Raw genomic sequence first — 71,778 nt, 5'->3', positions numbered from 1 at the left:
TCACTGGGCTTCGGATTGTGCAGCATTATTTCATTTAATCCTCACAGCAACCATGTGATGAAGGTACTTTTATCCCCATAAAAGAAAAAGAGGCTCAAAGAGGATGTGACCTGCTCAACGGTGCACAGTTAGTACATGAGGGCCAGGATTTGAATGCCCAACACATGTAACAGTAAACGTTTGGTGAATGAACCCTGTTCTGTCTGTGCTCTTGGCCACCAAGTCCTATCAAGTTCACCCCATAACCATTCCCATTCCATTCTTGCTTCCCCCAAAAGCAAGTTCTGAGACTGGTTGGCATAAAGTTAAGCCAACCCTAGCCGCCCACCACCAGGTGCAGGACTCTGTCCTGAGGACCCTAGACCTTAGCAGAGGATTCCCATCAGTCACCGGGAGACGGGTTCCTACACACATGATGAGGCCCGGACTCCATCGGGTCTCTCCTTCAGAGGCTACCCCAGGACTGTCAAGCAGGCCGTGGCAGGCTCTCATTGCCAGACACACAGTAGGCATCCCACTGAGCCCCAAGGAGTCCAGGGATCAGCTGTGGGCTGCCCAGGTACTGCCTTCAAAGGGAGCTCAGGAGGCCCAGGTCCCCTCCATGCACCTCGCCTGGCTCCCCGCCACCCGCGCCTCAAGCGCACCAGCTCCCAAGCAAACGGGCGTGGGAACCCGCTGCCAGTGCCAGCCCCGAGCAAAGGGCTTCAGCTGACACGCCAGGGCCCGCGGCACCTGGACCCCGAGGGTCCACCTCCCCTCACCCTAGCCTACCTCCCGCACCTCCGTCAGCCCCACCCCACGTCACTCCTCCCATCTGCAAACTCGCCTCGGCTCCGCTCCACCCCAGCGGCGACCCCTCCCGAGGGAGGTCAGGGGGCCCCTCCCTCAATTCCAAACCCAGCCGGCTCGCGGAACCCTCGCCCACCGCGAGCGCCCTCCTCTCACCTGCACCCCGCAGCCCGGGCTCCGCCGGGCTGAAACTTCCAGGCCGGCTCTCCGAGGAGCGGGCTTTGGCCGAACCCGCCCCCGCCGCCCGCTCTGAGCCGTGGAGGCCCAGGCAGGGGACGCAGTCTCCGCCGCGCCGTCTGGTCAGCCGCCGCGGGGCTCGCAGGTGGCCTCCATGCGCCTGCCCAGCTGGCGAGCCCCGCGCGTCAGCCGTGCACGTGCGCAGGCTCGCGGGTCCGGCCGCCTCCGCCCGCGGCCAGACCCGCCTCCTTGGCCCGCGGAATTCTGGGAATTGTAGTTCGCGTCCGGCGACAGCCGGCTCCTTCAGCCCGCGGAATCTGGGAGTTGTAGTTCACCCCTAGAGAGGCGGCTTTGCTTGGTGTGAAGCTTATATAATTATGGGAGGCCTGATAATAAACGTAAATGCAAGTTGTCAATAAGCAGATGTCATTTATCAAGTCAAAGTAATTAATACGTTCACATGCTTTTAAAAAATAGATAATAACTACGGGGGACATCTATACAAAAGCACCATTCCTCTGCTCCAATCCCCACCCTCACTCTATCCCATCCAGACCAACCTGCTCCTTAAGGGCAACATTCCCAAATCTTATGGCTGCTGCATCTGGCATTTACTGCCGACTGTCGATATATATATGTATATCCCTACTTCTTCAATTATGAATTTTAGACCTCGACTTTTTGCTAGTATAGATGAGAATTTTACTCATTTAGATGTGCACCAACTGTGACTACCTGCACCTCCATTGATCTATGAGACAACATTTCTGTCTGTCGAATTGGGAAAACCCTATATTTCATTTGTAATTATTTTAAGTGAAAATGCCCAAGTGTTGAGGCAGTAAAAGTTAGTAAATTTATGCAGGGCGATTTGACAATACAGTCAAAAGCCATTAAAAACATATAGACCTCTAACCAAGAAATTCTAATAATTGTGGATGAGTACAAAGGCGGAAGAGTGTTGTTTATAATGATAATAAGTTAAAAGGCTGGAGTGGCTATATTAATTTTAAAGTAGAATCAAAAGCAAGGAAAATCACCAGGGATAAGAAGGGATATTACATAATGACAAAAGGGTCAATTCACCAACAAGACATAATAATCGTAAATGTGAATGTGTCTGACAATAGAGCCTTAAAATAAATGAATCGAATACTGATAGAACTAAAAGTAGAAATAGACAAACCTGCAATTATAGTGGGAAACTTCAACATCCTTCTCTCAACAACTGATAGAACAACAAGGCAAATAGTCAGCAAGGATATAGAAAAGCTGAAAAACACCAAAAAGCAATAGGATCTAGTTGACATTACATTAAACAACAATGGAGTCTAGTTGACTCCATTAAACAACAACAGAATACACGTTTTTTTTCAAACACCCACAGTATATATATTAAAATAAACTGCATGCTGGACCATAAATATAAAAATTAGCAGAAGACATGAATAGACATTCTACTAAAGAGTATATATAAATACACATGAAGAGATGTTCAACATCACTAGCCCCTAGGGAAATGCAAATTAATACCATGATGAGATATCACCACACACCTATGAGAAGAGCTAAATTAAAAAATAATGTCCAAATCAAATGCTGGTGAGTATGCAGAGAACTAGATCTCTCATTCATCGCTGGTGGAGATAGTTTGGTAGTTTCTTTAAAAAATAAAAAAAAACACACACTTACCATATAACTCATCAATCACACTCTCGGGCGTTTATCCTGGAGAAATGAAAACTCATATCCACACAAACACTTGTACCGATTATTCACAGCTGCTTTATTTGTAATACCCCCAAACTGGAAACAAACAACAGGTTTGTCACACCGTAGTGGACCCACACCATAGAACACTATTCAGTACTGCAAAGGAATGGGCAATTGATACTGGCAACAACTTGGATGGATAGCAAAGGCATTATGTTGGGTGAAAGGATGTCAATCACAAAAGGGTACATTTATATGATTCCATTTATATGACATTCTTGAAACAATAAAGCTATAGAGATGGAGAATAGATTAGTGGTTGTCAGGAGTTAGGGATGGGGTAAAGGGAGAAGAGGTGAATGTGACTATATAAGGGTAGCAGGAGGGAGATCTTTGAGGTGCTTGATTGTGGTGGTGGTTACACAAATCTACACATGTGATAAAAGGACCCAGAACCATGCACAGCTTTATACCAACGTCAAAACGCCTAGTTTGGATATTGTACTATAATTATGTAACATGTAACCATGAGGGGAAACTGGATGAAACATTCCATGGAACCTCTCTCCACTATCTTTGCAACTTCATATGAATCTATAATTATTTCAAAATTAAAAGTTTTAAAAAAGAAACAAACAAACCATGGACATTACTTAGGTCTTTAGCCATACAGGATTGATTACATAACATCATGGACCATCTAAGAAATCATTAAAAGAATGTTGCAAAATAATATTCCCTTAATGCTTGAAAGATATTTCATATTATATCATATTTAATTTTAAAAAGCACCAAAACTTTCAAAGTGATCCCTTTTTAAAAAGAGTATATTTGTGCAAAAGAGTCCAGAAGGCTATCAGTACATACCCTGTGTGGTGAGATTACAGGTGATTTTTTATTTTCATCTTGTTCATTACCTATATATATATTTATTCCTGCAATGAACATGTATTTTAAATTTAAGGTTTAAATTTAAGTTATTTTTAGTTTTAAAAAAAGTTGCTAGGTTGAGTTCATGGTTCTCTACAAGAAAGCCAGTCATGGTCAGCTGATGAAGAGACACCAAGCAGCCCAAGAGAGCAACCCATTACTGAAGGTGGGGAGGGATTGGGTTCTGGCCAAAGCAGAGTCTTCTGGTTAAGATCCCAAAGGACATGGGCTGTGGGTCCCCTAGGACCCAGTTTGCAGACAAGGATGATGTTTCATTTTATGAGCCAAGAATATCTTAAAAACTATTCTGGTTGTGGAGCATTAGGTAGTGCTTTATTTGCTGGTAGGAAGCTTTAATAGACTGAGAAAAAAACAAGTACTTTCCTTTATAGCAAATACCCAAGGTGGGCTGAGTAGCTGGCTTTTTGAAGTCTTGCCCAATACTTTCAGTAAATCAAGTATTTATGCAGCACCAAGCTGGTCTGGCATTCCTCATGGCTGCATCCTCTCCCTTCCTCTGGGGTCACATGCCCCTTCTATTTCTCTATGTGCATGACTTCCAAATCCGTATCTCTAGTCCTGATTTCCAGATCCATACTTCTGATCAGGTTGCTTGGGGCATATCTCTACCTGGCGTATCTGAAAGCACCTTAAAATCTATATGATGAACATGACAATGGTGGTAATGATTTTAAATAGACCTGCAAATTATTTTGCTCTCCTTCCTTCAAAAGGTGAAGTTGAATTATTTTTCCCTTGAATAACTTAGTGACTCACTTAGTGGCATAATTTAATGACTCACTGCTAATAAATAAAATATGTCAGAAGCGATGCTATGTGATTTCTGAAACTAGGTCTTAAAGAAGATATAGCATTGGGACTTCCCTGGTGGCACAGTGGTTAGGAATCCGCCTGCCAATGCAGGAGACGCAGGTTCCAGCCCTGTTCCGAGAAGATCCCACATGCCGCAGAGTAACTAAACGTGTGTGCCACACTGAGCCTGCGGTCTAGAGCCCACGTGCCACAACTACTAAAGCCCACGTGCCTAGAGCCCGTGCTCCACAACAAGAGGAGCCACCACGATGAGAAGCTCACATACCGCAATGAAGAGTAGCCCCCGCTTGCCACAACTAGAGAAAGCCTGCACAGCAATGAAGATCCAACGCAGCCAATAAATTAATTAATTTTAAAAAAAGAATTAAAAAAAAAGAGATAGCATCTACACCTCTGTCTCTGTCTCTCTGGTTGCCTTTGGAACATAGCCGCCATGCTGTGAGGAAGCTCAGGCCCCGTGGAAAGGACGTGCATGGGCACATTAGTTTGCTAGGGTTGCCACAGACTGGGTGGCTTAAACAAAAGAAATTTATTTTCTCACATTCCTGGAGGCTGGAAGTCCAAGACCAAGGTGACGACAGGTTCGATTTCTCTCCTGAGGCCTCTCTCCTTGCCGACGGCCGCCTTCTCTCTGTGTTCTCCCATGGCCTTTTCTCTGTGCACAGGGGTCCTTGGTGTCTCTTCCTTTTCTTACAAGGACACAAATCCACCAGAGTGTATTAGGGTCCACCCTAATGGCCTCATTTGAGCTGAATTACCTCTTAAAGCCGCTATCTCTAAATATAGTCACATTCTGAGGTACTGGAGGTTAGGAATACAACATATGAATTTGGGGGGTGGGAATGGGGGAACACAGTTCATACCATAACAATGTGTGTACCAGCCAACAGCCCCAGCTAGGCCTTCAGCTGACAACCAATAGCAGTTGTCAGACATGTGAGTGAATGAGCCCTAAGGTGATTCCAACCTCCAGTCTTCAAGCTACCTCAGCTGGTACCCCAGACATCACAGAACAGAGATAAGCTGTTCCTGCTGCACCTTGTTTAAATTTTTGACCCACAGAAACCACAATAAGTAATACATGATTTTTGTGATTTTCGAGCCACTCTGTTTGGGAATATGGTTATATGACATTGGAGAAATAATACCCTCCTATTGCAGTTGTCTAATACTGCATAACAGATCTCCCCAAAACGTACTGGCTTAAAGCAACAATAACCATTTTTTATATCTCACAGTTTCTTTGGTCCAGAATCTGGAAGTGATTTGGCGGATTGGTTCTACCTCAGGGTCTCTCATAAGGTTGCAATTGGATGTTGGCTGAGACTGCAATCAACTGAAAGCTGACAGAGACGGGACGATCTGCTTCCGAAGGGCCAGTTCACGTGGCTGGAAAGTGTGTTCTCCTCCATGTGGGCCCCTCTATACGGCCTCTTGAGTGTCCTCATGGCCAGGCAGTTTGCTTCCCCAGAGCAAGTGATTTAAGAGACCAAGGCAGAAGAATACCCTCTGTGACCTAGCCTCAGCGTCCTCACACGCTGTCCCATCTGCGTATTCTATTGGTCACATAGGTTGACACTGGTTCAGTGTGGGAAGGGACCATGCAGGGGTGAGAATACCAAAGGATCTTTAAGACCCCCTGGGAGGCTGGCTACCATGATGATAATAAGAGATACCATCTGTTCAGTACCTATTATGTGCTTGACTTTAGATGGAAATGATCTCATTTAATCCTCACCACAACCTTATGCAGTAGATTATATCTGTCTCCAGTTTATAGATAAGAAAGGCTAAGAATCAGTAAACATTCTGCCCAGGGGTGTGTAGCTACTAAATGGAGGGGGGAGATGGAACCCACCTTGCCGTGACTCCAACCCAGCCTCTCCATGCTCTCCTGGGCCCTGAAATCTCCAAGCCACTTTCACCCTCTCCCTCCTCCCTGCCAAGCTGTGTAAATTCCTGCCCCTCATCCTCCCCTTCCTCCTTTCCCAGTGTTTATCCTCCCCCTCATCCTCTCCCAATCTTACCTCCATTGACCTGATTCAGGATGGTCCCCAAAAATATAAGATAAAAAAAAATAATACGTGTTTGTTAAATTAAGGGAGAAACTCTAACAACCTGTTACAGCTCTACTGTGTTTGAATCCTATGCATCTACTGTATTAGGATCTTTAAAAGGAATCTGCAGACTCAAAGCAAATGGTGAAACAGGAAGCCGAATAAGCTCAATGGAATCTGTGCCCAGATCAGAAATGAGGCCAGGGCAAGGCCCAGGAGAGCTGGATTAAGAGAAGAGGCAGAGAACGAGAACCCTTCTACTCAGTCGTTAATCCTGGGCTGGTTTCTCTGTCTATGGCAACAGAATGAGGTCTCGAAGGGCTTTAAAAGTATGCTTTTAAAAATTTAATAATTACTTTTGAGAAAATATAATTTTTGTAAACCTTCCCTAGTGTATGTTTTTAATTCAGGGTTATATTTGCTCAGCTCGCTGATGGCATGTTAAGACGTTTTGCTTCTATTTGGGCTCAGCAAGCCAGTTTGCCATGGGGACATTCCACTTCTCCTCCCAGAGGCAGTGCCCCCTGCAGATAAGCAGGAGTTATAATCAGGGCTTTGGTGAGTCCCCCTTCTCTCCCACTATACATTGACTTGTATAGATAATTAAATGCTAGCTAGGGAGAGGAATAATTATGAAAGACACATTAATTCCCTGAAACTGAAGCTCAGATGATTGCTTTTGAGAAACTTTAAGTTTTGGAGGAAGATGTAAAATTTGCATAATTCAGAATCATCTCATTCTTTCATCTCTTCTCGCCCAACACTGCCCTTTTCCTTTCGCTCCTGCCAGTGACTTATTTGAATTGTCCTGCCCATGCTGGCTTTCAGAAGATTTTACTCTGAACATGAGAGGGGAGTAAGACACGTCCTTTAGTGGCAAATGCTCAGAGTTACAAAGAAAAAACAGTGCCTTTGGTACACATACCTGGGAAATACATAACTGAGAATCTGGCAAACTGGCCACCCCACAACCTACAGGACCGTCCTGGGTCACTTGCTTGTCTTTCTTTGTTGGCTCATTTATGCAAATAGCTGCAGTTACCCCCTGAATACAACTGCTTCTGAAATCTCCAACCCAGTGACTTACTTCACTTTGTCCCGCCTACTGTCCTGAATTTCTTAAATTTCTTAATTTTGCTTGGAACTTAAGGGTTAAAAGTGGGGAACGTTGGCTAAGTGAAATAAGTGAGACAGAGAAAGACAAATGCTGTATGGCCTTACTTATGTATGGAATCTAGGACAGCCCCGCCCCCCCCCCCCCCCCAAAGAAAAACAACCAAGTTCATAGACACAGAAGAGATTGGTGATTGCCAGAGCCTGGGGCATGGGAGGTGGGTGAAAGGGGTGAATAGAGTCAAAATGTACAAAATTCCAGTTATAAAATAAGTCATGAGGCTGTAATGTACAGCATGGTGACTATAGGTAATAATACTATATTGCATATTTGAAAGCAGCTGACAGTAGATTTTAAAAGTTCTCATCATAAGAAAGAAATTCTGTAACTATGTATAGTGATGCATATTAACTAGACTTATTGTGGTGATCATTTCACAATATATACAAATATTGAATCATGTTGTACACATGAAACTAATACAATGTTGTATGTCAATTATACCTCAATAAAAAATTAATTAAATGCTAAAAAAAATAGGGTATGTTGTAATACCTAGTAGATGGTGAGAGTATGAGGGAAAAGGTGATGTCACACACTACAGATGAGAATATAAATCAGTATGAATAAGGGACTGCTTTGGGCTGTTAGCAACAGAGGGCTGCCTGGGGTAGCTTAGAACAATTAAGACTTTGTTTGCTCAGGTCTGAGAAACAACCCAGAGCTGTTTGAAAACTCTAACAGGGCTTTCAAGGACCCAGACTCATTTGGCCTTCCTGCTTCCCCATCCTTAGTGCATGGTGTCCATCCTCAAGCTTACAAGAAGGCTGCTGCTGCTCCTGCCATCACAACAGAGACTCATTTGGAAGAGAAAAAAGGATTGGAAGCAAAAAGGGCTTTCCTGGAAGTCTCACTCAAAACTTCTGCTTACATCTCACTGGCCACACCATCTACAAGGGAGGCCCCCAAATGTAGTTTTTGATTATTAAGGGAGTAAGGGAGAATGGATATTGGGTAGGCTGCCATAGAGGTTCACACTTTTTGGAGGACAATTCAGAAATAGCTATCAAAATTAAAAAATTTAAATACACTTACCTCTTGACTCAGAAATCCACCTGCTAGGAATTTATACTGGAGATATGTTCTCATATATGTGCACATGCTTACATACCGCAAGATGTTTCTTACCGCAGGAAAGGATCCATAGACATGTATTTTCACTAAGTGAAATGTCTCAGTGAATGACCGGCTCTAACCCATCCAATTAGCAACTTCTCTTCCCAAGGAGGAGGTGGGTAGAGACAGGGAGCCGGAGTCTTAGCTAAAGCAGTAAAGTAGGGAGGGGAGCATAAATATTTTTCTGCAGCCCTCAAGAGGGTGCAGAATGGGATTTATTAATGAATATTAGATGACTCAGAGACTCATTGGGGTGGATGGAAGAAGAAACTCTAAACCGATTTTCTAGGAACAATTCCTACAATGTCCAAGAACAGAACTGCTGAGGCAGCTGCTGCCTCCCCACCTCCGGGATCACGCTGCCCTGCTGTGAGATGGAAGCTACCACTGCCTCTGCTAGCCACAGTCCTCTGCCACCATTTTGCCCTACAAGGGTACCACCTCATAGAGTTCCCTTCCTTCTTCCACGTTTTATAGGGTGCATCTGCTTGGCGGAGCCTGGGTCTCAGGGATCGCTTGTTGCAAATAGTCTGGGAGATGGAGTTTGTATTTCCACAACTCCAGTGTGGACAGCCTGGTGGAAGGGGGCTGGAGTGAGGGCTGAGTGAGATCCTGGTCAGTGCAGACTTCTGTATCTGCTACCTTCACCAAACATCTCATGTAGTTGCTTTCTGAAAGACAGTCGCTCTCAGAAGAGGAATACTCTTACCAGATTTTAAGACATTTTTCTTTATCTTCTTTACATGGCAGTGTGAAAATCAGACAGCATAAGGCTGTGAAGGTGTTGGCCAGTGTCTATCATATGGTAAGTGTTCAGTACATGCTAACTACTAACCAGTAAAGAGGTACCTTCCCAGCTGGCCCTTCAAGGTTTGGGTGTGGGAGTTCCAACCCAAGGTGCTTAAGGAGAACAGGCAAAGGAGGGGGTGGGGGGAGGATGCATTAATGAAAGTGTTCATCTTTAATTTTTTTCTTCCTGTGGTCCATCTCACTTCCCCCTGAGTGTCTTTTCATTCTGCAGGAATGACCAACTTCACTTACCATTGACTCTGCCTATGGAAACCTCTGAACAAGCCAGCCCTTCACGAGACTCCAGCGTTGTCCTGGTTTCTGCTATGGATCTCCATCAGCCTTCACCAATTTTTGGCCAACTGTCCAGAGGCAGCGTGACTGGAGAATGCACTATATGCAGGTGAAGCTTCAGAGAGACAGCACGATGGATGACGTCTCTGCCTTGGATGATGCCCCAGATGAGCCCAGTTGCTTAGTTGCCCAAGGAGACTCTATTTTTTTTTTCAGACTACCTAAACAATCCACTGAGCACCACATACAAATTCTAGCAAGACAACACCTGCTGATTAGGGCGGTAGATGGTTTGTGGAGGCCCAGCTATCGGCAAGTTGACTTTCACCCGGACACTATGTGGAACAGCACTGCTCACTGCTGGGAGTCTCCCACTGAAGTTAAGAGGAGCTGTGGGTCTCGAATTCTACATGGGCAACACCATCCTTCAACAATTTCCTTCATTCAGCAAACACGCTGTGCAATATATCATGTGGGGTATTTATCAGCATTTGGGGGGGGAATAATCTTCAATGCATATTTTCAGACTATGTAACCTCAGAGAAGGCATTCGGGCCACGTTACACTCATCAAAGACAAGGTTGAAGGCTTGCTGGCTTTGCTTCCTTTAATTCTGGAAAAACTCTTCTAGTCTGATTGAATCTACCTGATTCATAGCCAAGCTAGAAGGGAGCAATCATCTGAAAGACATTCTAAATCATTCTGTAGGAAAAAGAACTCCTCTGTTTATCCTGCTCTTATCAGATTGCCACACCCACTCTCTGGTTCACAGGAGATATAGCCAGCCCTTGGCCTGAGTTTGAGGGGATGGAGACCAGGCTCTTGAATTTGTGCTGTCCCATATTTTGTTCCTCTGTCAAGAACTTGATCCTGGCCTGTGAAAGAGACGTTTTGCAAAAGCAGAAATAGTAATAAGGCTGACTTCGGCAACATGACCAAAAGAGCAAATGATCTCACTGGCACATGAAGATTTATCCGTTCAAAAGAGGAAGATTATTCCTGAAGATGAGGGAGGAGAATTCTTAAAACAAACCAAAGATAGATTGTTGGAGCAGAAAAATCATTCCGTTCCTGGGACAGGGAAGGAAATTCAATACAGGCTGCTTATTTTCCACACCTGCCCGTGGGGTTGCACATAGAGCTCCCTCCTTGTTCCTCCCCCAATGCCAGACTTGCAAAGCCTGGTGAACACACTAGATGCTGTGTAAACCATGTGGATCATCCCCACTACAGGAATCTCTCACTCCTCTATGACTTTCATTTGTTGTATCATTCTCTTAAGTTGGGTTCCCCCAAAACAAGAATTTGAGGGAAAGTAGTTTACTTGAGAGGCAGTACCAGGAAGCTCCAGCCAAGGACTAGAGAAGTGATAAGGGAGGGAAGGGAGCTCATATAGGGGGAAGTAATACCACCACTGTGGGAATCAGTGGCTCCGTCCCACTGGGCAGCTCTGGAGACTGCATAGACCCCGCCTCAGAGTCATCTTGCCTGAGTGGGGTAGGGATGGAGGCTTTTACCCTTCACCTCCTATCCATTTTGCAGGAGCTGTTTCTCGGAGTCTCAGATCCTCCTTCTGCCCCGCACTCACGGAAAAAGCCCTCAGATGGAGGATCCCAGGGGCTTTCCTTAAGGAGCCATCATTGTACAAGGGAGTGGGGACGGCTGGGTAGGCACTGACAGCATCTGCTGTAGTTTCCCTCCTTTATGCACTAACTCATCACTCTGTGTGAAGCCCGGTGCAGATCCTGGAGCTGCAGTGGAGAACAACACAGACACTATCTGCGCTCACCTGCAGCTTAAAATCCAGCAGAGAAGTCCAATGTTGATTAAATAAGCATGCAAGGATATAATAAAATCAGTGAAAAGAGTGAGGTAGAATAAAAGAACTGAGAGCTCTGGGAAGGGATGGCAGGAAAACATACTCTGGTTTGAGAAATCATGAAAAGCTTCTTTGAGGAAGATGTGAGAGTTATCTAACTAGAGGTGGGAGAGAGATGGGAAGAGTGTTTCAGGCAGAAGAAATCGCATGTGCAAAAGCCCTGAGGCACCAGGAACCACAGTAGTGAAGCTAGAGGTCAAAGAGCAAGAGGATGATTTGGGGCTAAATAAGGCTAAAGAGGTAAGCATGAAATGTACTGTGCAGCACTGTGTAAGCTGTGCTCAAGGTTTTGGTCTCTGTTCTAGAGCAATGGAAGCCATTGAAGAATGTTAAGCTAGGAAGTGATGTAATTAGATTTTAAAATATAAGAGATAGATTTTTTTAAAAAGGAAAGATAGCTGTTGGGCAGAGAATGGGTCAGAGTAGGAAAGAGTGGAAGAAGTCATGAAGTCAAGAGTTGATGGCAGGATTTCTGCTCCAGTTCAAATAGAGTAAGAGGGACCAGATTTATCCTCTATCCTGAAATAGTTATAAAATTGAACAAAGTATATGAAACAATGTTTTTTTTAAGACATTGGGCATGCTTAATGATGCATAGTGATCCCTGAGAGAGAATAAACAAATGAGGTAGAGTTTACAATTTCCCCAGCTTACTGCGTGGAGAGTTTCTAGGCCATGGTGCAAAAGAAAAGGAAACCAGGCAGAGTCCTGAGTTGAGAAGGAGAGCTGGAAGTCTTGGGTAGCCAAAGCAGCCAGAGTTCTCTGGAAAGGAGAGATCTCAAACAGAAAGAGAGTTCTAGCCATAAAAAAAGAATGAAATGATGCCATTTGCAATAACACAGATGGACCTAGAGATGTTCACATTAAGTGAAGTAAGTCAGACAAGTACAGTATTGTATTACATGCTACCACTTACATGCGGAATCTAAAAAAAAAAAAAAAAATGATACAAATGAACTTATCTACAAAACAGAAATAGATTCACAGACATAGGAAACAAACTTATGGTTACCAAAGGAGAAGGGGTGGGGAGGGATAAATTGGGAGTTTGGGATTAACAGATACATACTATTTCATATAAAATAGGTAAACAACAAGGACCTACTGTATAGCACAGGGAACTATATTCAATATCTTTTAATAACCTATAATGGAAAAAAATCTAAAAATGAAAAAAAAAATACATCACTCTGCTGTATGCCTGAATCTCTGTAAATCAAGTATACTTCAATTTAAAAAGTAATAAAAGGGAAAAAAAGAGAAAGTTCTAGAGCTCTGGATAGGGTCTCCCTCAAATTTTTCGTTGAATATTGATCAGTGTATGTGTTTGAGGAAACTCCCAAAAGGCCAAAGAAAGAACCACCTAAAAGAATTGGAGGGAATAGTTCCCAAAGCTCACACGGGGCTGGGAGATTTCACACCTCCCTCCAAATAATTAATAAGACAAGCAGAGAGAAAAATCAGTGAAAATGCAGAAGACTTGAATATGTAAGTTAAAATATAAATGATTAATCAGCAAAGATATAGAAGACAACCAACTTGACCTAATTGATATTTAAAGGTATCCCAAATAGTAGAATATTCATTTTTTTCAAATGCACATGGACCATTTACCAAGACAGATAATATTTTGGTGCATAAAATGTCTTAAACTTAAAAGGATTCAAGTTAAAAGTAGGTTCTCTCACCAAAGTGGAATTAAATCTGAAATCAAGGCTGGAAACACATCTGGAAAATCCCCCAATTTTTGAAAACTAAATAACACATTTATAAATAACTAATGGGTCAAGAAGGAAATTAAAAAATATGAATGAATGAATGAAAACAAAAATGCAACATACTAAATTTGTGAGACTAACAGTACTGACAGAGAAATTCAGAGCACTAAAGGCCTAGGATTTTTTTTAAAGTGTCAAACTGATGACTGCAGTTTCTACTTGACAAACTTAAAAAAAAAAAAAAGAAAAAAAGAAAAATGAAAAAATTAAACCAAGAGTAAGCAGATGAAAAGGAAATGATAGATCAGAACAGCAGGAGAAATAGGAATAGAAAACAGAAAAACAATGAAGAAAAATCAATGAAACCAAAAGCTGATTCTTTGAGAATATCAATAAAATTTGTAAGCCTTTAGCAAGACTGAGCCGGATAAAAAGAAAAATCAAAAGATTACCAATACTGTGAATGAGAGATGTGACATCATACAGATTTCACAGGTATTAACATATTGATAAGGCAAAGTTATGAACAATTTAATGCCAATAAGTTAAAAACCATAGAAACTTGAAAGATACAAAGTATCAAAATTCTAGAAAAATAGATAACTCGAATAACCCTATAAAATATCCCTTAAAAGAAAAATATTAATAAACTGGACCTAATCAAAACAAAAAAACTTTTGCTCTTCAAAAGACACTGTTAAGAAAATGAAAAAGCAAGCCACAGACTGGGAGAAAATATTTGTAAACATATATTTGACAGAGGACTTGTATTTAGAATATATAAAGAACTCAAAACACAATAATAGAAAGACAAGCATTTTAAAATGGGCAAAGATTTGAATGGACACTTAACCAAAAAAGCTATGTCAATGGCAAATGAGCACATGAAAAGCTGCCCAGCATCATTAGTTATTAGAGAAATGCAAATTAAGAACATAATGAGATAACACTGCTCACATATTAGAGTTACTGAAATTAAAAAGACTCACTATACTAAAAGCTGGTGAGTATGTGGACCTATTGGAATTCTCATACACCACTTATGGGGAATAAAATGGTACAACCACTTTGGAAAGAGTTTGGTAAATTCTTAAAAAGCTATATATAAACCTACCACATAATACAGCCATTCCACTCCTTGGTATTTAATTAAGATAAAACAAAGCATAGATCCACACAAAGACGTGTACACAAATGTTCACAGCAACTCTATTCGTAATAGCTAAAGTAGAACAACCCAAATGTTCGTTAAGAAGTAAATAGATAATCTGTGGTCTATCCGTGCAATGAAATACTACTCAACAACAAAAAGGAATGTACTAGCGATATCAATAACAACATAAATATGCTGAGTGAAAGAAGTCAGACATACTGTACGATTGCATTTAGATAAAATTCTAGAAAATGCAAATCTATAGTGACAGAAAGTAGATCAGTGGTTCTCTTAGGACGGAAGGGCCATTAAGGCAGGAAGAAATGATTACAAAGGGACATGAGGAAACTTTTGAGGGAGTGAGTGTATTGGTTGTTTTGACTGTGGTGATAGTTTCATGAGTGTGTACATATGCCAGAACTCATCGACTTGTACACTTTATGTATGTGCCGTTCATTCTACTTCAATTATATCTCAATAAGCCTATTTTGAAAATAAGGGTCGATGTGGCTTAGACCAAATTGATGGGGATGGTGGAGATGAAGAAAAGGAAACAGATTTAACAGATATTTAGCAGGTAACTGGCAATAGTTAGTGATGGATTGCCTACAGGGAGGAAAGGAGAGGGAGGTACCAAGGTTTTCATCTGTATTAATGGCTTAAGCAATTGCTTGGACATGTGGACAATCACTGAGATGGGTAAGGCTGGCAGAGGGCTACGTAGGGAAAGATGATGAGGTCAGTTCTGGGCATACTGAGTCTGAAGAACCATTGAGAGATCTAAGAGATGTCAAGCAGGCAGTTGTAGATCTCTGTGTTGGAAGCTGAGAGGAAGTGGTCTTGAGACATGGCCTTGAAAGTCTTTGGCACTGATATAAAATTGCCATATACTTTAATTTAATGTTTTTTGTGTGTATACTTTATCTTCTAGTTTGGGTTATAAACTCTGGGGGTACAAGATTTTTAACTTATGCCTCTACCTACGTCACATCACCCTTACATACCCACTTTAGTAGAAGCAGCACGATGAAGTTATGATGCATGGAATTTGGAATAAGAGAAGCCTGGCTTAAACATCTGACTCATTACTTACTAATTATGTGGGCAAATTGCTTGTTTCCTCATCTGTAAAATGGCAATAATACTAATAGGATGTATTTCATAGGTTACTGAAACATCTTAATATGATAATATAAGCTTTGTTTTCAGATAGGTGCCTGGTGGTAAAGTCAGCAAGCACACAACAGAGGTTAGCTAGAAACCTGTTGAACCTATCTAAGCCTCAGCTTTTTCCTTGGTAAAATGCATGCAATGATACCTTCTTATCAGTTGGCTATTGCTGCACCATAAGCCACCCCAAAATTCAGGAGCTTATAGTAACAGTCATTTTTTTTTTTTATTACAGCTCACATGTGTGTATGTCAGGCAGGGGGCTGTCCTGGTCGATCTCAGTGGGTTTGCTCATGTGTCTGTGAGCTGACTGGGGCAGCTTAGCTGGGGCAGTTCTGCTCTATATGTCTCACCCTCCTCCTAGATCCAACGGACTTGGGCAGGCGTGAACCTTCTCAAGAATGTGGCAAAACAACAAGAGCACAGGCCCAACTCTGTGTAAGTGCTTTTTCACACCTCTGCTTGTACCATGTGAGCTAACAATTGGCCAAAGAAAGTCACATTGCTGAACTCAGAATCAAGGGATAGGAAGGTACACCACACTGCTTTGAACTGAAAAGGCACATGGCAAAGAACATAGGTAGAAATAGGTCAAGAATTGGGGCAGTAATTTAATCTACTGCCTCTACAAAACAAAATATTTTCTTATAACATGTATAACATGCCTATCACATTTTATGTTTTCAGTAACTACATCTGCTCCCATCTTCAACAAATGTTGGGTTATCAACTCTGATTTCAAGCATAAAAATAAACCGGTTCCAGGCATTTGAGGCTATCTTTGCTTATTATGAAGCTTGGCATATTATATAACACAGTAACAGTTTGGGTAGGCAACCTCACACACAGACAGTGGCAATGTAAATAGACACAGTCTTTCCAGAAAGCAATTTGACAATATGTATCAAAAGGCTTAAAAATGTGTACCCTTTAACTCAGAAATTTCCATTATGGCAAATCTACCTTAAGAAAACAGGAGATATGTAGACAAATGTTTATGTGTAAGGATGTTCACTGAAGCACTATTTAGAGTAACAAAAAAAGGAGGATAATGTGAGACTAGTCTGTTACAGAGAAAGAAAAAAAAAAACTTCTCATTGAAAACAGCTAAAAAGTCTGGACTAAAACAAATCTGTCTGGGGACTGGAGAGTTACCAAGACAGTCACAGCTTGAGGACCCGAGATTCCAGATATATGGGAAAGTAATTAAGGTGAGTCTGACATTCTATGCTGTTTTCCCCTCAAAGCATATGTGGGTTCTTGGCTGGTACAGCCAAAGAGACCAAGCAACAAAGAAACACTTTTAAGTGACACAGAATCTGAGCAAAGATGTCAGCAGTCTGAGGAGGCAAAAAGCAGAGTTCTAAGCTATTAAGATATCTACAACTTGAGAGGCTGAGATACTCTCAATAGTACAGAGAAGTGAGGCGCTTATTCCCTCATGGCATTCACCAGTTCACAAAGAGTGCAGGCTGAGAGAAACACAGCAGAAAGTGGCAGCCAACTGGCTGAAAAACTTAACAGAAGTCTGGTGGCCTCAGAAGGATGGGAGATAAAAATTGGTTTTGAAGTCCTGACAAGAAAGACTCCTGGGACTTCTCTCGTGGTCCCATGGTTAGGACTCCATGCTTCCACTGCAGGGGGCACCGGTTCAACCCCTGGTTGGGGAACTAAAATCCCACATGCCACAGGCCGAGAGAGAGAGAGAGAGAGAGAGAGAGAGAGAGAGAGAGAGAGAGACTCTGGTAAGCACCTCACGCTTTCAAATGGAACCCCTAAAGGCCTGCACCCTAGGAATAAAAGTAAACTAAAAGTAAAGCAGATCTTATAAAGACTGATACTCAATCCATTCTGTGATTGGAATTAAAACAATCTATCCTAACTCTACGTGCCTGCCATAAGCTAAAGGCTCATTTAGAGCTTCTGCAATATTTTATACACAATGTCTGACATTAAACCAAAATTCCCAGGGTATCAAGAGACAGTGGAAGGGAAAAATATCAGACAATATAAATAGATCCAGAGGTAGGCAAGAATATACAATGGAAAAAAGGGGAAAAGAATGGCCTCTTCAGCAAGTGGTATTAGGAAAGTTGGACAGCTACCTGTAAATCAACAAAGTTAGAACACACCCTCACACCATACACAAAAATAAACTCAAAATAGCTTAAAGACTTAAATACAAGACATGACACCATAAAACTCCTAGAACTGAACATAGGCAAAATATTCTCTGACACAAATCATACCAATATTTTCTTAGGTCAGTCTCCCAAGCCAACAGAAATAAAAGCAAAAATAACAAATGGGGCTTCCCTGGTAGCACAGTGGTTAAGAATCCGCCTGCCAATACAGGGGACATGGGTTGGAGCCCTGGTCCAGGAAGATCCCACATGCCATGGAGCAACAAAGCCTGTGCGCCACAACTGCTGAGCCTGTGCTCTAGAGCCCGTGAGCCACAACTAATGATGAGCACATGCTCCACAACTACTGAAGCCCCTGTGCCTAAAGCTGGTGCTCTGCAACAAGAGAAGCCACCGCAATGAGAAGCCCATGCACCACAATGAAGGGTAGCCCCCGCTCACTGCAACTAGGGAAAGCCCATGCACAGCAACGAAGACCCAACACAGCCAATAAATTAAAATAAATAAATAAATTTATTAAAAATAAATAAATAAAATAAAATAAACAAATGGGACCTAATCAAACTTACAAGCTTTTGTACACCAAAGGAAACCATAAACAAAATGAAAGGACAACCTATAGACTGGGAGAATATACGCTGCGACCGACAAGGGCTTACTTTCCAAAATACATAAACAGCTCATATAACTCAACAACAACAACAAAAACAAACAACCCAATCAAAAAATGGGCAGAAGACCTAAAAAGACATCTCTCCAAAGACATACAGATGGCCAACAGGCACATAAAAAGATGCTCAACATTGCTAATTACTAGAAAAATGCAAATCAAAACTACAACGAAGTACCACCTCACACTGGTCAGAATGGCCAGCATTAAAAAGTCTACAAATAACAAATGCTGGAGAGGGTGTGGAGAAAAGGGAACCCTCCTACACTGTTGATGGGAATGTAAATTGGTACAGCTACTACGGAAAACAGTTTGGAGGTTCCTTAAAAAACTGCAAATAGAACTACCATATGATCCAGTAATCCCACTACTGGGCATATACCCAAAGAAAACCATAATCCGAAAAGAAACATGTACCATAATGTTTATTGCAGCACTATTTACAATAGCCAGGACATGGAAGCAACTTAAATGCCCATCAACAGATGAATGGATAAAGAAGATGTGGCATATATATACAATGGAATATTACTCAGCTATAAAAAGGAATGAGATGGAGCTATATATAATGAGGGGGATAGACCTAGAGTCTGTCATACAGAGTGAAGTAAGTCAGAAAGAGAAAGACAAATATTGTATGCTAACTCATAAATACAGAATCTAAAAATGGTACTGATGAACTCAGTGACAAGACAAGAACAAGGACACAGATGCAGAGAATGGACTGGAGAACTCGAGGTTTGTGGGGGCAGGGGATGAAGGGGAAGCTGAGATGAAATGAGAGAGTAGCACAGACATATATATACTACCAACTGTAAAATAGATAGCCAGTGGGAAGTTGCTGTATAACAAAGGGAGTTCAACTGGATGATGGATGATGCCTTAGAGGACTGGGATGGGGAGGGTGGGGGGGAGTCGAGGGAGGGAGGGAATACGGGGACATGTGTATAAAAACAGATGATTGAACTTGGTGTATCCCCCCAAAAAAATAATAAATAAATAAATAAAATGAAAAAAAAAAAAAGAAAAAAAAAGAAGTCGACATGCCACAACTGAGCCTGCATGCCGCAAAAAGGACCCAGCACAGTCAAAATAAATAAATAAATAAATAGTTTTAAAAAAAAAAGAATGAAATATTGCACTTTGCAGCAACATGGATGCACCTAGAAAATTTTATAGTGAGTGAAGTAAGCCAGAGAAAGACAAATATTATATGATATCGCTTATATGTGGAGTCTAATAAATAATACAAAGAATCTATATACAAAACAGAAACAGACTCGCAGACATAGTGAACAAACTTAGGGTGACCAAAGGGGAAAGGGGATGGGGAGGGATAAATTAGGCGTTTGGAATTAACAGGTACAAACTATTACACATAAAACATACAAGCAACAAGGATTTACTGTATAACACAGGGAACAATATTCAATATCTTGTAATAACCTATAATGGAAAATAATCTGAAAAAAAAATGTATATATAACTGCATCACTTTGCAGTATACATGAAATGAACACAGTATTGTAAATCAACTATACTTCAATAAAAAGTGAAAATTAAAAATAGGTTTCCCTATCGGATGAACAAAAACAAAAAGTTTGAGAATAGTGAGTGTTGGTGAGGTGTAGGGAAACAATTAGTCCCCTACCCTCTGGGTAGGAGTGTACACTGACATCACCTTTTGGAAGGGAATTTAGCAGTCTCTCTGAAAATAAGGAATGCCCATACTCTTTGATGCAGAAGCCCACTCATGGAAACGTAGCTAGCAGAAATACTTCCACATCCTGCAGAGATGTTCATGCAGGCATTGTCCAGAACTGATGAAAAGTTAGAGCCATCGAAATGCTCATCATAAGGTGAGAAACTAAATGAAATATGACACATCCCTGCCTGGGAGTTCCGTGCAGTCATGGATAAGAATTGAGTCAACCCAGATGGCGGATACAGAACATAGTAAATCTAGTAAAGTACAAATAGTGAATTGACACACAAAGATATCCTACTTTATTACAGCTTCATTTGCATGTAGTGTGAGTGTGAATAAAATACACATCACATCTGTAGGGCATTTCTAGGACTCACTTTTTATCTTATATGCTTCTATTACTTATGACTTTGTTTTAGTGAGCATGTATTACTTTTATAATTCTTAAACCAAAACCCTAAGTGATGGCTTTGAGGGTGCCCTCCTGATTTCTGGCTTTTCCCTTTTGTCTTCAAGTTTGGTGAACCCAAGAAAATGTGGCCGTGAGGATGGGAGTTAATCCATTCAAGTCGTGTCGTGAGATGCCCCCGCTTCTTCCCCCTGCAATGAGGCAGGGGGCTTACGGGCCCTCGTCCTTGAAGAGTGTCAGATTGTGTCTCCGGATGTGGCTCAGCAGGACCTGTCCTCGCCGCTCCAGGGTCCGGAGGACCTGCTCTAGGCCCTGTCGCCCGCCTTGGCTTTCCCAGAACACTGGGTCCATCTGTAGTGACTTGAGCAGCATATTCTGTAGACACCCTGATGCAAGAACTTTCACAACAGACTCAGGAAACCTGGAGGAAGGTCCCCCAGCCCCGGAAAGAAAGGAAGAGAGAAAGCCATCTCAGAGAGTTTCCGTGAAAGGCCAGGCCAGATGGCCAGAACGTGCATAGCTGGGCACTCGCAAAGCCAGCCCACAAAGTCTCCAGGGCCACCTGCTGACTAGTCATCCCCGGACCCTTCCACGGCTCTGTTGTGACAGCAGGCAGGGGATAGAGCTTTTGATGGTCCCACCCTCCTGAGTGGGCGAATCCACTCTGCTGGCCTGGGTGGAGTGAGGAGAAGCCCTAGGAAGGCCAAGCTGCTGTAGGACTGAACAGGGAAGGTGGCTCCCAGGCAAGGGACCAGGGAAGGGCCGGCCTGCCCACTCCCCAGCAGGGCAGCCCTGTGTTGTACGGGGCCAGGAGGCCCTCTGGACATTGGGGAGGGAGCAGTGCATGCAGGACTTGAAGGGCCTCCTGGCTGTATCCCCTCAGTTTTCCCAGGAGTCCCCACCCCCTTCCAAGGCTCATCCAACAGCTTTTGTCTGATGGACTGTGGACTCCTCAGAAGCCACAGTTCAAGGTCTACAGCAGGGCCATCAAGCCTCAGTTCCTGAATCTCCACCCAACCCCTCTGACCCTTACCCATCAATGCCCTCCAGCAGCCGGAAGTTCAGTTTGTGCTCCGGGTGCTGAAGGTTGCCGGCGTTATCGATGTAGACCAGATGAGAAGGCTCACTGCTCCGGACCTCAGGGCAGAAGATGGACAGAGACAGAGGTGGGTCAGGGTGTAGCCTAGCTGGCATCCCTGGACTCTGTGGGGGCTCAGGGGCTTGGGGGGTCCTTAGCTGTCCGTCCCACCACCCACCCTGCTGCTCGCCCAGACTGCCCGCCCGTGCTGAGCAGTGAGCTCACTCCATGCCAGTGCTGTGCTTAGAGCGAGGAGGCGCTATCTCGGTGAACCCCCCAGCAACCTTGGGAGGTGGCCACTGATATTGGCCTCATTTTACAGAAACGGAGGCACAAAGAAGTAATTTGCATAAGGTCACACAGCTAATAAATAGCTGGCTGGTTCAACCGTGGACCTGTAGCCCCAAGCCACAGCACCATCTGCGAAATTGCAAGGCAGAGGGACTGATTCCTGTTCTGGTGGCTGAAGGGGTAAGGAGCATGGGTGGGAAGGGGCAGGGGCAGAGGTAGCCCACCAACGGGGCTGAGGCTGAGGGATGTATCTTACACGTGCATGAACACACGTCCACCCACCCGCGTGCCCCCCGGTGCCCCTGACCCCGGGCGTTCCCCTGACCCCGGGCATTCCCCTGAGCATCACCAAGGACACAGATACCCTTCGTCCTCAGGTAGCACTAACCATCCTCTGTCCCCACAGTTTTAGGACCTCTAAAAACTCTTCAAAACTAAAATCAGCCCCAGGGAATTCTTTAGCACCTTAGAACTCTGGTATGGTGGGAACAGGAGGCCATCTCTTCCGGCCCCCTACTCCCACCACCTTGCACACACCCCATTCCTACACATTCACCAAGATTCCCTGGTAATTTCCCACAATTCTGTCCAGCGACCTGGGCTTAAATTGTGAACTTCTGTCTCCAGGACCTCAGCTTCCCCTCTCTCTGCCTCGCACCCCTCTACACACACCTGGCATCATTTATTTCTTGAAACCCAATGACTCCTCCCTCCAAAAACTGCTGCTGGGAAGGATCTGTGAGAAGGCTGCCCATTAGGGGTAAATGATGGATTTAAAAGCCCTCTATCTCCCAGGGATATCTGCCTTTTACCAGGGAAGGGGAGCGGTGGCTCTGGGTTGGGGAGGGAGAATTCCCACCAACCAGAGGCTCCAGGAGGCAGCCCTGGCCTGCGGGCTGGAGGGGCTGCCTGACGCTCAGCCCAGGGCACCATCTGACGGCTACCCTCCACAGCAGCTGGCCAAGGCGAGATGGCGAGGACACCAGCCCCGCTGCGGGAAGGCAGAGCAGCCCTTCCCCAGGGTGGCACTTTGCTCCTCGTGCAGGAGAAGCAGCTGTTCTGCGCCACAAGCCCCTCATCAATGACCTCGACACGTGGCTTCCCACCCTGGACTCAAGTTTTCACAGGAGGCAGCACAGTGTTTCTCTAACAGCCCCAGCCTGTGAGCCACCAGGGTCCAGGAGGGAGCCCTGTCACTGCCACCAACCAGACATGCAGCTTGGGAAACCCCCTTCCCCACTCCAGGCCACAATCTCCACATCTGCTGGAACAACGAGGACGTCCTGCTAGACACACAGTGATCACACTCTGCTTCCTGGAGCCCTAGGGCATCCCCGCAGTCTTTAGGGGACAGAGGCGTCAGTGACAACAGCTCCAGCCCCCACCCCATACCCACCTAAACCACATCCTCAAAGCTCCACTTTTTTCAATTCTATATATTAAGGCTTCCTGAAAACATTCAAAGGGTTCTGCTGCTGAAAAGAACAGGATTGGGCCACCCCAAGGTCACATGATCTCTGACACGCGCCAACTGCATCTGCAGATGGAGACAGGAAGACCTGAGCCCGGGGCGACCTGGGGACATACCAGGATGTGGACCAGCCGCAGCTCCCCTGGGTTCCGGCATTTCTCCCGGAGCCTCTCTTCCACACAGGGGTCTGAGGGCTCGGGCTCGAAGCCGCAGCAGTAGCGATCCAGGCGGTCATGGACCTGTGGGGACACCATCATCTGAGGGCCCTGCACTCGGGCCTCCAGAGCCCTGGGGCCACATGCTGGCGGCCATCCTCAGGGATCTCGGCGCCGCTCAGCTCTGCTGCTGGCCTCCGGGTGTGATGGGGCTTCTGCTTGCTCCTCCAGCCCGTGCGCCTGCGGCCAGGGTTGCTTTTCACACTGCGTGGGTTTCCACCCAACAGTCACTGCTTCATCTGTACCACTGGCCCTGAGCTCCAGCCTGGGGCCTCCTAAGTGCCGACTGTCTGTCTGCCCGGGGAGACCCACACGTAACCACTTTTTCTTTAAGCAGCAAATGCTACATCAGGGATTCTTCCCTTGATGGAGATAGAAATCTTTTAATGACCTTCCAGGCAGCTCCTGCCTCTAGGATGGTGCTTCCACCCTACAGGAATCGAAGTCAGGAAGGAGAGTGTGTCTGTTCCTGGCTCATCTTACACTGGATGCCTAAAATGGGAGCAATGAAGCAGTGTCTCTCCCTCAGAGAGGTTGTGGTTTAATAAGAAATATGGTCTCTGCCCCTGGTTCCTGGCACAGAGCTCCTAAAACCCCTGCAATTTGCCCAGTGATATAAGTGTCTTTTGTTATTCATAATAAACCCTCTGACCAGATCAGAATTTAATAAGGTGACTCAGTGGGGCCCTTAGATAGCTTCAGGCTGATTGCCAGAGAGACAAGTAGAGAGAACTTTCAACCCTACCCTCCAACCTCTAGAAGAGTAGGAGAGCTGGAAACTGGGTTACAGAGACTCTTGAACATTGAAATTTGGGGAGCTTCCAGGTTGGAGAACACACCCACAGGCCAGGACGGTGATGCACCCCACCTCCATGGGGACATACGGGGACATGTACCTGGCACCCTTCCAGACTTCACCCCTGTACCTCTTCATCTGGCTGTTCATTTACATCCTTTGTAATAAGCCAGTACACATAAGTAAAGTGTCTTCTTGAGTTCTGTGAGCCATTCTAGCAAATTACTGAACCTGAGGAGGGTGTCATGAGAACCCCCAATATATAGCCAGTTGGTCAGAAGTGCGGGTGGCCCAGGATCTGTGACTGGCATCTGAGTTGGCAGCCTTGTGGGCATGAGCCCTTGCCTTGTGGGATCTGACACTGACTCCAGGCGGATAGTGTCAGAACTGAATTGTGCGCCCAGCTGGAGTTGGAGAATAGGTGGGGTCAGAAGAAGACCTCACTCGGATGACCGGTACCATCACTGCATCCCCATCTCACCCACTCCTCACTGCAGCCTTGCAATGGAAACATTACTGTCCCCATTTAACATGGGGACACTGACCCCAGACTCTCCCAAGGCCGTACATGTGAAAGCAGTACAGCTGGGATTTGAACCGAGGTCTGCCTGGCTTGAGCCCAGCACTCTCTGTTATCCTGCCCTGCCTCCCTGAAGGTCAGGAAGGGTGAGCCAGTTAGAGGTCAAGTGAGGTCCCCATCATTACACTAGTTAAGGCTGGAGAAGAGTTTTCAAAGAGGTGAAGGAGGAAGAGGAGGAGCCAAAAGTCTCCGAGCCCATCATCCTCCACAACAACCGAGGCAGCAGCAGGCGTGGGGGCTGACTGGATGGTCCACACCCATCTTCTGTGGTCGCTGCTCTGCCAACCCGAGCTGCAGACCTGGTCCAGCTCTAGCCAGCGCCACCATCGTGTCTCCCTCTGCCACACGCAGCCAACTCCCTCCACAAACGGCAGAGGGGATGGGGACGAGGTGGGGAGGGGAGAATGACACAGTCTGTTATGTAACCCCAGGATGCTGCACTCATCAGAGCTGGGCCGGCCACCTCGCAGGGCACTCAGCCCCAGCTCAGCGCTGGCTGAGAAAAGGCCTCCCTCCATTTCCAAATGCCTTTGTAGGAAACTCCCATATGTTCTGAAGAAATACAAAATTGATTTCTTTCCACACAAGCCAGAGAATAACTATAGTTCTATTCACCAATCGACCTCACACAACCAGACGTCCCGCAATGAGACAGTGTTAAACAGTCCCAACTACTATCCCCAAACATTATTTTCTCTGTTTCACAACAATTCAACATGGAGAAATCACACCTCGAGCCTAGACCATCACTCCAGGCAGGCTGAGGGCCTTTCTGTGAGGCTGCATTATGGAGACTTTCCAGGAGCAATGGACCAAGGACATCCACTGACACCACTTAAAAAGGCATGTTTAGCCCGGAGGACAGGCCCAGCTTGGCCAGAGCCCTGTCCCTGCAGCGAGCCCATTAACAAGCCCCCAAGGTAGACAGCCACTGCTTTGGCCTCCTGGACTTTGGATAACAACAACTAGAAGTTACAGAAAAACCTGGCTCAAGATGGCTTTGACTGCAGGGGAAATTAAGATCATCTACAGCAGGAAGTCTCGCAATAGGGTGGGCTAGGGGATTTAGCAGCTCCTGCTGTCACGATAAGGACCTGGGTTTCTTCCTGCCCTTCACTTTACCCCTACAGTGTTAAGGACATCCCTGTGTTGTCTCAAGAAGCCTGCAAGTAGCTGCTGTGGGTATGGTTTTCCTTGTTCATGTCCAAAGAGAAGGAGATAGAGACAGGAAAGGAGGGAGGGAGAGAAGGGAGGGGAGAGAGAGAGAGAGAGAGAGAGAGATAAGCAAGCTCTCCCCCAAAAACCATGGAATAGAAGTCCTTCCTTTCATCCTGACTGGACCAAATTTGGACACAGGCTCATCCCTAGTGCAGCGGCAGCCAGTAGAAGATGGTGCTGCACAGATCCCTGAGCCCAGGAATGGGGGCAGGGAGGCAAATCACACCAGGGCTCTGTGTGGGAAGGACAGCAATCGGCTGGGTCCACCAGAACCCTGACGTCCTCACTTAGGCTCCTGATAGAAGTGTTGACTAGGACAGGGCTGAGGACAGAGCCCTGTGGCATGCCCCCAGAGACCTCCCAGCCCTCCAACTGTTTTTAAATCCATCTGAAGCTACAACAGGATCACGTCCCCATATTTCTCCATATTGTCCTAGAACTTAGCGAGGGGGGTGTCCTCCTCCGTGCATTTATATGCACGCCTTCCTTAGCGGGAGCCCTCTGAGGCTGCCCTCACAGAGGTTTAGAGCAGAGGTCAGCAGGCTTTTTCTATAAAAGGCCAGACAGTAAATACTTTAGGCTTTGGAGGCCATATGGTCTCTGTCACAACTACCCAACTCTGCTTCTCCAGTGCATATTGTACACATTCTAGATAATGTGCAAGCAAATGATCATGGCTACATGCCAAAAAAGCTTTCCTTACGTCCACTGAAATTTGAATTTCATATAATTTTTAGATGTCACAAAATGTTCTTCTTTTGATCTTTTCAGCCACTTCAAAATGCTGAAACCATTCTTATCTTGTGGGCCACACAAAAATACAGAGGGGAGTTCAGCCTGCAATTTGGGCCATGGCTGTGACCCTGGTTTGGAGCCCAGTGAATCTGGGGGTGAACTGTGGCTCCACTGTATCCTAACTCCATGACCTGAGGAAGTTATTTAATCCCATTATGCCTCCATTTTCTCATCCACAAAGTGAGGCAGTGATATTCTGACCTCACTGAGGACCTCATAAGGTGATGATGTAAACAAAGCAAAGGTGGTTGCCTGGAGAACCCTGGAAGGGACAGGCCCAAAGGCCTGGAGGAATCTCAGGTGTTCCTCCCGCCGAAAGCCCCGGCCTCACCCCAGCTACAGGCCTGAGAACCAGAGACTGAAATAAAGCAGCGTCATGGCAATCTGGCCACTCTCTTCTACGTGCAGGCCGGGTTTCCGGAGCGCAGACAAATCCTTGAGACGGACACCATCTGCTGAGTCCTCTTTGGCTGGGAGAGTAAATGCCAGGACCATTCTAGCGAGACTGAAATACAGGAACGGCTCTGCATTTCACGTTATGCCTGATGAGCAGCCAGCCAAACCCTCTTCCTCCTGCCAAGTGTTCCCTGACCCTGTCTCTGGGCCATTCTGTGCAGATTTCAACTTGCTGCAGCATTTATTTCCAGAGGAAGCTACAAGGACTATCAGCCTATACGACAGAGGCGGCGCTGGCATCCCTAAATCTACAGCCATCTGAATGTTGAACAGGAAGGGGCTGGCCAGGTGCAGTTGCCAGCATGATTAATATGCCACGCTGTCTGGAACTTTTTTCCACTGAAGAGAAATTCAGTTTAAACAGCAGCAGCCAAGCAGGACCACGCTTGAGGTTCATTCCCACATCACTTCAGGATTTCTTTTTCTCCTTTTTGAAAAAATGAGCAGTTACCAAGAAAAAATGATAATCCTTCACAGTTTTGGTTTTCTGACGAACCTAGCAGTGTTGCACGATCGTGAAGTTTTTGTTTACTTAAACAGGTGTGAGGCCCTTACTCTGTGCCAGGTACTGCTCTGGGTGCCTTACCCATCATGATGCATTTAACCCCTCCCAGCAGCTAGGAGGCAGCTACGGTTATCATCCCCATTTCAAAGACAAGGAAACTGAGTCACAGAGGCTGGGCAACGTGCCCAGGGTCCCACAGAGCAAACGTGGTGGCGCCTAGACTCAGAACCCAGGCAGTCTGGTTCTGACCACTGAGTCGGACTGGGTGGTAGGTACGTGCTTTGTGGCACCAGAGATTATGAGCTCCTCGATGCAAAGAAGAAGATGTGGTTCAACCTGCCCTTCAGCGCCCAGCACTTGTTTAGCACAACGAGATTCAGTTGAGGTGTTTTGAGTGAAAGAACGAACGAATGAATGATGGGCACGGCTGGCTGACGGCAGGAAGGATCTGCGGGCGGGGAGGGGGCTTCACACAAGGACTGGTCACTGACAGCCTGCTGTTCACGTGAGCCCTACATCCCTGCCCAGGAGACCAACACCACAAGGCTTCAGGGGGAGGCCTGGCTCTGGGGCCCCCAAACAGGTCAGTTGGTGAGACAAGACACTGCAGTCTTCCCAGAAGGACACCAGGCCCAGCTGCAGGGGAGGGGAGGTCTGGGAGGAGCCGAGCACAGGATACGAGAGGTGGCCCAAGTGCTCTGACCCATACACCAGGCTCCTGGGCCAAGATGGGTTCCTCGGCCCATGCCTGATCCGAGTCTGGTGGATTCCAGAAGAACCGCCTGCTGTTCCTGGTGGCCCTGCCCCCTATGCAGGACCCTCCCCACACCTGGGGGCAGTCATGGGCCCAGGTTCTTCTGGACAGAAAGGGTGGCTCTTGGCTGGGTCACCTCAATGCCAGATTGCCCCAGGGTGGCAGCATCTCTGTCCAAGGAGGGCAGCAGGCTGGTCCCACACTGACTGGATGTCTGTTAAAGAATTCGTGAGGCTTTGGGGAGGTCAAGGGGTGGAGGGAGGAGTGGGTTACTCCACACTGGCTCTTACTCTCCTCTGACGACTCCCTCTGCTGTGTCTCCCTTGTGTCCGGACAGAGGGCGACCTTCCCGGAGGCCCTGGGGAAGAATATCTGGGTGCCCCACCTGCCCCAAGCCTGAGGCCAGAGGTCGCAGCACCAGCTTTGGATGTGGGTGAATAGACCGGCTGGTGGGCTTTGAGGAGAGGGTCTGAGCAGAACTAGGTCTTATCTAAAAAGATGTCTGCAGATCATTCTAAATTTTAAACATCAATGCAAAACCCAGCATCCATGAAAAGATGAATCCACCACAGCAAAGAAGGTTTCGATCAAGAGAACTGGGATGAGACACCATGGGAACACCTTTCACGAAAAGTCCCACATCAATACATTAGACGGGGGAGTATTGTGATCTCCTCCATGGATACTTGAAAGGCATTTGATATTTTTACATCCATTCCTGACAAGACAAACTCTTAATAAAGCAAGAAGAGCAAATAGTTCTTCAGTCAAAAGCCAGCATGATGTTTAATGACAAAACACGAGACACTGTCCCAAATCTGTAGAAACAAGTCACGTCCATCATGCCATCACTATTTACCGTTAGTCTAGAAGCACCACAATTGCGGTGAGGTAAGAAGAAAGAAGTAAGAGGCAACGAGAAGACAAAGTGCATTCGTTACAGAAGAAACGATCACATACGTGGAAAACCCAGGGGGTGAACAGAGCAACTATTAGAAGCAGCGACACAAAAATAATATCCTTCACACAGACCAGGAGCTATGGGCCAGCACATATTGAGACAGGCTGGGACCTGGCACCCTTCACCAGAGCGCTTGCATTTGCATCTGGACAAATGTCTCCTCGAGCAAAAGCAACAGAATACAAAGAAATTATAAGGGACAAAAAATAACCGCACACTGGCCCAGTGGGGCAAATTACGAACAATAAGATATGAAAAGGTCACAAACCAACCGCCGCTTCTGAGGTGCTGGGAGCAAAAGCAAGATACCCCACATGATCCCTGCACACTGCACCACCAAGGGGGTGGGCAGACCACCTAAGCTACGTCTCCTGCCCAAACCACCGATCCACCCCCACCCTCACCGCATTTAAGGGACTAGCTCGCCCTCGCCTTGGGAAGGGAGCAAGGCCACCTGTTTCCTGTTTTCGCTCCCATGTGCTGCACCATGAGCCCCAACAAAGCCTTGCCTGAATTTCTCATCTGACTTCTTATCAATTTCTATTGATTAAAGAGTCCAAGAACCCGGATCAGTAACAACATAATGGAAAGAAAGAGGTCATTTTTAGTGGTCACAGGAAGATGAAATAACAGTATCATCCCAACATGGAAGTGAAGATCCAGCACGAGAAAACATTAAGACGCTTCTAAGGAACAGGAGTAAATGGAAAGACACGGCCTGTTCTTGGCTAGAATGACCCTGTATTTTAGGATGTGAATCCTCTCTGTATTAGTCCACACAAAGTTAACTTGATCCCAATAAAGTGCCCAAAGGACTTGGGAAGGCGAAGAAAGTCACAAGCTGACTTTAAATTTCACATGAGAATAGCATGCAAGAATATCAGAAAAATCTTAAAAAAGAGCAATGAGAAAGACCAAGCACTCCCAGTTATTAACATAAAATATAAAGCGTGATAATTAAAACAGTGTGATTCTGGCACATAAATAGACAGACCCTTTACTGGAACAGAGGAGTCCAAAAATAGACTTTAGTACATATGGAAATTGGCTATCTGATAAAGGCAGCATTTCAAACTGGGGGAGAGAATGATTATTCAACAAATGGTGCTAGGACATTTGGGTTGCCATCTGAAAAAAAAAATCATTGTTTTACACCTGATCTCTTAGTCCAAAATAACTTCCAGATGGATCAAAAATATATGAAAACACATGGGAGAATTTTTTAAATAACCCTGAAATGAGGATGGCCCTTTAAAATACAATACACTAACCTAGAAGTCATAAAAGAAAAGCTTGATCATGTTAACCCCGTAAGAAAATTGTTTTAATGTCTGCACAGCAGAAAGACTAGAAACAAAGTGTAATGACAAATGAACCTGAGAGAAATATTACAATGCAATGAAAACAAAAGACTGATCTCCTTAATCTACAAAATGCTCTTAAAGTCATTAAGAAAAAGACCAACAATCCAACAGAAAATGGGGCAAAGGATAGGAACAATTTAAAAAAAAGATTTTACAAAATCTAAGGAGAGGCAGGACGAGGAGAGTGCCGCTCGCTGTCGGGGACGTGCAGAGCAGGCTTGGCACCCGAGCCAGGCGCGCCTGAAAGGTTTGCCCCTGGGCCCCTCCCTTGCCTCATGAGCTCGCTTTCTGTTGCCGCCTAACAGATGACCACGCGCTTAGTCCCTTAAAAGAACACTCTTACTAACTTACGGTTTCTGTGAGTCAGGAGTCCATCCCGTTCCTGCCGGTTTCTCTGCTCAGGGTCTCAGGCTGAACTCAAGGTGTCAGGAGGGGCTACATCTCCTTTGTAACTCAGGCTCCTCTCCTGGGCTCAGCCAGGTTGTCGGCAGAAACCTTTCCCTGTGGTTGTAAGACTATGTTCCCGGAGATCTCAGGGTCCTTCCAGAGACGCCCCCTCCATGCAGTTCATAGCTTCCTCTCTTCCTCCAGGCCAGCAGGAAAATCTCTCTGATGCTTCATCTTCTTTGACTCCTGATTAGCTCAAGCCCACCAGGAGAATCTTCCTTTTGATTAACTCAAAGCTAACGGATTAGTAACCTTAATAATATTGTAATAACTTTGCATGGTGACAGATGGAAACTAGACTTACCATGGTGATCATTTTGTAAAGTATAGAAATATCGAGTCACGGTGCTGTGCACCTGGAACTAACAGGGTGTTGTAGGTCAATTATACTTCAATTAAAGACAAAAACACGAAGTTAACTGATCGGTAACCTAACCACTGAAATGATACTCCTTCATATTCACAGGTGTCCTTCATACTCAAGGACAGAAGTTAACGCTAAGTGGGGTGGGTATCTCGGGGACCATCTTAGAATTCGGCCCATCCCATCTCACCCTAATCAAAGTCCTGCTTTTAAATACATGTAAAGATGCTCGATGTCGCCCTTTAAACGCCCTTGTCCGGGCGGGCTGTTTCACTCCTGCACGGTTGGCTGCACCACCTGTGCAGGAGGGGGGAGTGCAGCACCCGTCTCTGGGGTCTCTTGTGGGAACTGAAGGAGCTCACGTGTGGGCACTCCATAAACGGCAGCCACTATCATGTTTCATGTCACCCGCTGGAATCCTGAGACGTCAGCCGTGGTCACGGATCCGGGCTTCCCTCTACCTGCAACAACAGCTGAAGTTCCAGGAAGGCCAAGCCAGGGGAGATGCCATGAACCATAGATATGTACTCAAAATAAGGAACACACACAGGACCACAAATGACTGCACCAGGCTCCCCAGGAAGGAAACGGGCCAGCCTTACCCAGGAGAGACCCAGAAGGAATGATTTTTCCAGAGTCAGTTAAGTCAGCAAAGAGGGCAAGGGCAGGCCCTCTGTGGCCAAACTGCACAGGATTTGATCCCAGCTCCAACACTTAAGGGCGCAAGTGACTGTGTGCAAGTTCCTTAGCCCTTTTAAACCTCGGTTTCCTCACCTGTGGAACAGAGCTGAAAATACTGTCCGCCCCCTAGGGCCGTTATGTACCAACACCTGCAAAGTGCTGGCACAGGGCCTGATGTGGAGGGTGTCAGGCAGCGTTATATGCTGCCATCTGTTCTGGATGCATAAGTTAATTTTGTGCCAGAGGCAAGGGCTGGACGAATGATTGTCACATTTTGTTTTCTGCCTCTGAGATTCTCTACCAGACCTGAAAAGAAATGGAGAAGGCCTTGGGGTTCTTTTCAGCCTAGAGGAAGGAGTGGTATTTGAGGAAGCAGAACACAGCAGCACCTAGCTAGGAAACCATACAGAGACCCTGATTCGTTCACTGATTTGCTCATGCATTCATCCACTCATCTACTTATTCACTCATCCCACAAGGGCTTATCTAAGATCAAACCCAGAGCTTGGCCCTGCGCTAGGCACTGGGGATGTGGTAGCAAACAAAACTCAGAGACAGAAATGAACAAATAAACCAAATACAATTGACATACTGTGCTGGGAGTCAGAAAGGAAACAGACAGGATAGCACGAAGGAGAAAAAGGATAACAACGGGGAGGTAGAGGTCAGGATCGCTGAGGCCCAGGGAGGCGGAGTCAGAGGCGCATCTGAGGAAGAGGCCCTGCACCTGAAGAAACTGACCAGGGCAACATGCCAAGAGGCGGGGCTAAAGACAGCAGACAGGGACGGATCACATGGGTCCTTGCAGAACCTGATACCGAGGGCGCTGAGATACTTTGCCTTATTGTAACAGGGAAGTGACACAATCTGATTTAATCGTAAAAGAGGTGTGCTCTCTGCCTGACCAGTTGTGTGTGAACTTCAGAGCTCTCCCTCCAACTTCCAGCTGCTGTAGGCTTTGCCCAGGGAGCTTTCTCCAAATGCCAGGGAATTAACACCTTCAGGAACAGCCCTCAACCAAAGACCAAGGGAAGCTTTGGCTATAAATACCTCGCATCCCTCACCTCTTGGTGGGCTAACTCTGAACATGTATTTTATACCATTTCTCAGAATTTTCCTGCTTGTTAACAGGGCCTTTGTTGGCCGCCTTCCCTCTGTCTCACTTTCCTCTTCCCTACAGGTGTTTCCTGGGGTCCCCTCCCGGATGAACCACTGCACTGGAATCCTGGTCTCAGGGTCTGCCTGGGGGAACCAAAACCAAGACATCACTCCAGCTTCTGTAAGGAGACTGGACTGGAGGGGACATAAGTGGAGGCAGGGAGACAAGTGAGGGGAGACAAGTCCAGGAAAGAAAAGATGGTGGCCCGGACCATGTTGGTGGCAGCTGAGGCTTTCTGGGGCCTGGTCTTTCCAGAAAGTGAAGGCCCTTCATAAGCAGAAGCTGCAGAATGACTTCCATGAGTACACGTTACCTTCTCACAGGCTGAGCGCTCCACAGCTTCTCACCCAGTCCAGCCGAGCACATGCCCTCCAAGAGGAAGCAGGGCATGAGAAAAGAAGCCTGTCTAAGAGGGAAAAAAATGTGCCCAACCTCCCAGCACTTCCTTCTCTCCCTCTGGCCTCTGGATAGAAGGCCTTCTTGGGTCCAGGCGCAGCAGCCCTCGGGCTGGATTTGGCTTTCAGCGGATGTGATGGGCATAGCATAGCTCCTCCCAAATACGGCTGGCTGTGCCCCTCCACTGTCCCAAGAGGAGGAGGGCTTTGTGTCTCTCAGCAGAGTGAATGGAACTCCGGCTCCAGTGGCGCTGACAGGAAGCCGAGTAGAGCTCTTTGAGCCCCTCCCCACCCCAACACACATACATGCTCTCCCACCCATTGTGTCCAGCGAGCAGAACCAGCTTCTCCCTGACCCTCTCTCTTGGTCTTCCTTCTCCCGATGACCCAGCCCCGGGGTGGGGTGGGAGGGCACCCACTCACCATCAGTCCTTTATCTTTCTTGGAGAAACCAGTTTATTCATTGAGAACACCGACCAGCCTGCTGAAACTTGGTTTTGACTTAGTCATTCCCTGGGAGTAGCAGACGCTATCGGTACCCATCCCCCTCTCCCCTGGGCACTCGCTACTCCTGTGCATGCTGATGGATTTGCACCACAAGTGCCTGCAGCTCTCTGCTGCTGCCCCTTCCCAGCTGCAGAAGCACGGGCCAGTCCAGAGGTGCCGGAGAGTCACCGCCCTCGGGAGCAGCTCAGCCAGAGATGGCTGGGGTTAGTGTGTGAACAGCCCAGCTTCTTCGGCCCTTGGGTGGGACGACGTACGGCGTGTTCTACATACTCCCCCAAAGGTCGCCGTGGGATTGAGCCGCAGCTGCCCCAGCAGTGTCTGGGCACCATGTGGAGGGGATGCGGGTTGGTGTGAATGGTGTGCATGTATGTGGCTACAGCACGTGTGGGCGCGGAAGGTGCACGTGTAAGTGCACAATGTGTGTTCTGGGGGGGTGTGGCTGTTTTGACTATGTCTAACAAGTCTTTGCTCCTGTCCCCCTTCCGCTCTGAACAGAGTGTACTTCCCTGCCCTGACGTTGGGCTTGGCCACTGATGTCCTTTAGTCAGTGGAACATTAGCAGCAGTGACATCTGCCAAGGCCTTAAGTGTGCTTCCGCAGTTTGGCTGAGCCCTGGGCTTCTTCCACTCCCCGTGAGAAGCGTCTCCCCCGGGGGTGCTGCCCCTTCAGCCTGGGCTCCAGAATGCGAAACGGCAGCAGACCTGAACCCACAGCTTGGGGCCAAGCTCAGCTGAGCCCAGCTGACCCACAGACCCTGGAGCAAGAAATCAAGGGCTGGTGTCTCAAGCCCCTGAGTTTTGGAGAGGTTTGGTACATAGCATTATTTCAGCAATCACGAATACAGAGCGTTATGGGGGATTTGCAAAGCACAGGGTAGGATTTGTGGGGGTACAAGGAATGCGTCTGGGCACAGTGCTTGTGTATCTTGTGTCTGGGCAAATGCTATGTTGTGATACATAAACACAGAATAACAAGGGCTTATATTGGATGAAACAAAACAAACGAACAAGCACACTGCAGGGTGGGCTGCATGTGGAGCTTGTACCTGGCTTCTGGTCCAAAGGGACCTCGGGTTCCTGGGTTGGGAAACCCACAGCCCCGCCTCTCTCTGACTTGCCCGTGGTTTCTAGGAAGGCGGCATCTGCCAGACAGGGGTGTTTGACTTGCCTGGTGTTCAGCAAACTCAGGAAGAGGTGGCCCAAGGCCAGCCGAGTCGCGTCCGACCACACACCCAACCTGCACGTGCTTTGGCTGCTGAACCTCCCCGCTCCGTCCCCGCCGCCCCACCCCCCCACCCCCGCCAAGGCCGGGCTTGGCAGCTGAGGAAGGGCTGCACGCCACAACCTCCAAAGACAGACAGAGGGGCTCTGTGTGGGCAGAGAGCTGCTGCGGGCACATCAGCTGGACTGGGGCTTTGCAAGGAGGGGGCCTCTGAGCTCAAAACCCCAGGGCATCCCTGCAAGCACCCCCCCTTGCCTGCCCTCATTCACGGCCGGCTGAAAAGGACTCTGTGAGTAAGTGGGTGAGCTCTAGAGTCAGACCATCCAGGCTGTGTCTTAGCTCCACTAGCCATGGCCTTGGGCAAGTAACGTAACCTCTCTAGGCCTCAACTGTCCAACTTTAAAATAGGGAGAACTGCAGTATCTCTCTAGTTAAGGTTGCCATGAGGATTGGATGAGTTAATTCCTGTAAAGCACTGGGGACAGTGCCTGTTTATTATTGAGCTTGGGTCACCTGCCAGGCACTGTATTCAGTACATTACAGGAATGATCCTGCAGAAACTACACAGGGTCAGTGTTATCACCTGATGGAGGCCAGGCTCCCCCAGAGACAGCCCTCAAGACAAGAATCCAAAGCAAAGGCAATTTATCTGTGAGCTAATTCAAAAACACAAGCAAGGAGTAGGGAAGGGAGACAGGGAGGACCAACAGTGACCACTGGGGGTAACTGGGGCTCAGTCCTGGTACGGAACTGGGAGATGTGCACAACACACACCACAGAGCTACCCCAGCCAGGGAGCCGGGGCCCAGCTCCCATCAGTCACAGCAAGGCTGCTCCGGGAGGGAGCATGACCAGCTCTCCCAGTCTGCCCAGGACTCTAAGTCTGTGGTCTAGGAAAGCCCCCCATCCCAGGCTAGATGGCAGGTCACACTACCTAGAGGGCATTAACTCCCAGGCCTCAGCCTGTCACTCACTGGGCAGAGCAGGCCCAGGGGCCAGAGCAAGTCCAAAGATGCAGCTGCTGGCAATTCAGAGCTACCCTGTGCCCAAGGGCGTGAGGTCAGGATACCGTGTCCCATTTAGAGGTGAGAGAAGTGAAGCTCAGAAAGGCAAACGAATCTGCTCAGTGTCACACAGTGGGAAGTTGCCTGTGGGCGGGGGGTTCAAACCCAGGTCTGTCTGATGCCAAAGCCCATGCCAGCCACCAGGCCCCGTGCTCCTCCCTCCACAAGGCAGCCACGAGACACAGACTAGAGGAGCTGGAAGCATTGCAGGAGCCCAGCTATTCCAGTGACTGGAGACAAACATCCACAGGCAGACAGGTGACATCCAAGTGTTTGGGGGTGGGTGTCGGACAGTGAGGAGGGTCTTCGGCCAACAGGAGAGTATGGACCCTTTAAAGGGGGCAGCAGCTACTCAGCTCAGGCTAATTCCTGCCACATGGGAGTGAAGGCCCCATGTCACTAATCCATCCGACGTTTCAAAGGAAGTGAGATTTTCATGAGAAATCTCCAAAGTATTAAACGTGGTCTGAGAATTTTCTAAAACACATTTCAAATCAACCTTGCATGGACCAAACAGGGCGTGTCACTCCCTGGCTACCTGGCGATAGCTCTGAATTCTCCCGCGGCTCATCCACTCACCCCAGGAGGTACATTTAGCGCTAGTGTTGATCTCTTTCCTCAACAGGGGTCCCTACAGAAATGGGGGCTGGCTTGGTGTGCATTTAGCTCACATATCCACCTGCTTTGCGCTTTAATCATTTTTTGTCTTTCTTTCTGGCCGCATTTCCCGGCTCGTGTCTCCATGGCTGACATCCAGCTCACAGGTCCCGGAAAAGCCACACTAGTTGTTAATAAGTCACTTAGTAAAGAACTGATGCCTGCAGTCCCCCCACAGGTAACCCCTGTGCCCTGACCGCCCAACCCATTCCCTCAGACCCCCGAAAACTCCAGGGTTAACTCCTGGCACAGCAGGGACCTCAGCTGGCCCTGTGGCTTCCTTCTCATTCTTCAGGGCCCAAGCTGGACCAGTATCATCCCTTCATCTCTTCCCTCTCTCATTCTCTCTCTCCTCCACCTCTACTCTCTTTTTCGAATTATGCAACCATCTTGAACCCTTCTTGATTCAAGGATAAAACATTACAAACAGTAGCATGCTGACAAATGTTTAACAACCAGCTCTCGAGAATAGGGAGGAGTCCTGATTTGCAGCATTTGCTGATTCCCATGGCGTAAATACTCCTACCCTGGCCAACTTCAAGCTACCAACATGGATGAATGTGGAGTTAGTAAGAGATGTGCAGTAACTCAGCATTATGTAGTATTTATTAGGTAGATGCAAATAACCTCGAGAGCTCAGATAATAGTAAAATGTAAAATAATTATGAATGCAATGAGTAACGAGTCTGGAGTATTTATTACCTCTGTTGTTAATATAATATTATCTTGTTAGTTTATATAATTTAAATTTTAATAATGCCTGGGTTTCACAGCCAGGTCATAAAATTCCTGAAATTCTTGTGAGCTGATACGACCTGGTTCCAGCACACCATGGGATGAATGAACACAGAGGCAGAAAAATAACAAAAACGGGTGCTTGGTGATCAAAAGACAAGAACTAGGAGGAGAGTTAACATCCACCTTCAGGTGGGCAATTCTGGTGTCTCAGTTCACCTCGAATCCCCTACCTCCGCCGCTCCCCACCCCCACCCCGCCCGGCCCCACTCACCTGCAGCAGGAAGTCGAAGAGTGCCAGGCGTGCCCACTCGGCGTGGTGGATGCCCAGGCATGGGGCCTGACCCGGCCGGCTGCAGCCACGTGCCAGCAGGGCCTGGTACTGCAGCCAGCCCAGGGCCAGAGAGTTCTGGTCGTCTTCCGGGTCACCCAGGTGCTGCACGTCGGGCGCCCACCAGATGACAGGCCTTGCGCCACCGTCCGTGTAGCGGTAGGGCAGCAGGGGGCTGTGGAAGCGCCTGGCCACGGCAGGTAGGCTTCGGCGCAGGCCCAGCACCCGGTCCACGTGGAAGGACAGGACCTCGGACAGGTCCCCGGGCCTCTTGATCAGGCCACAGAGTCCCCGGGAGCAGAGCTGGCTGAGCCCAGGAGACATGTCCTGAAGGGCACCCTTGGTGGAGAAGCCGACCTGCAGCACCTGCCCGTGGCCGGGGACCCTGGCTTTGCCCACCACCTCCCCCTGGGCCAGCAGCTGGAGGGTCTGCACATCCTGCTCTGTGAGCCACGGGGGGACCTGCTCGCCGGTCCTCAAGCCATTTGACAGCCCAGGGGTCTCAGCGTCACACCAGACAGATCCTTGCAGGTCCCCAACAGAGCCAGGCCACCGATGAGCCCCTGTGGCTGGGGCGGGACCCCCTGCTTGTCGTCCACCAGTCAAGGCTCTGTTCTCTGCTCCTGACAGATCCCTGCCTTCCGCTGGATGAGGCCGGAGGGTCAGTCCGGCAGGAGCTCTCCAGGTCTGTAACACTGCCATGTCGTGCCCTGCAAGGGGGCCATCTGTGGTGCCTGTCTCTCTCTGCGCCTCCCGGAGGGGACCGTTGTGCCAAGGAGGGTCCACGTCTTTGGTTCCCGGACTGCTGACCTCATCCTCCCTCAGGAGCACCAGACGCCGGGCACTGAGTCTCAAATCTCCTGGAGGAGCCAAAGTAACATCCCTCCTGACCCTCCCTGGATGCCTGCTGTCCCTGCCTGGGGACTGCCTGCTGCTGTCCACGCTCCCTCTATGGCCTTGCTCCTCAGCACACACCAGGATGGAACTCCCGGGCAAGGCCCAGCCTCTCCGGAACCTCAGGTTTCTCGTCCGCTGCCTCCAGCTGGAGCTCAGAGCCTGCCGGCTCTGGGGGGCAGGGGCGCCAGTTACCCCCTGGGGCTCCATGGGACCAGGGTCTGGGCTGGTGGCTGGGTGCTGTGGGGGGAAGTGGGTGACAGTCACCACGGACAGAGTCATTAAGAGGCAGAATGCCATCACCAACCGCCTCTTGCCTCGCAGCTTTCTCCAGAGCCAAGATGCCTGGGGATGGGGTAGAAAAAGAAAGCTTAAGACCTGCAAACATGTCAGCCCCAACCCACAAAACAACAGAACAGTGGATGAAGGAACATCTTGGGTGAACGAAGAGGGACAAGAGCAGAGCTCGGGGGTGAGGGTGCGGGGGAGTAACACCTAGCTGTCCTCAAGAGAGGAAGGGGAACCAACTGCTCGCCTGCTTCAAAGCTTAGCCTGCTTTGTCTCCAGGACAGCCCTGACCGGTGCCTGCAGGCAGATTAGGCGTCTCCCCTCTGAATAAACTGCCATGTGACTCTGGTCCCCAAACACCATAAAAGTCTTTCCCCATCTTCCCCCACCACTAAGTGCTGGCCGCTGTCTATCCAACTTCACGTGATCCCACTCTGTGGACCTGCACTTGTCTCCCACAAACACGCGCTTCCCCTTAGCGGGGTACGCGGCCTCCCAGCTACAGATGACCTTGCCCCCAGCCTTCTTAGCAGCCAAGTGTGACCCTGGAACTAAGTCCATGCCCGTGGCCCGAAGCAGCCAATTTTGCTTGCCCACCAGTTCAAAAGGAGGTTGGCTGCCGCGGCTTTCTTCTCTAGGTACACAGGGGTGGCCGGGCCAGCTCCACACGTCTTGGCGAGGACACACCCTGGGGCAGTGATTTTTCAGCATGTGGTCTCTGGACCAGCACCATCATCATCACCTGGAAACCTGTCAGAAATGCAAACTTGCAGGTCCTACCCCAGAACCACTAGATCAGAAGCAGGGGTACGGCAACCTGTGTTCAACAAGCTCTCCAACTGATTCTGATGCCTGGGCACCACGGAGCCACCGGAAGGAAGGAACTTGGGAGCTCTCGTGGCCCTGTGGGAGCAGAACTGCGGAGAGAGCTGTTTAAGCCACTGTACTTTGGAGTCCCTGTAACTGTGAACCCCAGGCACCATCGCCATCCCCCACAACACCCTGCAGCCACATCAGTCCAGGCGCCCTGACCCCTGACCAGAGCTGATGGGGCCATCCTGGACCCTGGCCCTATGGGGCCAAATAGCTCCTCAGCCCCCGCCCTGCCTCCAGGAACAAGGGCTTGTGACAAGTTGGCAAGATTGGCTTGTTCTGCTCATGAGCTTAAGTTCGGGGCACGTGGCTGCCCTGCTAACCATTGCCACGGTGGCCAGATTCCATTGAGAGCCAGTCTGCAGGGAGAGAGAAGAAACAGCCACAAACCAGAAACTCAAACAGCAGGGACAAATGTCCAGCCACCTGAAGCTTCTGGTTCCGGTTCTGAGCCTGGCCGAGCTCCGTGTTCTTCTTTCACTGGGTGGATTTAGCCCATTTCCGTTACTTGAGATGCGATACATGCTTCGTCTTTGTTCTGTCATAATACTTTATGGTATGCTTTTCGTACTTGTAATTTTTGAAGTCTTTCGCTGTGTTTTCAGTTGCCTTTGTTGTGTGGTGTAGATTTCTGACAACATTTAGGAATTTGTGACTTGGATGCTAATGATTACCTTTATGATTACATGCCCTCAACTGTCTGGTTCTTTAAACAGTAGCTCTTACACCCTAGTAGGAACAGTCATGAAATTGGCATATTCCCTCTCCCCCCATTCCCTACCATTCTTTTGCTATTCAGTTTCCATCACTAGATTATCTTTTTTAATGTCTGCCTTTGTACAATTAAAAATGCTTACATTTCTACCATATTTTGTCAGCTTTAAATGATATTCTTCGGTTCCCCGGCTATTGTTCATGGACAGCATGTTTATTCTTTCTCCTACCTTTTCCCTCATTCACTTTCCAAAGGTTCCTACTTGTGTCATTTCTACATTGTTAGGATATAAAACACGCCCCTTCTACTCTATTACTCCAATACTCACATTTGTTTGGTCTCAGTCCTTCAGTTAAATATATTCTTTGCCCTAGTTTTCCATTATTTCTTGGTTGACTGAAGTTAAAACTCCATAATTTTCTCAAGAAGTACTCATGGGAATAATAGTCTCTGGGTTCTTGCATGTTCAAAACTATTCTTCTATAGCATCCCTTCCTGAAACAAAGTTTGGCAAGATACAAAATACTGCTCACAGTTTCTCTCCTGGAATAGCTTGCAAGTTCTGCTCCACAGTTTTCTAACATCAAATGATGCTGTGGAGAAATCTGAGATTAGACTGGCTTTTTACCCTGCCTAGGAGCCCTAAGAATTCTTTCTTTTTCTTCCTTTTCTTTTTTTTTCATTCTTTTCCCCGGCTTTACTGAGGTATAACAGACAAAACTGTCTATTTAAATTATTAAACGTCATGATTTGATTTATGTATAGACTGTGAAATGATTACCACAATGAAATTAGTTAACACATCCAGCACCTCACATAGGCCCTTTTTTGTGTATAGTGAGACTGTTTAAGATATACTCTTTGCAAATTTCAAGTGTACCATACTCTCTAGTCACCATGCGGTACATTAGATCCTTAGAACTTATTCATTGTATAGCTGAAAGTCTTTTTTTTTTTTTAGATTCTACATACAAGTGATAACTATACAGTATTTATCTTTCTCTGGATTGTTCCACTTAGCATAATGTCCTCCAGGTTTACCCATGTTGTTGCAAGTGGCAGGATTTCCTTCTTTTGCATGGCTGAGTCATACTGCATTGTATACACGCATGCATTTTCTGTGTCCCTTCACCCATCGAAGGACACATAGGTTACTTCCATGTCTTGGCTATTGTGAACGATGCTGCAATGAACATGGGAGTGTAGATACCTCTTCAAGATACTGATTTCTTTTCCTTCAGATATATCCTCAGAAAGTCTCCTCTAATTTCTGGATTCTTCCCTGCTCGGGGCTCCAGGGGCGCCCTCTCTATACAAGATGCTTTTGTGCCCTGTGTGTTGTTCCCCTGGGCCGCTGACTGATTCCAGCTGCCCCACAGTGGACAATCCCCCTGCACACCACCAGCTTCCTACCTCAAGCCTCGGAATCATCCCCTGCTTTCTTGCCCACTCTCAGGGAGGCACGGAGGAAATTAACACCTTTGGGGACAACCCTCAGCACACAGGGGAAGACAAAAGTCAGTGGGTAAATGCCAGCTTCCACCCTTCAAAGGGACAATTCTGAGAGGCATTCTATATGATGCCACAGGATATGCCCAACGGGACTGAGCCTCTTTTCTGTAAACAGATGAGCCTTGTCTCCCCTTAAGATGTCTTTAGCTGACAACATTTTGAAGTGACGGTCTAAATTTTTGTCCTTATTATATATATTTTAATATGGTCTTTATTACTATTTAAACCACACACATATGTGTAATGCATGGATAGATAAGCACTGTGAAAAACCCAAATAATACAGCTGGTCCTCCATAATCATGGGTTCCACGTCCCCAGATTCAACCAACGGCAGATCCCCTTACTGATGGTAACTTTTCAATTGTATATGACTTATTATCTCCTTTAATCCTCACAACAACGTAGGAAACAGGAATTACTCAGTTCCTATTTTACAGATGAGAAAACAGAAAGGTCCACAGTACTAATTTGCCCAGAGTCACACAGTTGGCAAGAATACCAGGATTTTTAATTAAAACTAAAAGTAGAAATGGCCATAGACAAAGAAGTCTGTTTGTTTGTTTGTTTGTTTCCTTCTACAATAAAAAGAAAAATATGTTTTCGAATTGGATTCACAATCTGGATTCTCAAAGTACTGGATACCACCAGGGGAAAATAAATCATCTTTTAAAAATATTTCAAGACAGACCGTTTTGATCCTTCTCTCGGCCTCAGCTGGCTTCAGACAACCTGGGGGAAGTTGGCAATTGTGCAGTTGCACAGAGAGAAAGGTTCAAAATGGCCATGAGCAGATGTCCCTGTAGGGCCACCCAAGTAAAGGTTTTGGGAAAAGAAAAGCTGCTTTGATAGAACTGTAAAAACATCCTCTGAAGCAAAATATTCACCTGAATAATAAAGAGCACATTAGAGAAAGGAGTAAAAGGAATGATGCATAATGTAAAAGGAAAGGCTGCTGGTGGCAGACCCCACAGCTGCACACTTGTCTGTGGAACCCGCTCTCAATTCTCCCATCCAAAACACACTCACTGTCTCTTGCGATGCTGGTGGCAGGAGGGAAAGAAGAATGGTGTCTGGTTCTACAAGCTGCTTGTTTCTCTTCCCTCTTCAAATCCCACCTCCCACCCTTTCACCAAGACTCCCCCTTAACTCCTCAGAGAAGACGCCCACTGGACCACTCACAGCTGCAGAGGAAGAGGGGTGAAACAAGAGGGTAGCCAGAAAAGCTTTGGGTAAGACACATTTGAGTTCTAGATTAGCTTGTGCCCTCCTGGGCTGTGTTACACTGGGTCAGATATACAACCACTCTGCCCCATTTCCTCAGTTATAAAATGGGGGAGAATGAGGTTAATTCCTCCCTCCAAAGATTGGCATGAGGAAAAAATGAGTCCAAATATAGAAAGGACCCACTACATGGTTTGGTCCATTTACATGGTGGGATCAAGGTTTCTGTCCCCACTTTCCGAACCCCCTCTATTTTTCTGGGATCTGAAACATTTCCACCACCACCCCTCCGGGGTTTTGGCATATTGTAATGGGGACATTTGGGAGCACAGCTCAAGGCAGAGACAGAAAGAGAAACTCTTTCATCATAAAACCACAAGTGTAAGTTAGGAGGAGGCCACCTGGGCAGTGAGAAAGGTCTCACCCTATAGAAGCTCCATCCAAAGATAATCCAGGACAGAACAGGAAGGAACCACTTGGCTTAAAATATGTGGGAAGTTGAGGAGAGAAAGTGTGGGAGCCAGGAAAAACATACACACAAGGCAGAAAGGAAAAGACTGAGACTGGGTTCCCGAACAACTGTAGGAAGGGGGTCCAGGAGAGTAGTAAAGAGCCCAGCCCACCGAGAAGCTGCGGGCTGTGCTGGGCTGGACACAGGAGCCACCACCAAACTCTCCATCATTGCCTCCCTACAGGGTGGAGGCGGCTCTTATACGTGAAGTCATTGATGGAATCATCTGTTCACTCTTCCTTCCTCCTCACCCTGCCATGGCTTCACTGAAGATGGAGTACCCTTCCCCACCCATTGTCTTTGACCTCAGTTGTGTGATTTGCTTTTGCCAGTAGAATGTAAGTGGAAAAAACACAGGCCACGTCCTACTGGAAACTGTAAATGTGTTTGTGTGGTGTCTGCCGCCTTGCAAACTTGTCCTCCACCATGACAGGAGCATGTCCCAGGTGAGGCACCTAGAGCAGACCTGAACCCAGTCCCCAGCCTGGACCCAACCCAGCCACACCCACTGGGCCCAGCATACCCACAGCCCTGGGACCAGATATGTGTGTATATTGTTGTAAACCATGAGGGTTGTGGGGCTGTTTGTTATGCAGCATGCTCACAGCAAACCCTAATACAGATCCTTTGGTGATTTCTTTGGGCTCAATGTGTGCCTTTGGTCAGAAAACAGTAAGGCAGTTTAGTAATGAGGTATAGTGCCCGTCCCTTGACTAATAAGGGCATAGTGGTGTCACGACAGATGCCTGACAGGCTCTGATGACGATGATGCTGCAACCTGGTCACAGACACTTCCCGTGAACCAGTTTCCCCCATGAGATGGGCAGATGGCAGGGAGGATGCCTTCTGTCAAATGAAAACCAGTGCAGTCTTTTGAGAACTTTTTGGGGAAATTCTAACATATGCTGGTGGCCTTTGCACAGACAGTTTGAGAAACTAGAACATTTGGAAAAAAGGACTCGATTACAGTTTGTACTGTAACCACCAGCAGCAGACTTTTTCTCATTTCTAAAGGGCCACAGGGAAAGGAACGCTCTTCTACTTTGGGAAAATTAGTCAGGACTTGGCCTTACTTTGGGGCACCAGCTCTCCCTTCCCCAGACCACCTCCCAGAATGCCCTACTCTAAACCCAGACATCCTGGGCTCATCAACTGTGATTTCCACAGGCAGCTGCACAGGAACCAGCTGGCAGGGACAGAGGCAAAGCCATCTTTTCTCAACTCCCAGATGTCAAAAAAAAAGATGACAAAAACCTGGCCCTCCACTGAAATGCCTTGGTGGATGGGATAACACGCAGGGCAGAAAAGAGGGGGAGAATACAGATATTGCACGTTCTTCTCCCCATCACAACAGACAGAATCACAAAGCATTTGTACAGTATTTCTTGGTAGGAGTTTCTTGGGTGGGAGAAGGAGTGGAGGGAAGCCACGTGGGGTGTGTGTGTGTGTGTGTGTGTGTGTGTGTGTAATAAAAATCAAGTTTGGCTCTGGTTCTGGAGTTATCACTAAAGGTGTGACAGCCCTTCTGTTCCATCCCCCAACCTCGGGCCTCTACTAAGCAGCCCCAGCTGGCTGATCACTGATTCATCAATACTCAGACAATCTACATGAGACTGGCAGATATTTTGCAATTTGCAGTTTATGTTCCATTTTTTAAAGATCAGTTAAATAATTTTCATAACAAAACCATGACTGGGGTGAGAAGGAGTACATAAGCATATTTTCAGAGGGCTGGATTAAAACCACATGTTGGTCCTGTGAGTAACACTGCAGGCTGGACCTGCTCAAACTCTGCTTCCCTTGGCTGAACCCAGGCAGGCCCCAGGCAGGGGGAGCTGGGCTGGCTCAGGACTCCAGGGGCAGAGGTGCCAGGCACAGCCCATTGGACCCTCCAGGCATACAGCATCCCTCTCCCAGTCAGATCTCTGGGTCCTTGGAGGCCAGGACTGTGGGCAGAATCCCAGACTGCCTGTCTCCTAAGCCACAACCCGGCCAGGCCCCTTGCTCAGCTCCATTGGAGAGCTGTGATTTTCCTTCCATATCAGCAACTTCAAGACAAGAAAGCACTTCTGCCCCTGTCATTTCTGGCCCGGCCAATCTGCAGGCAAGGGAAAACCCAAAGGAATGATAACTAACATTTATTCTGTGTTCACTATGAGCCTGAGACTACCTGAAGAACTTTAGTTCTATTAACTCATTTAATCTGTACGCCAGTCTTACGAGGTAGGTATGAGAATTACTAACCCATTTTACAGATGAGGAAAACAAGGCATAGAGAATTGAGGTGACCAAAAGCTCACAGAGGGCAGCATCATGCCATGAACTCAGGCCATCTGACTCCAGAGCCAGTGACCTCCAGAGCCAGTAGCTGGCTCACTCTGGAAAGGGGCTGCTACCCACAGCCCCTGCTCCAGCCCTGATTTCAAAGGACTGCACTGGGTCTCAGGGGTGGGTCCTGCTCTCAAAGGTTTAGCTCTTTGGGATTGGTCAGTTCATCTATAAAATGAGGCTTGAATGAGATCAATGGCAGGTGGCAGCCTTTTTGCACAGGACAAATTGAGGGAAAATAAAATGTTTTCAGGCTACATTTATTCTTCTTTCAGAATGAAAATAACTTTATTGTGTCTCATGTCCTACTTTATTAAATAGAAGAATATCAGTGAGAAAATGCCACCATTTGACCCACTCAAATCTGGGCATATTTGAGAGGTAATACCAACAGCAGGTTTCTAATAATTAGGTCTAGGGCTTGATCTCAAAACCACACAGGTTTTATGCCTCCTGCTCCTTCCAAAAGAAGATGGTGCCCAAGTTCCTTTCAGCTCAAGACTGTAGTCAGGAAATTGAACATAAGTGACTGGAGAAGTGAATATAGCAGATCTTATTAACAACAGCCACTTACCAAGCATATACCATGTGCAGGCAAGCTCAAAACCCCACAAAGTATGTACTAATATGATGAAATTACAACTACAGAAATTAAGATTTACAGGCTTCCTGACTTCAGACTATACAACAAACGACAGTAATCAAAACAGTACGGTACTGGCACAAAAACAGAAATATGGATTAATGGAACATGACAAAAAGCCCAGAAATAAACCCACGCCATCTATGGTCAATTAATCTATGACAAAGGAGGCAAGGATATACAATGGAGAAAAGACAGTCTCTTCAATAAGTGGTGCTGGGAAGACTGGACAGTTACATGTAAAAGAATGAAATTAGAACATTCTCTAACACCATACACAAAAATAAACTCAAAATAGATTAAAGACTTAAGTGTAAGACTGGATACTATAAAACTCCTAGAGGAAAACATAAGCAGAACACTCTTTGACACAAATTGTGGCAAAATCTTTTTGGATCCATCTCCTAGAGTAATGCAAACAAAAACAAAAATAAACAAATGGGACCTAATTAAACTTAAAAGCTTTTGCACAGCAAAGGAAACCATAAATAAAATAAAAAGACAACCTACAGAATGGGAGAAAATATTCACATATGATGTAACTGACAAGGGATTAATCTCCAAAATATACAAACATCTCATACAGCTCAATATCAAAACAAACAAACAAACAACTCAATCAAAAATCTGGCAGAAGATCTAAACAGACATTTCTCCAAAGAAGGCTATAGATGGCCAAAAAGCACATGACAAGATGGTCAACATTGCTAATTAGCATTAGAGAAATGCAAATCAAAACTCACACTGATCAGAATGACCATCATCAAAAAGTCTACAAATAAAAAATGCTGGAGAGGGCATGGAGAAAAGGGAACCCTCCCACACTGTTTGCAGGAATGTAAATTGGCATAGCCACTATGGAGAACAGTATGGAGGTTCCTTAAAAGACTAAAAGCTACCATATGATCCTGCAATCCCACTTCTGGGCATATAGCTGGAGAACACCATAATTTGAAAAGACACATGCATCCCAGTGTTCACTGCAGCACTATTTACAAGAGCAACCTAAATGTCCATCAACAGAGGAATGGATAAAGAAGATGTGGTATTTGCATACAATGGAATATTACTCAGCCACAAAAAAGAATGAAACAATGCCATTTGCAGCAACATGGATGGGCCTAGAAATTATCATACTAACTAAAGTAAGTCAGACAGAGAAAGACAAATATCATATGATATCACATATGTAGAACCTAAAAAAATGATACAAAACACAAATAGACTCATAGAAAACAAACTTAAGGTTACCAAAGGGAAAAGGGCGGCAGGGGGAGGAATAAATTAGGAGTTTGGAATTAACAGATAACACTACTATATATAAAACAGATAAACAACAAGGAACTATACTTAATATCTTGTAATAACCTATAAGAGAAAAGAATCTGAAATGTATATGTATATATATGAATCTGATATATATGTATCAATATCAACATATATATTGATACATATATATACATATATATATAACTGAATCATTGTGCTCTACACCTGAAACTAAGACAACACTGTAAACAACAATACCTCAATTTAAAAAAACAAAAAATGAAAATCTCTTTTATTACTTCTTTACCCTTCCTTAATCTGCCCAAGTAAATGCTCTCTCTGGCATACCTGAAGTACAGCATTCTGAATACATAAAGGCATTACAGATAATAGGCCTTGGGGGATTTAGGGCAGAGAGGGGGGCTAAAGGTCCATGATGGGGGGTAAACTGAAGTTCTCCTGAGGCTCAGATTCAAATCTCATTTACCCCAAGCAAATGAGTCCATGGCTCTCTGCCCAAGTTCTGCCACTTAGCTTCTGTAGCACAACTTCAGGCACATGGTAATCTGGTGATGTGATGGAAACTTGCTGGTTGAACAATGACAATAACTAGTGCTGGAGATAGAAATGAAAACCAAATGAAATCTCAGATAGTGATGGTTCTCATTCCGAGGGAAGAAAAGAAACAGGGGGGAGAGCCCCAGAAAATACAAGCTTTAAAAACCATGAAGAGAAGAATGTTACATTTCGAGAGAGCAGAAATCTATGATACAAATGAATTCTCCACACCCTCATGAAAATAAGAAAAGCTATTCAAGAAATTGTTTCAGCAAAGGCTTCAGCCAAAATAAAAATTATTTTTCAAAAACAGTCATAGAAATTGAAATTTCAACTCTCTCCACCTACTTTGCTGCATTTTATTTAGGACATAAAAGGCTGTAAGCTGTTTTCAGATTTGGGGATGTAAGAAAGCCTAGAAAGTGGCCCTTGCAAGCATTAGAGTTCTACTGGAAGACACTGGCCATCAGGAGGGAAGCTCTGGCTGGGTAACATCTGAGCGTGGACTCATCATTCACTGGAGTGGTTTCTGTCAGTGGCAACCAAGCTGTTACCTACAGCTGCCTGGAAACCAACATGTGACTAGAGTGCCATGAAGTGGAGGACACTGGGAGAGCTATGTGATGTCAGGCACTTCTGAGACCCTCAGGGCACCAGGGTGGGGATTCAAGGCACCTAGGGCAGGAGGCAGGCAACTTCCTCCAAAGGGACAGTGTAGGGCTGAGGCACGGAAAAGTGTTGCTCCCCAGAAAAATTCTGCTACATCACAATCTTATCTTTTATTCTGAGTACCCCTATAGGCCAGGCACTGGGCCAGGAAACAGGGACACGAGCGTGAAGAAGGCTTAGCTCTGCCCTTAAGCAACTCATGTGAATGATACAATTATTTGCCCTAAACCAGCTGTGGTCACCCCAAAGCCCCCCACAAAACTGGCCTTGCCTACATCCGGCATCTATCTTCCCAAGGTTGAAGGGGTGCAGATGGAAGAGTACGGAAAGCCAGGGAGCACAGCTGGGTGCCACTCCCAAAGGACTCCACCACAGTCAGATAACACCTCACATTTGTTTAGTGTTTTTCACTATATGGCTAGAAGGATGTTGTTTCCAGACATTCTCAAAACAACCCTGGAAGGGAAGAAGGAATTCTCACTATGCCCATTTTACAGATGAAGAAATTGAGGCTCAGAGAGACCTAGTCATTTGTGCGAGGTGGCACACCAACTAGATAGAAGAGCCAGGACTCCAACTCAGGTCTTCAGCCTCCAGAGACCAAGGGCTTTCCGGCACACAAGAGCAGGCCTGGGGATTTGGGAACACATGGGGGAAGGATTAGCTAAGGCCCTCAGATGGTCGTCCAGAAGCATTTCTGACGACATGGGCAAGGGGGGCAGGGCAGGGGGGCAGTGCCAGCAAAAGGCTTTAGAAGACCTGAGAAGTTCCTGCATCTGTCTCTTCGTTACACAAGATGGGAACCTGATACCAGCTGAGACACAGGAGATGATGGGCTTCACCATCCCTCAATGAATACTTACCAAACACCCGCCTCAGAAAGGCAGAATCCTGAAGGACACCCTGGAGGACACACAGGAGCTAGCCGCCACTAATGAGCGTGTCATATAACATCAGTTTCCTCCTCTGAAAAATGGGTATGATAATGGTACTGACCTCAAAGAATTGTGGGGAGAATTCAGTGAATTTTAATGAAGTGCTAAGAACAGGCCACTGCATGTATTTTTATAGTGATTACTCAGCACTGTTATGTAATCCCAGGATTCTTAAATCCCTGTACTAATTTGCAACTCCAGCACCTGCTTTTAGGTTACTATTTTGAGCTTCACTCTCTTCATCTGGAATCGCTGGTAATGGTTACGTCACAGCGCTCTGAGGACTGGTAAGTCGCGGTTGAGAGGAAGGCTCACGGGGAAGTCTTGGGAACGGATGCTAAGATACATCCTCAGAGCCACCATTTGCTCAAATGATGGAAAGAGCAGCCTCTGACTCCAGCTCTGCAAGCCCAGTGCACCAGGCTTCTGTGCATCAGCTGTGGAGCCCCACAGAGGGTTAAATACTCCCGGAGAGAGGCTTGCCAGCAGGAGAGCAGGGCTCGGCCATGAAATGCCTTGAAGACTGGCCCTTGGGAGGGTCAAAACAAAGCTACCCTTGGAATCTGAGCAAGTTTATCAGATGGGCAGTCTGTGGGCTGAGTGGGAAATAAAGGGACCCTGCTGTGGGGGGCATGTGGGGAGCATTTCCTAACAACCATAGGGCATAGAGCTTCTTCCAGCAGGAGGCATGGGGCTCAAGGGGACTAGGGAGGAACGGGGCGGCCATGTCTGGGGGCAGAGATGGAACCATCTTGCAGGCACGGAGATCCTCCTGCTGGAAAACTCCGTGACGTCCGCTGTAGTCAGCACTTTGGAGAACCTCCTGTGCCCACCTCCATGCCAAGTACTTGACTTACAACAGCACGTCTACTCCCTGCAACCTCCCTATAGGGAAGGCATCACTGTTCACATCAGGCATTGAGGAAACTGAGGCACAGGGAGCTCACGTCACATCCTCACAGCCCCATAGCTAAGTGGCAGCAGAGGGAGTCAAAGCTGGGTCTGGCTGACTCCATCAGCGTATGAACTAGAATTCTATCCCTGCTATTGCAGAAGCCTCAAAGAACAAGAGTTGTTTCCTTCCCTGCCACCCTTCTCCAAGAAAGCAAAGCTGGCTTCTTCTGCCACAAGAGAGAATAAAAATCCTTTGCTTTCAAAAGCCAAGGCTTCTAGAAGTAAATGAAGCTGGGCTTTCTGTCTGATGTTGGGTTACCTAGGTGAGGGCTGGCTTGGAGCCAAACAATTCAATTTAGAAAAAGCAATGCTACTGTTCATCTAAAAAAGGTGGATGAACTGAAGAAAACATTCATGTCATTGGAATCAAACACACTAGGTTGTGAACATACAAATTAATGGAAAATAAATTATACCTATTGGTCTTGAATAAATGAATAAATAAATAAATAAATAAATAAAAATGGTGGACGAAACACATGCCATTCCCCTCTGCCTTCCTGAAACCTCATAAAAATGACAGTAAAGGCTCTTAATTTTTCAGTGACAAACCCACAAGGATAAAGAGAACTGGACAGGAGGCAACAGAAGGAAAATTCAGGAAGCTATAAGATAGGTGAGTGAGTGGCAATGGACTTGGCGGACCACGAAGGCTGAATTCTAAACAGGAAGGCGGCAGGGCAACTCACCATGATTTACTCTGCAGAGGCCATCCCCAACATGTCCAGAACTGGTGCCACCAAGTGCATCCAGAGGTAGGGGTGAAGGGGAATCAAAAACAAGAGGACTGCTTGAAAGCCTACTTAAGAAGAAGCTAGCCCTCCAAATCCCTTGTTCCTTGATGCTTGGCCAGATAATGCAACCCTGCACCTGGCTAAAGACTTGGAGAGAGAAAGCCAGGGAATCTATACCAGTGAGCATCTGGCACAACTGAGGGCAGGGAACTACACTGAAAAGAGAAGTTTTAAGAAAGCATTTACACACTGAATGTTGAAATATTGTAGAGGTCCCCCAGGTAGCCAAGAAAATGGTTGAAAATAAGACTCAAGTTTTAGTGAACTTAATTATTTGCAAAACCCTCCCACACACATTCACACATTTGCATTTTGATGTATCAGCCCTGCAATGGCTTGGCTTATCCCCACAGTCATGGAGACCATTTGTTGCTACAGCCATTAAAAGCCAAAGCTTCCACAGCAGTGGCTACTTGAGGTTCTTTAAGCCACCATCAGGCACATCCTGACAGCCTAACCATAGGTGCTATGCCTCTCACCTGCCCCTCCGCCAGCTCCCATGACTAGGGTGTGTGGTACCCAGGAGTACACCTGGAAGCACAGGGAAACTCAGGTCAAGTGGAGCAAACCTTTGATCACTGGGAGAATGAACCCTGTGGATAAATTCAAGTGGTCCCGAACTCAATTTGTGCAGCATCTTGGTAGGGCCACAAGATGCTGTAATCAATTGCACTTAGCAGCAGCCAGCTTAAAAATGGATCCTCTTAACATCCCTCCCTGCTCCTGTGACTGCACTCACTCTGCAACAAAACAATAGCACAGAAGCCTTCTGCCTCAGGCTCAGCTACCGGGAAGCCAGGTGAAGACAAACCAAGACATCCTCATTGTGAAATTTCAGAACCCTGGGGAAAATACGCTACAAGTTTCCAGAGAGAAAGAAAAAAACTGAAACAGATTTTATACAAAGTAATCAATAATCAGAATGGCTTTGGCCTCACTACTGCAACATTGGATTCTAGAGCATAATTGAGCAAATCCTTCAAAATCTGACAGAAAATGATTTCTGGCTTAGAATTTTATACTCAACCAAACCATCAATCCACTGTGAGGGTAAAATAAGAGATGTTTCAGACACACAATGTTTCAGAATGGTCGACTCCTCAGCATCAGATCACTTGGACCAATGCAGCTGTCAACACAAACACAAAGGCAAGCATAAAAATTGCAGCACCTCAGGGTTCCAACTCACAGGAGAGTTAGATTCTGATAGAGCAAACCAGGCAAAAGTGAAGTCCAGATCGAAACTCCCCTGGAAAATCCCTTAAGAAAGAAAGAAATTTATACACGGCCATTTTCTCTGCAGCCTTAGGACAGAGGCTGAGTCTTTTGTCTCAAAGAAAACCACAGAGTTGGGAAATTCCAGTAGCACACTCAGCCGCTGAGACCATCGGTCTTGAGAAACACTTGGACCATCTAACAAGGGATTCTGGGGGAGGAAGTTCTGAACGCAGACCCACCTAGCTCCATCCACATTTAGAAGAAGATTAGCAATAATTAACACCAGATTTCTAATCAGCAGAGTTTCCATGTTGTATCATTTCCGGTAATAAGAAGAATCCAAAAAGGAGAGGAGGGTATATGTGACCTTGAAAAAGGTCAGAGAGCTGCCTCAAGGGCAGCTGGGGGCCCTGAGGAAACACAGCCTCGGGTGGGCAAAAGGGTGCCTGAAGAGGGAGGCAGCAGCCTGCAGGGTAAGAGGAAGAAGTGAGCCTAGGATCCAGCTAGCAGGAAGCCCCTCTAGCCCGCAGAAATTCTTTCTCCAGAGCAAGCCTGACTGCCCTCTCACTGGTCACGTAAATTTTAAAAAGTAACGCTGCCCCAGACACCCCCCAATGCCAGCCCTCTGATTACAACCCCAGGGGCACAACTGTCCCCACCTTCGCCTTTACCTATGTTGCCTCCCAAATTTCTCACGGACGATCCTGGCAAAATCAGGCATTCCTGGAAGTCAGGAGATATAGCCTCCCCCACCCCTTGAATCCCAGCTCTCCTCTTTGAAAGGGATCAAGTCAATTGATGTTTCCCCCATCTGCAGCTTTGAATAAGCAAATGCCACATCCCTGACCGCATACATGCCAGCGGCTGTGACAGCTCACTCAGCACAGACTAATATTTCATAACACCTTGCTCCTCTTCCTCTGCTCTGACCATGCCAAGCCCATTTCAGGCTGGATGTGACCACATGCTGTTTGGATTGAGTTGCATCCAGTGGCAGAAGGAATGATCCCTTATTCTGGACTGTGTATCACCAAGTTCCACCAAGAAAAGGAGCCAGAAGGGTTCTGCTCCTCTCCTCTGTGTCAGGAAGTGGAACTTCACGCGGTACATGCCCCAGGCAGGCTTTCTGAACTAGTCTCCAGTGCCAGAGCCCTGGTTAAACAGAGTTCTGCCAAGGTGAAGATCTGCTGCTGTGTGTTCCCAACACTGGGGCATCTGGGATGTGTATCTGGTGGACACACCAGGGAGGCGCAAAGGTGGAGAAAGGGAAGAGGAGCCCAAGTTTCCTAGGCAGGAAACTGTGGCTGAACTGCATCTCCCTCCTGGGACAGGCATCACTGGGTACCTCACCAGTGCATGATGGTGCCATGGGGTCCAAAAGAATGAGATTTTTCCCTGTCTGCAAGAAAATGTAAAATTTAGTTGGGGAAGTGTGTCCAGGGCAAGACTTTAAAAGACAAAACTAGCAAGGAGGATAAATTAGTCCTTAGTGTCCTCTATGCCCCCTTTCTACCCCCAGATACATCTGAAATGAAATTGTCCATAACCTCAGCCACTTGTTGGATGATTAAGCAGTTCTAGTGTAAGAAGGATAGCGTTTACAAAGTATTCGTTCTTGCTTTCATTCCTGAGACCCTGAGCTGCATCTTATGCATCTATCTGGGAATGATACAGAAGAATGTTACAAAAAGATGCAAAGAGTTAGACCTTTTAACTTCTGACATGCAAAAGTGAATTATGTGGAAATACACGGACTTGTAGATGAGGCTCTTGTCTTGAAAGACAATTTCCTAGAATCCTTCATCTCTCTTTAGCATCAAGGACCAAGCCTGGAGAATCTGGTTAATTTGGCCCAGGGGTCATCAGTTTGAGACCCCTGGTTTACACGCTAAGTTCCTTCTACTTTGGAGATTCTGCAGCTCCCTGTGTTTCCACAGACTCAAAAAAGAACTCGATTGAAGAGCTGTAAACCTAACTCTGGAAGTTATTTTTTAAATACCTAATTACTACTGATTTGCTATAAGGGAACGTGAAACCATCTGAAGTCACATTGGTCTCACAGGACCCCTAGGAGCACATAGCCCAAGCCTGACCTCACAGGGCCAGCTGATAAGGGGGAGTAACTCATGGTCCTCAAAGTAGAAGCTGGATGACTCCTGTGGTAAACTGAATAAGGGCTCCCAAAGACATCCAGGACCTAATCCCTGGGACCTGTAAAAGTTAGTTTATGTGCAAAAAGGGACTTTGCAGCTGTGATTAAATTAAGGATCTTGAGGTGGGGAGATTATCCTGGATTAGTTGGGTGAGTCCTAAATGTAATGACAAGTGTCTTTATAAGAGGGAGGCAAAAGAAGACTTGACTACAGAAGAGGAAAAGGCAGTGTGAAGCAGAGATTGGAGCAATGCCATCTGAAGACAGAGGATGGGGCCACAAGCCAAGGAATACAGGTGGCTACTAGAAGCTGGACAAGACAAGGAAAAGGATTCTACACTAGAGCCTCTAGAAGGAACCAGCCCCACTGACACCTTAACCTCAGCCCAATAAAACCGATTTCAGACTTCTGACCAGAACTGTAAGAGAACAGATTTGTGCTGTTTTAGCCCATGAAGTCGATGGTAATTTATGACAGCAGCAAGGGGAAACTAATACAGTCCCTACCCTGACTGCTGCAGGGATGGGCCATACGGCCTCCTTTAAGATGTCTTCCCACCCAGGAGCACAGCTACCAGGTCTCCACCCCAGGGCAGAGTGACCTACTTGTCATCAGAAAGACAAACAGGGGGACTTCCCTGATGGGGAAGAACCCGTCCTGCAATGCAGGGGACTTGGGTTCCATCCCTAGTTGGAGAACTAAGATCTCACATGCCGTGGGGCAACTAAGCCTGCGTGCCACAACTACTGAGTCTGCGTGCCCCAACTAGAGAAGAGAGAAGCCCATGCATCACAGAGAGGAGCCTGTTAAATTAATTAATTAATTAATTAATTATTTTTTTAAAAAAAGAAAGACAAACAGCCTTTTGGGGTTTGTGCACACTGTCCAGGGAGCCCACAGCCCTCAGGCTTAGTGAGGACGGCCCACAGCCCATGGGCATAGGCTGAGCAAGAGACTGAACACCCACATCCAAATGATCCCAGGGTCCCACTGACCTCAGGACCAACCCCCAGGGCAAATCTGCTCACCTCAACCTTCCCCCAGTCCCCAGGCTGTTTGGCAAGCTTCATCTCTTGGGTCAGAGAGATGCAGCAGCTCACCAGGCTCACCTACCACCACCAGCCCCTTAATGACACATAGGTTCAGAGCCTGGATGCTGAGCCCAGCTCCACTGCATCCTGGCTGTGTGAACTTGGGCCTCCATCTCCTCATCTGTACCATGGCGATGAGAATGCCACCTCCCTCATAGAGTGGACCATTCACGAGCTCATTGAGCTATTCCTGAGCCAAGCACTGCTCCAGGCAGAAGTGAAACATCATGAACAAAACAGACAAAAGTCACTCCCCTTCTTATGATGGTGACATTCTGGTGGGGAAAAAATATGACTTGTCACTCATAAAAATAAGATCACTCCACTAAGTACTGTGAAACATATGAGCTGTTGTAGGTAAAACATTCGAAACAGAACCTGAAATGTAGTTATGTTTACTCGTAACTGATCACCATTTTCCAGAAGGACCCACGGGGCTACCTCCATGGCAGGGTTCCTGGAACCTGCGTTCAGAACACATGCCCATCAGGTGGGTGTGTGAACCCTCTGCGTGCTCCGAGATGGGAGGGGGCTGAACGACGTGTCCTTTATCTCCCCCTCCCTGCCGGCTGGTTGCTCTGCTCCAATCTCCATGTTGATTGTATGTCGGGGCTTTTCCAGCCCTGCTGGCTGCCCCAAGAGCCCTCTGCATACCCATAGCTGAATTACCATTTTGTTCCAGCTGACAAGCACGCTAGTGTGGGAACACCACAGGCCACATGGAATGTTGGAGACCCTGTCATTTGTTGGAGATTTTCTCTGACTGCCTTGGTATTAACAGCCATACATTTTGCTCTCAGGCCTGGGAGTGGGGATTGAGGCTGAAAAACTAAAGCAAGTTTCTCTCTGGGCCATTCTGTTCCAGCCTTCCAGAGATTTCTACACTCTGGCTGCTCAGATGCCAGGACACGGCCCCAGAGAAGAGTGGGAGGGGGGCAGGTCTGTGTCCTACATACACACTTCCCCCAATTCCAACCAAACCCGTGGCAGCACAGGGCTGAGCCAGTTAGGGACACCAAGGGGAAAACCCACCTCACTCTTTGCCTTAAAGCCATCCCAGTCATAGGAGGTCATATGGACTTCTCCAGAATAAGGCCTAGAGGAGAGTTTGTAAACTGGGATCCTTGGTGTTTTGTTTGGCCTAAACTGTTTTAAATAAATTTGAGCCAATGTTTAAAAACAAGGATATTTCCCATAAAAATCCAGATTTCCAGCTGCTTCTGAAAGGCAGAAAGTTCCAGCCACAACTTAGGCCCACGTTCTCACGCGGCTGGAGGCGAGTATGGCTCCCTCTCTCAATGATGTGCTCTCTGCCGTTCACCACAGGCTCCACCACTCCCTATTGTCTATCTCCCAAGAGAAGGAAGGACAGTTGCCTTTGGAATCTCATTTGCTTTATTGTTTTTCATAGAAGATAAACACTTCTCTGACCACAGCTCAATACAACTCAAGAAAACAAAACATAGATTGGTCTTTTCTTCATTACACCCATCCCACTTCTTTCACTTATGCCAGCAGCTTGGGCTCTATCAGCACTTCGGTTTATACTTCTTGGTCCAGAGCCACACTGTCCAATACGAGAGCCAGGAACCACATGTGACTATTTACATTAAATTAATTAAAATTAAAAATTTTCATTCCTGGTTGCACTAACCACATTCCAAGTATTCAACAGTCCTGGAAGTAGTGGCCACCGTGGTGGACAGAGCAGAGTAGAACATTTCCATCATCTCGGAAAGTCACACTGGACTGGACTCTGGAGAGATTTAAATATAAGATGCAGAGGCTGCCATCCAATGAAGACGCTTGTTGAGTTCTACATCTGTGCCGCACTGAGTGCTCTGGGAGGGCTGTTGCCTTCCAGGGGTTCACTATCTAACCAGGGAGAAAGCCATAGCCAGAGACAAGAGATGACAGGAAGTACCCCTCGGTGTCACAGAGAAGGGGAGCAGGTCTGTGTTTTCATGATACAAAGAAAATGCTCTGCTTGGGCATCGCACGCTCTCTCAGCCCAGTCCAGGCAATCTCCTCGGAGGCTTCCAGAGACAGGGACTCTCTCAGCCCCCTCACGGAGATAATGCTTTGATGTCTGGCATAAGTTTTAGAGGCTCCCCAAGCAAAGCACACAAGGAGAATCAAGTTGGGCTTCAGACTCATGTGCCCTAGAGCCTTTGTGCCACAACTACTGAGTGCTTGCGCCACAACTACTGAAGCCCATGTGCTTTAGGGGCCATGAGCCACAACTACTGAGCCCACGTGCTACAACTACTGAAGCCCGCCAACCTAGAGACTGTGCTCTGGAACAAGAGAAGCCACCACACTGAGAAACCCACCCATGCACCACAAGGAAGAGTTGCACCCGCTGACTGCAACTAGAGAAAGCCCACGCACAGCAACGAAGACCCAACACAGCCAAAAATAATAATGATAAATAAATTGTTTTTAAAAATAACAAAAATTAAAAAAAAAAAGTTGGGCTTCAGAGCTCACCCTCTGTGTCAGGACATCTCCCCCCAGCACTGGCCTTCCCCATCCCCACACACTTACCCACTCTGACACAACCCACTGCCTGTGTCTCCTGCCCTCAGTGCCCTCAAGGCTGTCCTCTGTCCTCTCCCCGAATCCAGATCTCGCCCACTCCCAGGGTTCCTAATCCAGCCCCTGCCCTTCCCTCTCCTACGTCTAAGCAAGACACTCCTGGGACCCAGACCCTCAGGGCAACGCCCTACACAAGATACTAATTTCCAAGAATATTTACTTTCAACAGAACATTTCCATAGATGCTACCAAAACAAAACAGCTGGGTCTAAGTGTGAGAATGTTCAGGCTGACTGAGTGGAAAGAGACTCAGATTTGTGGCTGTAGGGCCCACCTTAAAGTCCTTCATATTTATGAACTGCACAACTCAGCAACTATAGCATCATTGATCTCTAAGTTCCTTTATTTCTTGCTCTCTAAAATGGATCTAATGAAAAAATAAAATAAGATAAAATAGATCTAATGATACCAGCCTTAACATATGAAGAATTAAAGATTGGATGAGATAATGGATAAGAAAGCTACAAAGCTCAATACAAATACTTATTATTATTAGTTCTAAGGGGGAATGATCTTCCCACAGCCAGCACAGAGGCCAGCACTCACTAGAAGTTTGTTGAAGATGATTTTTTAATGACCCTGGAGTAGAAGCTGAGGGAAGACATTTTAGATAAAGGGGACTCTTGGCATATTCCAAGATCAGATCATACAGATGAACATCTACACAGAAGCAGGGCTTCTGAATCATTTTAGTGCCAAAGACTACTTCAGCCACCTGGTGAAGCCATGGCTATTTCTCAGGATGTTTTTAAAAAAAAATTTTTAATGTATAAATAAAAGGCATAGGGTTACAAAGGCAATCAATTATATTGAAGTACAGTCATCAAAATATTCCAAAAAACAAATTTGTGATATAATGATACATGTGCTCCTTTATTAACACATTAAATAATGAGATCTATCAGCACATCTAATAACGAATACACTTTCAAAGCAGTAAGGAATAAAGACTATATTTCAAAGGACCTGCTTCCACTCTCATGATGTAAATCTCTGTGATTCTTCTCGGTGACAAAGTCACAGGTTCTGCTAACACTATTGTGGTTAGTGCCTGCATTCTTACTGAAGAAATGCTGAATTTCAGTTAGAGATTAAGTTAGAGATAAAGATGGAACTTTCCTTCATCCAAGTTTATTTTAGGGCTCCTCTGGATTCTAGGTATGGGCCCCAGTCAAGATTCCTTGAACTGGTACCATTGGATTCTGCCTTTCTCTAGTTCACCGTTATAGGGTTAGAGCCACATGGCTGATATAAAGGCAGGCCTGAGGCAGGAGATAGATGGGCTCCCGGCTAGGCATTTACAATTGGCCTCCTGTTCACACCTCCTGGGGTAAGAAGAAGATGAGCTCCAGGCAGGACATTCATTACCAGCTCCCTGTTTACATTTCCTGAGGCAAGAGACAACCAGGCACCAGACTACACATTTATGACTGGACTCCTGTCTATATTTCAATATCTGCACTTTGATATAAGAAACAGCAATAGGAATAGGGTAAAAAACCGGACATTGGACACTTCTATGTCCGGGACAGAGGGGGGTTAAACCCTATCAAAAGATCAAGAGGTCATACACTCCCCATCCTTGGGACAAAGGAGACATCACACATGTGCAGAAAGGCTCCTTGGGGGTCAAAAAGGAGAGGACACCACCCCGTAATATGCGATGCTAAGGCTGTCCCTTAGGTCCCCGGGCTGAAATCCATCTTGGGAAAAAGTTGTGCGTGCACGCTGGGAAGGGTCCTAGGGCAGGTCTAGCCTCTAGCCCCTGCTGATCTGGAGGCGAGGATGCCTGGTTTTCATCCAGGCTACCCAGGTTCAATTCCTGGGCAGGGAATTAAGATCTTGCTTCACGCCACCGCTCACTGCTGTCTCTCCCAGATCAGGCCCTTTATAGCACATATTCCTCCTATGCCCCCACTCCAGAACCCCTTCTGCATGGGAGCTAGGGTCTAAGGATACCAACCAACTCCCGCTCCCCTGATGCACCGAAGGATCCTACTAGCAGTCCCAGTGGCCCAGGCCTTGCTGCATCTGCAGCCCTACCTGTTGTCTAGGGACGAGGCGATCACAGCTCTAACACCATTAACCGAGCACTTACTATGTGCCGAGGACTACTATATGAGGCGCTTTATGCTCTTCATAGCACCAAACACACAACCCCACAAGGAGGCAGTGTTATCTTAGGGGAAACTGCGGCTGAGAGGTTCAAGGTTCACTGACTTGCCCCAGGCGGTAAGCAGGTTTGAATTCAGTTCTGACCACAAATCATCTCTGAAATCTTCATGCTTTAAAACCATACCAAGTAAGGTATTGTGACAATTACAGTTTAAGCACAGTCATCCTGGGCCACTGCCTGGGAGATGGGTGAGTGTGAACAAGGACCAGGAGCCTTTCCTGACACCCAGAGAAGCGACTAAACAGGGTAGCGTTGCCCAGCCATCCCCACGCCCTCCCCAAAGGGAAATGAGGGGATTTTAACTAGAGTTTCAAGACAGAATGTTCTGAAAGGAAGGAATACAATAGCATCTTTGTAGTTGCAGCAGGATCTCTAGGGCATCAGGAGAAGCGGGGAGAGCAGCGGGGATGAGGGTGAGACAGAACTGTACGAGCCGACTCGGACCAGGGCCTGCAGACTGTGGCCGGGTGTGTGGGGAGGCTGGGAGGCAGTGCTGTCCAGGAGGCCACCGCTGCCGGTGGCCAGTGCCCCAGCCGGGATCCAGGTCCCCCAACAGGTACACACTGAGCTTCTGTGTGAACAGACAACAGAGCCACTCTGTCCTGGAGAAAGAGGCCTGTGTGTCCCACCCACCCCCCTCCCAGCACAGGGATGGACATCCAAACGGCCCATTCACTGGCCATCCCAGCCTCCAGCCCTCATACTGGCCAGCAGCCCCCACCTCCACTGGGCCCAGGCACCCCAGGCAGCACGACCCACAGCCCTCACCCCAGCCTGGGCACAGTGTAAGTCTGCTACTCCTCCCCTGTCTTCCTTCCACCTGGCTGGAAACTATCACGTTATCCTTGGGGCTAGAGTTTCTTCATTTCCTTTGGAGAGAAAAGGATTCCAGAGTTCGAAGATCCTGTACTTTCTGAAATTTTGACCCTCTAAGGTTACAGGTTTGACTGTATGTGGGTCTTCCCCTCCCACCTCAAATAAGGCCTCAAGCATTTAAAAGTACTAAGGCAGGGACTTCCCTGGTGGTCCAGTGGCTAAGCCTCTGCACTCCCAATGCAGGGGCCTGGGTTCAATCCCTGGTCGGGGAACTAGATGCCACATGCCGCAACTAAGAATTCACATGCTGCAAGTAAAGATCCCACATGCCACAACTAAAAGATCCTGCATCCGGCAACGAAAATCCCGCAGGCCGCCCCTAAGGCCCGGCACAGCCAAATAAATAAATAAAATATTTTTTTAAAGTAATAAAAGTAGTAAAGCAATGTTTTAAATCATGGCCAGAACGAAGAGGAAAGACATGGCCTCTGCCTTTAGTTTACAGTCCAGATGGGAACATGACCATACACAACACTGGCCCACTAAGTACTTAGGTTGTAGGAATTATCGAGGGAGGCATACGCTGCCCGTGTGTGTATATGAAGGAAACCTGGGATGGAGGAGTGGATTCACATGGATAATCTCCTTTTAGGAAACGTGGAGACTGAGATATGAGACAGAATGTCTTAAGAATTCTCCGCTGCCTAGCACATTGGAAGGCAGCTGATAGCATTGGGGCAAAACCAGTCTGGAGAGAGGCAAGGCCAGCCGCTGGACAAGCCAGGTTCGTTCTGCTGATAAAGCTCCCTGGCAGGAGCACAGGGCAGACACAGGGACACAGGAAGCGCAGAGAGGCAGCGGCAGTCAGCCCTCGGCAGCCTGGCCAGCGGAAAGCATCCCTGCTCTGCCAGAGGGCAGCACGCTGCCGAAACCCAGCCCAGAGCACTGTGCCCAGAGCAGCCCCCGACCCTGTGTCCCCTGACTAGCATGCCCAGACTTCGAGGGGCACCTGTGGGCTCCACGCAGGTGCCAAGGGGTGAAAGGGCCTCCCCAGGGCCATCCTTTTTGCCTCTGAGCCTCAGTCTACTCATCTCCCATCCATACATCTCCAGCTCCCACTCTCCCGTTTTCTCTCCCTTTCTCTCTTCTAGCCCTGACCCCTCTGCTGTCTCTGCCAGTTCTTTGGCTGATGGCATTTCTGTAAAAACCCCTACCCGACTTGGCTTCTAAACACGGAACCACGAACCTGCTGCCCAAGCCAAGATAGAAGGATTTGAATTCTCCAGATAGTTCTGGAAGAAGCTGTTTGCTCATTGCGAGCAAATACCCTCAAAAGCCAAACAAAAACTGCCCGCAAGTAAACAGCATGTGACACAGCCCCTTCCTGTGGCCACTTAGCAGAAACCCAAGCCCAAGCCCGTGGCAGGCGGGGAAGACGGGCCAGGAGAGATGGAGCGGCCGCAGCCCTGCCCACCCTCCAGCAGGGCCCGGGGACCAGGAGGAAGGGGCCGTGTGGCTGTGCTGGCTGGCAGAGGGCCCCAGGGGCTGCGGGCAAGGTGGCTGGGGTGGCACAAATAACGCTGTACTCATTTATTACTGCAGTTATCTCTATCCTATTTTCATGATTATAATGGCAAAACCAATTCAGAGGATTAAGGAGAAATGCCTAACACTTTACCATGGCTCTTAAGAATATAGCATAGTGATCTATTTTATAGAGCTGAAATGATTAGTATCGTTTTTAAATAAGTGCCTTCTGTATTGTGGTTACCTCTAAGTGTGACTATTTAAAGGACCCCATAAGATAAATAAAATAAAGATGAAGAGAGAAAGGCACTTAAGCCTGTGTACCCAGATGCTTGAGGGAGAAATGGAAGTCACTCTTGACTTGCCCTCAGGTTGCCAAGGGTTGGGGTTCCCCTGCCCAAATATCCCCCACACCTGCTCCCTCTGGCCAGCCCCAGGGCCATTCCTCCCTCCGGTTCACTGGAATCACGATCATTCCCCAGACACTCCCCACTCCACACACCCCCTGCAGTCTCCCCTCCCTTGGAAACTGCTCTCTAAAATGCAAACACCATCCCACCTCTCCTAGCTCAAAAAGTCCTTCCATTGCCCCCTCGGGTCTCAGGATAATGACACAATTCCCCTGCTGGCTGGGAAACCAGTCATGCACCATTTCCAGGCTCTGCCTCCAGCCCCAGTTCCAGAAGGTTTCTCCCAACTCCCTCCCAGCCAACTCTCACAGCTCACCTTTGCCTTTAGGGCTTTGTTCACGCTGTTCCTTCTGCTAGACTGCTTTTCCCTCTTCTTCTTGTTATATTATTTTTTAACTTTTTTTTTTCAGTAAAACTAAAATTTTTATTTACAGTTCTATGAGTTTTAACATGTGCATAGAACCACCACCACAATCAGGACATAACAGTTGCATCACTCCAAAAACCTCCCTCAAGAATTCCAAAGCCCTGATGAACCCAGTGGCAGGGCAGGAATAAAGATGCAGACCTAAAGAACAGACTTGAAGACACAGTGGGGGAAGGGGAAGCTGGGACAAAGTGAGAGAGTAGCAGTGACATATATACACTACCAAATGTAAAATAGATAGCTAGTGGGAAGCTGCTGCATAGCATAGGGAGATAAGCTCGGTTCTTTGTGGCGACCTAGAGGGGTGGGGTAGGGAGGGTAAGAGGGAGGGGATATGGGGATATATGTGTACATATAGCTGATTCACTTTGCTGTACAGCAGAAACTAACACAACATTGTAAAGAGAAAAATAAAGTGAATGAAGCTGGTTAAAAAAATAATAAATATTAAAATAAATAAAAATTATTAAAACATTAAAAAAAAAGAATTCCAAAGCCACAGGGAGCAAGACTCAGGCCCTGGTCAAAGGAGACCCGTGTTCGTTCAGAACCAGCCAAGGCCTGGACAGCAGCAGAGGCCCCTGCTATTTCCTCACCCTCCACATCCCCCTCTCCCCGCCTTTCACTCTTACCCCCTTCACCCCTGAGCTCACCAGCGGCTATCTTAAAGCACCTCCTGGCTCCCCTCAGTAAGCCGCTCTGGAGCCCCCAGGCCACTTCCAAGAATATGTGCACACGGTGAGGGGGACACACAGAGAAGGGCAGCCTAGGGGTCACCCACAAACCCTTGCTCTCAGGCCAGGTGGCCCATTAGACGCAGGCCTATGTAGACACATTCAGACAATACAGGGATTGCACCCTGAATGCCCCAGCTGCTAACACTTCAGCAGTCACATCAAAAAAACAATCCAAGCAAAGACAGCCCAGGTGGCTCAGGCACCCAGGCCTCAAGGAAACCGGAAGCAGTCTGCTTCTGTGTCAGAAGAAGTAGAAAGGTAGGGATGGAGGGCTAGCCTCCCAGGCCTCTTCTTTGAGGCCCATCTGAAGCACCCGTCTCTCCCTGGCCCCCGAAACTGCTAAGGACCACATTTCTTTGTGAGGCCTATTCCCCACCCCCGCCCCCACCCTACCCCTTCCAACCCACTGTTTTTGGACCAACTCCTGCCTGGTCTGGTTGGGGCCCGCGGATTATTTAAACCCCTCTGCTCCCGTAGCCAGCCCCACAGAGCCTGGCTTGTGTATGCAGCAGGAGCTGCTCGGTGAGGGAGGTGCCCAAGAGAGGGTATCAAATTCCCCGCAGGCTCCAAGCGCTGGAAGTCCTGATTCCCCCTTCTGATTTCAAAACTGGTTTAACCTCTTCTCTTCTCTGGCTGAGCCTGAGACCTTCTGCCAGGGCAGATGGGTGATTTGTCGGGGCACCCCAGCATTAGATCTCAGGGGCTGCGGCCGAGTGGGGCTGCCTTCTCACCCAGCCAGCGTTCAGCAAGGAGGCCCAGGGTACACAGAGGGCAAACATCTCCTACGGGCTGGGTATTTCCTGCCTGGCAAGAAGAGAAATCTGAAGGAGCAAGGAAACTATTTTAGGTTAGAATCTGTCTACACTTGATCCACACTTAGAGAAGAGTCCCAGAAGCACCCCCAAGTCAGGTATTGAGTGAAATACATCAATGACTACTTTACTATTTGTTTTAGGTCCTGACAAAAAGAAAACCTATTTTTGTGGGTTCTCTGTAAAACCCCCATTCTTATAGCACCTTTACGGGACCAAGTACTTTCACCTCTGAGATTCCTTTTGCTCCTCATAGCAACCCATTAGTATAAGCCCATTTTACAGAGGCCTGGGGTTCAGAGCACTGGAGTGCTTACTCAAAGCCGCACAGGAGCTCTACTGGCACAAACCTCATTCTGATTTCAAACCCTATGCCTTTTCTCCACACTCCAAGCTGCACCAAAGCCCTCAGGTATATGAAGAAGCCACAGTGTCTGATGGGCCCTGCATGGTTGGGGTGGAGGAGTGAAGAACCAGGAGACCTGAGCTCCAGCCCAGCTCTGAGTGACCTTAGCAGGTCACACCCCTTCTCTGGCCTTAGCCCCTTCACCTAGAGATTCCCCTCTGAGTCTTAACTTCCAGGGACTTGACCTCTTGGTTCTTCCAAGGAGAAGTGACCCATGTGTGGGCTCTCCTGGGACCCCCTTCTCTCCACAGCCTGCCTGATGATATGCTCATAGTAGAGTGAAGACAGACAAGAGGAAACTCCTCCCACACCCACACTCTGGGCCCCCAAGGGTGGCTGCAGTAAATTTTTTGATGAAGAGGCTGAAGCAATTGGGTCTTGTGAGCTTGCCTGATTTCCACTGCACCAGGCACTCAGGTCCCCATTTCCACAGATGATCAGAAGCTGTCCCCATGCCACTGAAAACAGCCCCAAAGTGGAAATGACCTGAAGTCCACAAGCTGGGAGCTGATTATCAAAATCATGGTATTGAGCATTGAAAGTACAATGACGAAGATCTTTTTAGAGATGTACACTTGGAGACTTGCTCTGATAAAGAGAGAAGTAAAACAAATCAGACTGCAAAACTGCATGTTTGGTGTACAACTCTTTAAAATAATACTCAAAGAGAGCAGAAGATACACCAAAATGATAACCATGGTTCCCTGTAGACGTTGTCAGTATGGCTGTTACATAAAATATATTTCATATATATATTTTTATCATATATATTTTTTATCCCCCCAAGGACCAGGAAGAAAACTTTTTTTTAAGTTGGCAGTAACAGTCTTAACTTCCTCTATCAACATTTTTCATCCAAGTTCTAAGTCTTCAGCATACTTCGAGTCTCCCACCGTAATCGTAAGGAAAGGGGCAGGTGTCCCACTCTTAGCTTTAGAAATACACACACCCTGGCAGATACTCACAGCCCCTTCATGATGATCAAAAATGCCCTCCCAGGTCCCGAAGCTCAGTGTTCACTTTTGCAAAAAAGACATTTAGGAATTCCAGACTTCACCTTTATATTTCTAACCCACGCTTTCCCATCTTACGTACCTTGGATCAGTAACATGATGGTGTTAAGGAATTACTGAATATTCAGACAAGTTGGGGGGGGGGGGTCACATCTCAGCTTTAATGAATTAAAAGAAGTTCCTCTATGGAAAGACCCTCCACAAGGGGCATATAACATATATCATTTCCCAGCTAAAGCTCATCGAAGCCTTCTATTTTAGGACTATCTCAAAGAGGAGCCGCGCACCAGATGCAGGGACACCTGGCTCAGCACAGTTCCTACCCCCTCAGCCCTCTAACCCTGGGCACCTCACTCCTGGCTGCACACTGGGATCATCTAGAGGGACTTCGTGTTTAAAAATTTCTTGGTCTGGGTCCCACCTTGGATTTGGTCTAGGGAGCAGTGAGAGTCAGTGCTGAGAACCACTTTTCCCTCACACCCTCTTAGCTACCCATGTGAAGAAGAGGTCAACACCAGGGCTGGGCTCCAACCTCAGAGTTATTCAGGCATCACCCACTTTCAGAGCTAAATGGCACCTCAAAAGGCATCTAGTTCAACCTCTCATTTTACAGAGGAAGAAACTGAGGCCCCCAAGGGCTCCTGGTCTCCTGCCTCCTCCTATATTGGCTCCTGCCAATGCTGGGCTGCCCTCAGGCCCCCAGGCCCCTGGACCACAAGATCCTCCATTCAGAAGGAGAAGCAAAGGAAGCCTTCAGATCTCCAAGGCCATTTTGCTGCCAGAGGTTGCCCATCAGGACCCTCTCTCTGGCAAGCGGACCGAGACACAGTGAAATCCTGACTCAGGTCCTCTCCCTAACACACCCCAGAGCTGAGGATGAGAAGCCAGAAGCCCACTGGCTCACAGGAACAGGAAGCCCACCCTGGCAGTGGAGCAACCACATCATCATGGTGCCCAGAGGCTGCCCAAGCAGAAGGCAGGTGTCTTCTCCCTCCTGCACCAGCCTCCACTGCAGGAAGCCTGAGACACTCTTCCGTGAAAAGGAGACTCCTGTCGACAGCAGTAATGGCCCTGAGTGGGTGACCTTAGCCCCTACTCTCTTCTGGAAACACTCTGGTCCCTGAACAGGGAATTTTGTTGTAAAAAATCTCCACACTTTTCACATCCTGTACCTCTGGTCACTCCCCTTTTCCAACCTTAAGATTCCATTATTAATTTCTCTTTAGCAGCTTTGAGGGGAAAAAAAAAAACCTCTGAGGATTGGGGAGTTGTTATGCAGGGGTAAAGTGAAATACACACACCCCCTAGCCTCACAGGTCCCCTTCCTTGAGCTCCCAGCTCCGGGTGACCAGCCCTCTGCCTCTGGTGCTGACACTGCCAGGACACCCTGGCACACAGGGAGCTGTCCTCCCAGAGACTATCCATGCTACAGGGGAATCACTGGGTGCCTTCTCAACGCCAGGCCCACAGGTAAAATCCTTGAGAAGTATCTCCACTGAGCTCCAATCTTCCTTCTGTGGGCTTCGGGTGGGAGGGGGAGAGCTGTCCATAGCAGCAGACAGGGGAGCCCCTCTGTGTTCCTTCAGAGTTGAAACTCATCCTAGCAGCTGACAACCCCGGGGCCCCGGCCCCTGAGAAGGACAGTGAACTGCAGGAAGGGGTTGGGGTGGCAGCTGCAGGTAGCTTCTACCTGGAAGCAGAGCTGATCAGCAGCCAGAGGTGAGGGAAGCCCCTTTCCTGAGGCTGCACCTGTGCTTTACCTAAGCTGTCTGGATCACATTCTCAAAGGGTCTATTTTTCCTGCTTGCTGGTGTTTATGAGTTTTATCAATGGAAGGGTCACTGTTCACAAGGTCCCTGGCTTCATGAATGGTGCCCCAGGCCATCCAGCTCTCCCACACCTGCCCTGTGGTCCCAGGAGGTGGAGGGAGGTGGGGCACTGGGAGACAGGCACTTGAACTTTATCAGGGCCAATTTAATTCTATGGTAATAAGTGTAAGGCATTACTTCTCAGTAGTAAAACATGGCTAAGATAGAAGCTAATACAGAAGTCACATGCATTTTTCTGAGGAATACAGTGCCTTCAGAGGCATCGACCGTCAGAGGCTGCCTTGGGTGTCCCATGAGATCCTCTCCCCTCTCTGCCCTGCGGATCGGATGGAGTTTGCGCAGCGCTGCCGGAGGGTACAGTGCAGCCAGAGTGTGCAGGTCCAAAAGGAAAGCCGCCTTGTTACGGTCCACCCCGCCAAGGCAAGCAGAAAAGCCGACTGCCCGCGTCCTGAGTCCCCGCCCTCCCGCAATTTTCGGCCCCAGGAGGCCGCGCAGGCTCCGCGCGCCCAGAGCGGGTGCGCTGCCAGCGGCCACCTGTCTGGGTGCCCACCCCACAGGCGCGTCCTCTCCCGAGATTCCTACCATGTCCCCCGCGGTGGCTGGACCGGCTCCTCGGCGCACTCAGCCTGCCCGCCGGCTCATCCCGCCGCCCCGGCCCGCCCCTGGTACCGTGACTCCCCGGGCTTCCCTGGCCGCGGGTTCCAGACCGAGGGGCCACAGCCTTCCAGCGGCCAACTTCGGGGCGGGCGATGCGCGGAGGGATGCTCTGCGGTAGGCTTGGTAGAGGAGGTCTAGGCGAATGCACACGCGGGATCTGTGGAGCTGCGAGGATCTGTCGTTCTGCGGGACACCTTCCCGCAGCCTCGAGCCTCCTCGATCAGCTAGGGAGGTTCGCAGAGTTTGCAAAGTCCTGGCCTCGCGTCCCGGCCCGGCCTCCCAACTTCCACGAAAGCGCGGGAGGGGGGAGCTCCTTTCACAATAAAAGCCCTGCCCTGGGCTGGAGCAGCCGCAGCCGCCTGGAGCAGGGGCCCAGGTGCCAGGAAGGAATGGGCCCCGCCCGCCGGGCTGCTGGGTGATGCGCTGTGGCTGGGCGCCGGGGGGGCGCCGCGCAAGGCCCAGGGGCATCGCCTCAATCTCAACTCCAAGGGGTGCGGTGCTCTCTGAGCCTGCGGCAACCCGGGGGGTTCCTGCGGGGGGTCACTCGAACTATCGCTTTCCCCTGCAAAGCCTCAGAAAGACAAATTTACTGGCATCTCATAGCCTCTTTTGGGCCCAGTCCGCAAGCGCGATTTGGAAGGAAACACGAAAGGAGAATCCTCTGACCACTTAAGGTCGTCAACCATGAGCAGTTTTTCTCCTTGAGAACTAATCAATGTTTAAGTCGCTGCAGTAAGCCCCTGATACCGACCTCTCTGCTAAGGATGTGCACATAGTGCCTTGTGTCCCCTGGGTCATCTACGGTGGGCTGTGGCACAGTCCAGGTAGGACCTAAGGGTCTGTATGCTCCTCATTGGAGAGAAGACTAGGCTTGGAGTCCATACTCCTAGAATGGGGGACTGGTGCCTCTGTTAACAACTGAGTGACCTTCTACCAGTGCCTGGACCTCTTTGAGACCAGTATCCCCAAGCA

The 71,778-nt window shown here is 47.5% G+C and overlaps 2 protein-coding genes across 5 annotated transcripts in view; both read right to left on the bottom strand.

The window, feature by feature from the left end:
- POMGNT2 (protein O-linked mannose N-acetylglucosaminyltransferase 2 (beta 1,4-)) overlaps positions 1-1,192 on the bottom strand; it is a 19,861-nt gene extending 18,669 nt beyond the window's left edge. For all 3 annotated transcript variants that reach the window (XR_009048841.1, XR_009048842.1, XM_057706488.1), the window contains exon 1: positions 946-1,192. The gene's annotated coding sequence lies outside the window, so the exon portion shown is untranslated. The remainder of the gene's footprint in view (positions 1-945) is intronic.
- An 18,584-nt stretch (positions 1,193-19,776) lies between these two features.
- On the bottom strand, positions 19,777-71,026 carry GASK1A (golgi associated kinase 1A). Of its 2 annotated transcripts, XM_057706859.1 has the most exons (6): positions 70,732-71,026; positions 40,549-40,701; positions 38,713-40,008; positions 23,681-23,803; positions 21,758-21,861; positions 19,777-21,145 (listed from the first exon to the last, which is right to left on the bottom strand). In XM_057706859.1, exons 2-6 carry the CDS (start codon positions 40,660-40,662, stop codon positions 20,935-20,937), a joined length of 1,848 nt encoding a protein of 615 aa, XP_057562842.1. In that variant the 5' UTR covers positions 40,663-40,701; positions 70,732-71,026; the 3' UTR covers positions 19,777-20,934. The 2 variants fall into 2 exon arrangements, with proteins under 2 accessions (XP_057562842.1, XP_057562844.1); XM_057706861.1 differs by lacking the exon at positions 40,549-40,701.
- Between the last annotated feature and the right edge of the window lie 752 nt (positions 71,027-71,778).

Source organism: Hippopotamus amphibius, chromosome 13, assembly GCF_030028045.1.
Source record: "Hippopotamus amphibius kiboko isolate mHipAmp2 chromosome 13, mHipAmp2.hap2, whole genome shotgun sequence".
NCBI lineage: Eukaryota > Metazoa > Chordata > Mammalia > Artiodactyla > Hippopotamidae > Hippopotamus > Hippopotamus amphibius.
The sequence above is the reverse complement of the archived record's forward strand: the minus strand, read 5'-3'. Positions and strand labels throughout refer to the sequence as shown.

Excerpts from the sequence above, each read along its gene's own strand:
- GASK1A (XM_057706859.1), bottom strand. The coding sequence starts at position 40,662 with ATGCTGAAAAATCACTGCCCCAGGGTGTGTCCTCGCCAAGACGTGTGG. Across the intron at positions 40,009-40,548 it reads GCCAACCTCCTTTTGAACTG|GCATCTTGGCTCTGGAGAAA; the intron begins GTGGGCAAGCAA and ends CCCCATCCCCAG. Across the intron at positions 21,146-21,757 it reads CTGCTGGAGGGCATTGATGG|GTTTCCTGAGTCTGTTGTGA; the intron begins GTAAGGGTCAGA and ends ACCTTCCTCCAG.